This window comes from Haemaphysalis longicornis, unplaced genomic scaffold, assembly GCF_048455015.1.
Source record: "Haemaphysalis longicornis isolate Haplotype H1 unplaced genomic scaffold, Haemaphysalis longicornis Haplotype H1 scaffold_6, whole genome shotgun sequence".
Classification (NCBI taxonomy): Eukaryota; Metazoa; Arthropoda; class Arachnida; order Ixodida; family Ixodidae; genus Haemaphysalis; species Haemaphysalis longicornis.
In genome coordinates this window covers 195,071,318-195,142,879 of record NW_027526407.1, presented here as the reverse complement: position 1 = coordinate 195,142,879, position 71,562 = coordinate 195,071,318, and the positions used below count along the sequence as shown (strand labels likewise).

Genomic DNA, 71,562 nt, shown 5'->3' with positions numbered 1-71,562 from the left:
GGCTTTCGCAGAATAATATAGTAAGAAAATGAGGGGCTCGTTGAGGAAATGCAGAAAGATAGGTCAGTGGTCTGCAACGCCAAAGCAGGTATAGGGGTGTGGTTAGGCTCTTGTCTTTTCATTACGGTTAATGAACTAAACTTTTTTTTAATATACAGAAGAAAGAAAGAAAAACACGCGCCCAGTGTGGGGATCGAACCCACACTTTTCGATTACATGTCGAATGCCTTACCAATTCGGCTATCTGGGCGACTGTGTTCTCCTTCGCTTTCTGGGCTATTTATATTTACTAGAAGTGTATCTGACACATGAGGGTGGTAGCCATCGCCACTTTGACCACACGGGGAGAAGGAGACCTTCTTTTCAACCCCCGGGGCGTGACTCCAACGTCTACAGCCTGTCATGAGCGGGTAACTGGCGGGAAGCCCTCTTATGCTACCTAGGCATCAAGGCTGCCAGAACCGAGACCCTCGCCAGGCTTTCGCAGAATAATATAGTAAGGAGATGAGGGGCTCGTTGAGGAAATGCAGAAAGATTGGTCGGCAGTCTACAATGCCGAAGCAGGTATAGGGGTGTGGTTAGGCTCTTTTCTTTTTTATTACGGTTAATGAACTAAACATTTTTTTAATATACAGAAGAAAGAAAGAAAAAAACGCGCCCAGAGTGGGGACCGAACCCACGCCTTTCGATTACATGTCGAATGCCTTACCAATTCGGCTATCTGGGCGACTGTGTTATCCTTCGCTTTCTGGGCTATTTATATTTAGTAGAAGTGTGTCTGACACTTGAGGGTGGTAGCCATCGCCACTCTGACTACACGGGGAGAAGGGGACCTTCTTTTCAACCCCCGGGGCGTGACTCCAACGTCTACAGCCTGTCATGAGCGGGTAACTGGCGGGAAGCCCTCTTATGCTACCTAGGCATCAAGGCTGCCAGAACCGAGACGCTCGCTAGGCTTTCGTAGAATAATATAGTAAGGAAATGAGGGGCTCGTTGAGGAAATGCAGAATGATAGGTCAGCAGTGTACAACGCCAAAGCAGGTATAGGGGTGTGGTTAGGCTCTTTTCTTTTGATTACGGTTAATTACCTAAACATTTTTTTATATACAGAAGAAATAAAAACACGCGCCAGGAGTGGGGACCGAACCCACGCCTTTCGATTACATGTCGAATGCCTTACCAATTCGGCTATCTGGGCGACTGTGTTATCCTTCGCTTTCTGGGCTATTTTTATTTACTAGAAGTGTATCTGACACTTGAGGGTGGTAGCCATCGCCACTCTGACTACACGGGGAGAAGGGGACCTTCTTTTCAACCCCCGGGGCGTGACTCCAACGTCTACAGCCTGTCATGAGCGGGTAACTGGCGGGAAGCCCTCTTATGCTACCTAGGCATCAAAGCTGCCAGAACCGAGACCCTTGCTAGGCTTTCGCAGAATAATATAGTAAGGAAATGAGGGGCTCGTTGAGGAAATGCAGAAAGATAGGTCAGCAGTGTACAACGCCAAAGCAGGTAAGGGGTGTGGTTAGGCTCTTTTCTTTTTTATTACGGGTAATGAACTAAACATTTTTTTAATATACAGAAGAAAGAAAGAAAAACACGCGCCCAGAGTGGGGACCGAACCCACGCCTTTCGATTACATGTCGAATGCCTTACCTATTCGGCTATCTGGGCGACTGTGTTCTCCTTCGCTTTCTGGGCTATTTATATTTACTAGAAGTGTATCTGACCCTTGAGGGTGGTAGCCATCGCCACTCTGACTACACGGGGAGAAGGGGACCTTCTTTTCAACCCCCGGGGCGTGACTCCACCGTCTACAGCCTGTCATGAGTGGGTAACTGGCGGGAAGCCCTCTTAGGCTACCTAGGCATCATGGCTGCCAGAACCGAGACCCTCGCCAGGCTTTCGCAGAATAATATAGTAAGGAGATGAGAGGCTCGTTGAGGAAATGCAGAAAGATAGGTCAGCAGTCTACAACGCCGAAGCAGGTATAGGGGTGTGGTTAGGCTCTTTTCTTTTTTATTACGGGTAATGAACTAAACATTTTTTTTAATATACAGAAGAAATAAAGAAAAACACGCGCCCAGAGTGGGGACCGAACCTACGCCTTTCGATTACATGTCGAATGCCTCACCTATTCGGCTATCTGGGCGACTGTGTTCTCCTTCGCTTTCTGGGCTATTTATATTTACTAGAAGTGTATCTAACACTTGAGGGTGGTAGCCATCGCCACTCAGACTACACGGGGAGAAGGGGACCTTCTTTTCAACCCCCGGGGCGTGACTCCAACGTCTACAGCCTGTCATGCGCTGGTAACTGGCAGGAAGCCCTCTTATGCTACATAGTCATCAAGGCTGCCAGAACCGAGACCCTCGCTAGGCTTTCGCAGAATAATATAGTAAGGAAATGAGGGGCTCGTTGAGGAAATGCAGAAAGATAGGTCAGCAGTCTACAACGCCAAAGCAGGTATAGGGGTGTGGTTAGGCTCTTTTGTTTTTTATTACGGTTAATGAACTAAACGTTTTTTTTAATATACAGAAGAAAGAAAAACACGCGCCCAGAGTGGGGCCGAACCCACGCCTTTCGATTACATGTCGAATGCCTTACCAATTCGGCTATCTGGGCGACTGTCTTCTCCTTCGCTTTCTGGGCTATTTATATTTACTAGAAGTGTATCTGACACTTGAGGGTGGTAGCCAACGCCACTCTGACTACACGGCGAGAAGGGGACCTTCTTTTCAACCCCCGGGGCGTGACTCCAACGTCTACAGCCTGTCATGAGCGGGTAAATGGCGGGAAACCCTCCTATGCTACCTAGGCATCAAGGCTGCAGAATTGAGACCCTCGCTAGGCTTTCGCATAATAATATAGTAAGGAAATGAGGGGCTCGTTGAGGAAATGCAGAAAGATAGGTCAGTGGTCTGCAACGCCAAAGCAGGTATAGGGGTGTGGTTAGGCTCTTGTCTTTTCATTACGGTTAATGAACTAAACTTTTTTTTAATATACAGAAGAAAGAAAGAAAAACACGCGCCCAGTGTGGGGACCGAACCCACGCTTTTTGATTACATGTCGAATGCCTTACCAATTCGGCTATCTGGGCGACTGTGTTCTCCTTCGCATTCTGGGCTATTTATATTTACTAGAAGTGTATCTGACACTTCAGGGTGGTAGCCATCGCCACTCTGACCACACGGGGAGAAGGGGACCTTCTTTTCAACCCCCGGGGCGTGACTCCAACGTCTACAGCCTGTCATGAGCGGGTAACTGGCGGGAAGCCCTCTTATGCTACCTAGGCATCAAGGCTGCCAGAACCGAGACCCTCGCCAGGCTTTCGCAGAATAATATAGTAAGGAGATGAGGGGCTCGTTGAGGAAATGCAGAAAGATAGGTCGGCAGTCTACAACGCCGAAGCAGGTATAGGGGTGTGGTTAGGCTCTTTTCTTTTTTATTACGGTTAATGAACTAAACATTTTTTTAATATACAGAAGAAAGAAAGAAAAAAAACGCGCCCAGAGTGGGGACCGAACCCACGCCTTTCGATTACATGTCGAATGCCTTACCAATTCGGCTATCTGGGCGACTGTGTTATCCTTGGCTTTCTGGGCTATTTATATTTAGTAGAAGTGTGTCTGACACTTGAGGGTGGTAGCCATCGCCACTCTGACTACACGGGGAGAAGGGGACCTTCTTTTCAACCCCCGGGGCGTGACTCCAACGTCTACAGCCTGTCATGAGCGGGTAACTGGCGGGAAGCCCTCTTATGCTACCTAGGCATCAAGGCTGCCAGAACCGAGACCCTCGCTAGGCTTTCGCAGAATAATATAGTAAGGAAATGAGGGACTCGTTGAGGAAATGCAGAAAGATAGGTCAGCAGTCTACAACGCCAAAGCAGGTATAGGGGTGTGGTTAGGCTCATTTGTTTTTTTTATTAGGGTTAATGAACTAAAAATTTTTTTTTAATATACAAAAGAAAGAAAGAAAAACGCGCCCAGAGTGGGGACCGAACCCACGCCTTTCTTTTACATGTCGAATGCCTTACCAATTCGGCTATCTGGGCGACTGTGTTGTCCTTCTCTTTCTGGGCTATTTATATTTAGTAGAAGTGTGTCTGACACTTGAGGGTGGTAGCCATCGCCACTCTGACTACACGGGGAGAAGGGGACCTTCTTTTCAACCCCCGGGGCGTGACTCCAACGTCTACAGCCTGTCATGAGCGGGTAACTGGCGGGAAGCCCTCTTATGCTACCTAGGCATCAAGGCTGCCAGAACCGAGACCCTCGCTAGGCTTTCGCATAATAATATAGTAAGAAAATGAGGGGCTCGTTGAGGAAATGCAGAAAGATAGGTCAGCAGTCTACAACGCCAAAGCAGGTATAGGGGTGTGGTTAGGCTCTTTTCTTTTTTATTACGGTTAATGAACTAAACGTTTTTTTTAATATACAGAAGAAAGAAAAACACGCGCCCAGAGTAGGGCCGAACCCACGCCTTTCGATTACATGTCGAATGCCTTACCAATTCGGCTATCATGGCGACTGTCTTCTCCTTCGCTTTCTGGGCTATTTATATTTACTAGAAGTGTATCTGACACTTGAGGGTGGTAGCCAACGCCACTCTGACTACACGGCGAGAAGGGGACCTTCTTTTCAACCCCCGGGGCGTGACTCCAACGTCTACAGCCTGTCATGAGCGGGTAAATGGCGGGAAACCCTCCTATGCTACCTAGGCATCAAGGCTGCAGAACTGAGACCCTCGCTAGGCTTTCGCATAATAATATAGTAAGGAAATGAGGGGCTCGTTGAGGAAATGCAGAAAGATAGGTCAGTGGTCTGCAACGCCAAAGCAGGTATAGGGGTGTGGATAGGCTCTAGTCTTTTCATTACGGTTAATGAACTAAACTTTTTTTTTAATATACAGAAGAAAGAAAGAAAAACACGCGCCCAGTGTGGGGACCGAACCCACGCTTTTCGATTACATGTCGAATGCCTTACCAATTCGGCTATCTGGGCGACTGTGTTCTCCTTCGCATTCTGGGCTATTTATATTTACTAGAAGTGTATCTGACACTTCAGGGTGGTAGCCATCGCCACTCTGACCACACGGGGAGAAGGGGACCTTCTTTTCAACCCCCGGGGCGTGACTCCAACGTCTACAGCCTGTCATGAGCGGGTAACTGGCGGGAAGCCCTCTTATGCTACCTAGGCATCAAGGCTGCCAGAACCGAGACCCTCGCCAGGCTTTCGCAGAATAATATAGTAAGGAGATGAGGGGCTCGTTGAGGAAATGCAGAAAGATAGGTCGGCAGTCTACAACGCCGAAGCAGGTATAGGGGTGTGGTTAGGCTCTTTTCTTTTTTATTACGGTTAATGAACTAAACATTTTTTTAATATACAGAAGAAAGAAAGAAAAAAACGCGCCCAGAGTGGGGACCGAACCCACGTCTTTCGATTACATGTCGAATGCCTTACCAATTCGGCTATCTGGGCGACTGTGTTATCCTTCGCTTGCTGGGCTATTTATATTTAGTAGAAGTGTGTCTGACACTTGAGGGTGGTAGCCATCGCCACTCTGACTACACGGGGAGAAGGGGACCTTCTTTTCAACCCCCGGGGCGTGACTCCAACGTCTACAGCCTGTCATGAGCGGGTAACTGGCGGGAAGCCCTCTTATGCTACCTAGGCATCAAGGCTGCCAGAACCGAGACCCTCGCTAGGCTTTCGCAGAATAATATAGTAAGGAAATGAGGGACTCGTTGAGGAAATGCAGAAAGATAGGTCAGCAGTCTACAACGCCAAAGCAGGTATAGGGGTGTGGTTAGGCTCTTTTCTTTTTTATTACGGTTAATGAACTAAACATTTTTTTAATATACAGAAGAAAGAAAGAAAAACACGCGCCCAGTGTGGGGACCGAACCCACGCTTTTTGATTACATGTCGAATGCCTTACCAATTCGGCTATCTGGGCGACTGTGTTCTCCTTCGCTTTCTGGAATATTTATATTTACTAGAAGTGTATCTGACACTTGAGGGTGGTAGCCATCGCCACTCTGACCACACGGGGAGAAGGGGACCTTCTTTTCAACCCCCGGGGCATGACTCCAACGTCTACAGCCTGTCATGAGCGGGTAAATGGCGCGAAACCCTCTTATGCTACCTAGGCATCAAGGCTGCAGAACTGAGACCCTCGCTAGGCTTTCGCATAATAATATAGTAAGGAAATGAGGGGCTCGTTGAGGAAATGCAGAAAGATAGGTCAGCAGACTACAACGCCGAAGCAGGTATAGGGGTGTGGTTAGGCTCATTTGTTTTTTTATTAGGGTTAATGAACTAAAAATTTTTTTTTAATATACAAAAGAAAGAAAGAAAAACGCGCCCAGAGTGGGGACCGAACCCACGCCTTTCTTTTACATGTCGAATGCCTTACCAATTCGGCTATCTGGGCGACTGTGTTGTCCTTCGCTTTCTGGGCTATTTATATTTACTAGAAGTGTATCTGACACTTGAGGGTGGTAGCCATCGCCACTCTGACCACACGGGGAGAAGGGGACCTTCTTTTAAACCCCCGGGGCGTGACTCCAACGTCTACAGCCTGTCATGAGCGGGTAACTGGCGGGAAGCCCTCTTATGCTACCTAGGCATCAAGGCTGCCAGAACCGAGACCCTCGCCAGGCTTTCGCAGAATAATATAGTAAGGAGATGAGGGGCTCGTTGAGGAAATGCAGAAAGATAGGTCAGCAGTCTACAATGCCAAAGCAGGTATAGGGGTGTGGTTAGGCTCTTTTCTTTTTTATTACGGTTATTGAACTAAACATTTTTTTAATATACAGAAGAAAGAAAGAAAAACACGCGCCCAGAGTGGGGACCGAACCCATGCCTTTCGATTACACGTCGAATGCCTTACAAATTCGGCTATCAGGGCGACTGTGTTCTCCTTCGCTTTCTGGGCTATTTATATTTACTAGAAGTGTATCTGACACTTCAGGGTGGTAGCCATCGCCACTCTGACTACACGGGGAGAAGGGGACCTTCTTTTCAACCCCCGGGGCGTGACTCCAACGTCTACAGCCTGTCATGAGTGGGTAACTGGCGGGAAGCCCTCTTATGCTACCTAGGCATCAAGGCTGCCAGAACCGAGACCCTCGCTAGGCTTTCGCAGAATAATATAGTAAGAAAATGAGGGGCTCGTTGAGGAAATGCAGAAAGATAGGTCAGTGGTCTGCAACGCCAAAGCAGGTATAGGGGTGTGGTTAGGCTCTTGTCTTTTCATTACGGTTAATGAACTAAACATTTTTTTAATATACAGAAGAAAGAAAGAAAAACACGCGCCCAGTGTGGGGACCGAACCCACGCTTTTCGATTACATGTCGAATGCCTTACCAATTCGGCTATCTGGGCGACTGTGTTCTCCTTCGCTTTCTGGGCTATTTATATTTACTAGAAGTGTAGCTGACACTTCAGGGTGGTAGCCATCGCCACTCTGACCACACGGGGAGAAGGGGACCTTCTTTTCAACCCCCGGGGCGTGACTCCAACGTCTACAGCCTGTCATGAGCGGGTAACTGGCGGGAAGCCCTCTTATGCTACCTAGGCATCAAGGCTGCCAGAACCGAGACCCTCGCTAGGCTTTCGCAGAATAATATAGTAAGGAAATGAGGGACTCGTTGAGGAAATGCAGAAAGATAGGTCAGTAGTCTACAATGCCAAAGCAGGTATAGGGGTGTGGTTAGGCTCATTTGTTTTTTTATTAGGGTTAATGAACTAAAAATTTTTTTTTAATATACAAAAGAAAGAAAGAAAAACGCGCCCAGAGTGGGGACCGAACCCACGCCTTTCTTTTACATGTCGAATGCCTTACCAATTCGGCTATCTGGGCGACTGTGTTGTCCTTCGCTTTCTGGGCTATTTATATTTACTAGAAGTGTATCTGACACTTGAGGGTGGTAGCCATCGCCACTCTGACCACACGGGGAGAAGGGGACCTTCTTTTCAACCCCCGGGGCGTGACTGCAACGTCTACAGCCTGTCATGAGCGGGTAACTGGCGGGAAGCCCTCTTATGCTACCTAGGCATCAAGGCTGCCAGAACCGAGACCCTCGCCAGGCTTTCGCAGAATAATATAGTAAGGAGATGAGGGGCTCGTTGAGGAAATGCAGAAAGATAGGTCAGCAGTCTACAATGCCAAAGCAGGTATAGGGGTGTGGTTAGGCTCTTTTCTTTTTTATTACGGTTATTGAACTAAACATTTTTTTAATATACAGAAGAAAGAAAGAAAAACACGCGCCCAGAGTGGGGACCGAACCCATGCCTTTCGATTACATGTTGAATGCCTTACAAATTCGGCTATCAGGGCGACTGTGTTCTCCTTCGCTTTCTGGGCTATTTATATTTACTAGAAGTGTATCTGACACTTCAGGGTGGTAGCCATCGCCACTCTGACTACACGGGGAGAAGGGGACCTTCTTTTCAACCCCCGGGGCGTGACTCCAACGTCTACAGCCTGTCATGAGTGGGTAACTGGCGGGAAGCCCTCTTATGCTACCTAGGCATCAAGGCTGCCAGAACCGAGACCCTCGCTAGGCTTTCGCAGAATAATATAGTAAGAAAATGAGGGGCTCGTTGAGGAAATGCAGAGAGATAGGTCAGCAGTCTACAATGCCAAAGCAGGTATAGGGGTGTGGTTAGGCTCTTGTCTTTTTTATTACGGTTAATGAACAAAACATTTTTTTAATATACAGAAGAAAGAAAGAAAGTCACGCGCCCAGAGTGGGCACCGAAACCACGATTGTCGATTACATGTCGAATGCCTTACCAATTCGGCTATCTGGGCGACTGTGTTCTCCTTCGCTTTCTGGGCTATTTATATTTACTAGAAGTGTATCTGACACTTGAGGGTGGTAGCCATCGCCACTCTGACCAAACGGGGAGAAGGGGACCTTCTTTTCAACCCCCGGGGCGTGACTCCAACGTCTACAGCCTGTCATGAGCGGGTAACTGGCGGGAAGCCCTCTTATGCTACCTAGGTATCAAGGCTGCCAGAACCGAAACCCTCGCTAGGCTTTCGCAGAATAATATAGTAAGGAAATGAGGGGCTCGTTGAGGAAATGCACAAAGATAGGTCAGCAGTGTACAACGCCAAAGCAGGTATAGGGGTGTGGTTAGGCTCCTTTCTTTTTTATTACGGTTACTGAACTAAACATTTTTTTGATATACAGAAGAAAGAAAGAAAAACACGCGCCCAGAGTGGGGACCGAACCCACGCCTTTCGATTAAATGTCGAATGCCTTACCAATTCGGCTATCTAGGCGACTGTGTTCTCCGTCGCTTTCTGGGCTATTTATATTTACTAGAAGTGTATCTGACACTTGAGGAAGGTAGCCATCGCCACTCTGACTACACGGGGAGAAGGGGCCCTTCATTTCAACCCCCGGGGCGTGACTCCAACGTCTACAGCCTGTAATGAGCGGGTAACTTGCGGGAAGCCCTCTTATGCTACCTAGCCATAAAGGCTGCCAGAACCGAGACCCTTGCTAGGCTTTCGCAGAATAATATAGTAAGGAAATGAGGGGCTCGTTGAGAAAATGCAGAAAGATAGGTCAGCAGTCTACAACGCCAAAGCAGGTATAGGGGTGTGGTTAGGCTCTTTTCTTTTTTATTACTGTTAATGAACTAAACATTTTTTTAATATACAGAAGAAAGATTGAAAGAAAAACACGCGCCCAGAGTGGGGACCGAACCCACGCCTTTCGATTACATGTCGAATGCCTTACCAATTCGGCTATCTGGGCGACTGTGTTCTCCTTCGCTTTCTGGGCTATTTATATTTACTAGAAGTGTATCTGACACTTGAGGAAGGTAGCCATCGCCACTCTGACTACACGGGGAGAAGGGGACCTTCTTTTCAACCCCCGGGGCGTGACTCCAACGTCTACAGCCTGTCATGAGCGGGTAACTGGCGGGAAGCCCTCTTATGCTACCTAGGCATCAAGGCTGCCAGAACCGAGACCCTCGCTAGGCTTTCGCAGAATAATATAGTAAGGTAATGAGGGGCTCGTTGAGGAAATGCAGAAAGATAGGTCAGCAGTCTAGAACGCCAAAGCAGGTATAGGGGTGTGGTTAGGCTCTTTTCTTTTTTATTACGGTTAATGAACTAAACATTTTTTTTAATATACAGAAGAAAGAAAAAAAAAACACGCGCCCAGAGTGGGGACCGAACCCACGCCTTTCGATTACATGTCGAATGCCTTACCAATTCGGCTATCTGGGCGACTGTGTTCTCCTTCGCTTTCTGGGCTATTTATATTTACTAGAAGTGTATCTGACACTTGAGGGTGGTAGCCATCGCCACTCTGACTACACGGGGAGAAGGGGACCTTCATTTCAACCCCCGGGGCGTGACTCCAACGTCTACAGCCTGTAATGAGCGGGTAACTGGCGGGAAGCCCTCTTATGCTACCTAGCCATAAAGGCTGCCAGAACCGAGACCCTCGCTAGGCTTTCGCAGAATAATATAGTAAGGAAATGAGGGGCTCGTTGAGAAAATGCAGAAAGATAGGTCAGCAGTCTACAACGCCAAAGCAGGTATAGGGGTGTGGTTAGGCTCTTTTCTTTTTTATTACTGTTAATGAACTAAACATTTTTTTAATATACAGAAGAAAGATTGAAAGAAAAACACGCGCCCAGAGTGGGGACCGAACCCACGCCTTTCGATTACATGTCGAATGCCTTACCAATTCGGCTATCTGGGTGACTGTGTTCTCCTTCGCTTTCTGGGCTATTTATAGTTACTAGAAGTGTATCTGACACTTGAGGAAGGTAGCCATCGCCACTCTGACTACACGGGGAGAAGGGGACCTTCTTTTCAACCCCCGGGGCGTGACTCCAACGTCTACAGCCTGTCATGAGCGGGTAACTGGCGGGAAGCCCTCTTATGCTTCCTAGCCATAAAGGCTGCCAGAACCGAGACCCTCGCTAGGCTTTCGCAGAATAATATAGTAAGGAAATGAGGGGCTCGTTGAGGAAATGCAGAAAGATAGGTCAGCAGTCTACAATGCCAAAGCAGGTATAGGGGTGTGGTTAGGCTCTTTTCTTTTTTATTACGGTTATTGAACTAAACATTTTTTTAATATACAGAAGAAAGAAAGAAAAACACGCGCCCAGTGTGGGGACCGAACCCACGCCTTTCGATTACATGTCGAATGGTTCGGTCCCCACTCTGGGCGCGTGTTTTTCTTTCTTCTGTATATTAAAAAAAATGTTTAGTTCATTAACCGCAATAAAAAAGAAAAGAGGCTAACCACACCCCTATACCTGTTTTGGCATTGTAGAATGCTGACCTATCTTTCTGCATTTCTTCAACGAGCCCCTCATTTACTTACTATATTATTCTGCGAAAGCCTAGCGAGGGTCTCGGTTCTGGCAGCCTTGATGCCTAGGTAGCATAAGAGGGCTTCCCGCCAGTTACCCGCTCATGACAGGCTGTAGGGGTTGGAGTCACGCCCCGGGGGTTGAAAAGAAGGTCCCCTTCTCCCCGTGTAGTCAGAGTGGCGATGGCTACCACCCTCAAGTGTCAGATACACTTCTAGTAAATATAAATAGCCCAGAAAGCGAAGGAGAACACAGTCGCCCAGATAGGAGAATTGGTAAGGCATTCGACATGTAATCGAAAGGTGTGGGTTCTGTCCCCACTCTGGGCGCCTGTTTTTCTTTCTTTCTTCTGTATATTAAAAAAAATGTTTAGTTCATTAACCGTAATAAAAAAGAAAAGAGCCTAACCACACCCCTATACCTGCTTTGGCGTTGTAGACTGCTGACCTATCTTTCTGCATTTCCTCAACGAGCCCCTCATTCCTTACTATATTATTCTGCGAAACCTAGCGAGGGTCTCGGTTCTGGCAGCCATGATGCCTAGGTAGCATAAGAGGGCTTCCCGCCAGTTACCCGCTCATGACAGGCTGTAGACGTTGGAGTCACCCCCCGGGGGTTGAAAAGAAGGTCCCCTTCTCCCCGTGTAGTCAGAGTGGCGATGGCTACCACCCTCAAGTGTCAGATACACTTCTAGTAAATATAAATATCCCAGAAAACGAAGGAGAACACAGTCGCCCAGATAGCCGAATTGGTAAGGCATTCGACATGTAATCGAAAGGCGTGGGTTCGGTCCCCACTCTGGGCGCGTGTTTTTCTTTCTTTCTTCTGTATATTAAAAAAAATGTTTAGTTCATTAAGCGTAATAAAAAAGAAAAGAGCCTAACCACACCCCTATACCTGCTTTGGTGTTGTAGACTGCTGACCTATCTTTCTGCATTTCCTCAACGAGCCCCTCATTTCCTTACTATATTATTCTGCGAAAGCCTAGCGAGGGTCTCGGTTCTGGCAGCCTTGATGCCTAGGTAGCATAAGAGGGCTTCCCGCCAGTTACCCGCTCATGACAGGCTGTAGACGTTGGAGTCACGCCCCGGGGGTTGAAAAGAAGGTCCCCTTCTCCTCGTGTAGTCAGAGTGGCGATGGCTACCACCCTCAAGTGTCAGATACACTTCAAGTAAATATAAATATCCCAGAAAGCGAAGGAGAACACAGTCGCCCAGATAGCCGAATTGGTAAGGCATTCGACATGTAATCGAAAGGCGTGGGTTCGGTCCCCACTCTGGGCGCGTGTTTATCTTTCTTTCTTCTGTATATTAAAAAAAATGTTTAGTTCATTAAGCGTAATAAAAAAGAAAAGAGCCCAACCACACCCCTATACCTGCTTTGGTGTTGTAGACTGCTGACCTATCTTTCTGCATTTCCTCAACGAGCCCCTCATTTCCTTACTATATTATTCTGCGAAAGCCTAGCGAGGGTCTCGGTTCTGGCAGACTTGATGCCTAGGTAGCATAAGAGGGCTTCCCGCCAGTTACCCGCTCATGACAGGCTGTAGACGTTGGAGTCACGCCCCGGGGGTTGAAAAGAAGGTCCCCTTCTCCCCGTGTAGTCAGAGTGGCGATGGCTACCACCCTCAAGTGTCAGATACACTTCTAGTAAATATAAATAGCCCAGAAAGCGAAGGAGAACACAGTCGCCCAGATAGCCGAATTGGTAAGGCATTCGACATGTAATCGAAAGGCGCGGGTTCGGTACCCACTCTGGGCGCGTGTTTTTTCTTCTTTCTTCTGTATATTAAAAAAATGTTTAGTTCATTACCCGTAATAAAAAAGAAAAGAGCCTAACCACACCCCTATACCTGCTTTGGCATTGTAGACTGCTGACCTATCTTTCTGCATTTCCTCAACGAGCCCCTCATTTCCTTACTATATTATTCTGCGAAAGCCTAGCGAGGTTCTCGGTTCTGGCAGCCTTGATGCCTAGGTAGCATAAGAGGGCTTCCCGCCAGTTACCCGCTCATGACAGGCTGTAGACATTGGAGTCACGCCCTGGGGGTTGAAAAGAAGGTCCCCTTCACCCCGTGTAGTCAGAGTGGCGATGGCTACCACCCTCAAGTGTCAGATACACTTCTAGTAAATATAAATAGCCCAGAAAGCGAAGGAGAACACAGTCGCCCAGATAGCCGAATTGGGAAGGCATTCGACATGTAATCGAAAGGCGTGGGCTCGGTCCCCACTCTGGGCGCGTGTTTTTCTTTCTTTCTTCTGTATATTAAAAAAATGTTTAGTTCATTAACCGTAATAAAAAAGAAAAGAGCCTAACCACACCCCTATACCTGCTTTGGCGTTGTAGACTGCTGACCTATCTTTCTGCATTTCCTCAACGAGCCCCTCATTTCCTTACTATATTATTCTGCGAAAGCCTAGCGAGGGTCTCGGTTGTGGCAGCCTTGATGCCTAGGTAGCATAAGAGGGCTTCCCGCCAGTTACCCGCTAATGACAGGCTGTAGACGTTGGAGTCACGCCCCGGGGGTTGAAAAGAAGGTCCCCTTCTCCCCGTGTAGTCAGAGTGGCGATGGCTACCACCCTCAAGTGTCAGATCAAGTGTCAGATATTTAAATAAATGTATATATATATATATATATATATATATATATATATATAGAAAGATAGGTCAGCAGTCTACAACGCCAAAGGAGGCATAGGGGTGTGGTTAGGCTCTTTTCTTTTTCACTACGGTTAATGAAGTAAACATTTTTTTAATATACAGAAGAAAGAAAGAAAGAAAAACACGCGCCCAGAGTGGGGACCGAACCCACGCCTTTCGATTACATGTCGAATGCCTTACCAATTCGGCTATCTGGGCGACTGTGTTCTCCTTCACTTTCTGGGGTATTTATATTTACTAGAAGTGTATCTGACGCTTGAGGGTGGTAGCCAGCGCCACTCTGACTACACGGGGAGAAGGTGACCTTCTTTTCAACCCCCGGGGCGTGACTCGAACGTCTACAGCCTGTCATAAGCGGGTAACTGGCGGGAAGCCCTCTTATGTTACCTAGGCATCAAGGCTGCCAGAACCGAGACCCTCGCTAGGCTTTCGCAGAATATTATAGTAAGAAAATGAGGGGCTCGTTGAGGAAATGCAGAAAGATAGGTCAGCAGTTTACAACGCCAAAGCAGGTATAGGGGTGTGGTTAGGGTCTTTTCTTTTTTATTACGGTTAATGAACTAAACATTTTTTTAATATACAGAAGAAAGAAAGAAAAACACGCGCCCAGAGTGGGGACCGAACCCACGCCTTTCGATTACATGTCGAATGCCTTACCAATTCGGCTATCTGGGCGACTGTGTTCTCCTTCGCTTTCTGGGCTATTTATATTTACTAGAAGTGTATCTGACACTTGAGGGTGGTAGCCATCGCCACTCAGACTACACGGGGAGAAGGGGACCTTCTTTTCAACCCCCGGGGCGTGACTCCAACGTCTACAGCCTGTCATGCGCGGGTAACTGGCGGGAAGCCCTCCTATGCTACACAGTCATCAAGGCTGCCAGAACCGAGACCCTCGCTAGGCTTTCGCAGAATAATATAGTAAGGAATTGAGGGGCTCGTTGAGGAAATGCAGAAAGATAGGTCAGCAGTCTACAACGCCAAAGCAGGTATAGGGGTGTGGTTAGGCTCTTTTCTTTTTTATTACGGTTAATGAACTAAACGTTTTTTTTAATATACAGAAGAAAAAAAAACACGCGCCCAGAGTGGGGACCGAACCCACGCCTTTCGATTACATGTCGAATGCCTTACCAATTCGGCTATCTGGGCGACTGTGTTATCCTTCGCTTTCTGGGCTATTTATATTTAGTAGAAGTGTGTCTGACACTTGAGGGTGGTAGCCATCGCCACTCTGACTACACGGGGAGAAGGGGACCTTCTTTTCAACCCCCGGGGCGTGACTCCAACGTCTACAGCCTGTCATGAGCGGGTAACTGGCGGGAAGCCCTCTTATGCTACCTAGGCATCAAGGCTGCCAGAACCGAGACCCTCGCTAGGCTTTCGCAGAATAATATAGTAAGGAAATGAGGGACTCGTTGAGGAAATGCAGAAAGATAGGTCAGCAGTCTACAACGCCAAAGCAGGTATAGGGGTGTGGTTAGGCTCATGTGTTTTTTTATTAGGGTTAATGAACTAAAAATTTTTTTTTAATATACAAAAGAAAGAAAGAAAAACGCGCCCAGGGTGGGGACCGAACCCACGCCTTTCTTTTACATGTCGAATGCCTTACCAATTCGGCTATCTGGGCGACTGTGTTGTCCTTCGCTTTCTGGGCTATTTATATTTACTAGAAGTGTATCTGACACTTGAGGGTGGTAGCCATCGCCACTCTGACCACACGGGGAGAAGGGGACCTTCTTTTAAACCCCCGGGGCGTGACTCCAACGTCTACAGCCTGTCATGAGCGGGTAACTGGCGGGAAGCCCTCTTATGCTACCTAGGCATCAAGGCTGCCAGAACCGAGACCCTCGCCAGGCTTTCGCAGAATAATATAGTAAGGAGATGAGGGGCTCGTTGAGGAAATGCAGAAAGATAGGTCAGCAGTCTACAATGCCAAAGCAGGTATAGGGGTGTGGTTAGGCTCTTTTCTTTTTTATTACGGTTATTGAACTAAACATTTTTTTAATATACAGAAGAAAGAAAGAAAAACACGCGCCCAGAGTGGGGACCGAACCCATGCCTTTCGATTACATGTCGAATGCCTTACAAATTCGGCTATCAGGGCGACTGTGTTCTCCTTCGCTTTCTGGGCTATTTATATTTACTAGAAGTGTATCTGACACTTCAGGGTGGTAGCCATCGCCACTCTGACTACACGGGGAGAAGGGGACCTTCTTTTCAACCCCCGGGGCGTGACTCCAACGTCTACAGCCTGTCATGAGTGGGTAACTGGCGGGAAGCCCTCTTATGCTACCTAGGCATCAAGGCTGCCAGAACCGAGACCCTCGCTAGGCTTTCGCAGAATAATATAGTAAGAAAATGAGGGGCTCGTTGAGGAAATGCAGAAAGATAGGTCAGTGGTCTGCAACGCCAAAGCAGGTATAGGGGTGTGGTTAGGCTCTTGTCTTTTCATTACGGTTAATGAACTAAACATTTTTTTAATATACAGAAGAAAGAAAGAAAAACACGCGCCCAGTGTGGGGACCGAACCCACACTTTTCGATTACATGTCGAATGCCTTACCAATTCGGCTATCTGGGCGACTGTGTTATCCTTCGCTTTCTGGGCTATTTATATTTAGTAGAAGTGTGTCTGACACTTGAGGGTGGTAGCCATCGCCACTCTGACTACACGGGGAGAAGGGGACCTTCTTTTCAACCCCCGGGGCGTGACTCCAACGTCTACAGCCTGTCATGAGCGGGTAACTGGCGGGAAGCCCTCTTATGCTACCTAGGCATCAAGGCTGCCAGAACCGAGACCCTCGCTAGGCTTTCGCAGAATATTATAGTAAGGAAATGAGGGACTCGTTGAGGAAATGCAGAAAGATAGGTCAGCAGTCTACAATGCCAAAGCAGGTATAGGGGTGTGGTTAGGCTCATTTGTTTTTTTATTAGGGTTAATGAACTAAAAATTTTTTTTAATATACAAAAGAAAGAAAGAAAAACGCGCCCAGAGTGGGGACCGAACCCACGCCTTTCTTTTACATGTCGAATGCCTTACCAATTCGGCTATCTGGGCGACTGTGTTGTCCTTCGCTTTCTGGGCTATTTATATTTACTAGAAGTGTATCTGACACTTGAGGGTGGTAGCCATCGCCACTCTGACCACACGGGGAGAAGGGGACCTTCTTTTCAACCCCCGGGGCGTGACTGCAACGTCTACAGCCTGTCATGAGCGGGTAACTGGCGGGAAGCCCTCTTATGCTACCTAGGCATCAAGGCTGCCAGAACCGAGACCCTCGCCAGGCTTTCGCAGAATAATATAGTAAGGAGATGAGGGGCTCGTTGAGGAAATGCAGAAAGATAGGTCAGCAGTCTACAATGCCAAAGCAGGTATAGGGGTGTGGTTAGGCTCTTTTCTTTTTTATTACGGTTATTGAACTAAACATTTTTTTAATATACAGAAGAAAGAAAGAAAAACACGCGCCCAGAGTGGGGACCGAACCCATGCCTTTCGATTACATGTTGAATGCCTTACAAATTCGGCTATCAGGGCGACTGTGTTCTCCTTCGCTTTCTGGGCTATTTATATTTACTAGAAGTGTATCTGACACTTCAGGGTGGTAGCCATCGCCACTCTGACTACACGGGGAGAAGGGGACCTTCTTTTCAACCCCCGGGGCGTGACTCCAACGTCTACAGCCTGTCATGAGTGGGTAACTGGCGGGAAGCCCTCTTATGCTACCTAGGCATCAAGGCTGCCAGAACCGAGACCCTCGCTAGGCTTTCGCAGAATAATATAGTAAGAAAATGAGGGGCTCGTTGAGGAAATGCAGAGAGATAGGTCAGCAGTCTACAATGCCAAAGCAGGTATAGGGGTGTGGTTAGGCTCTTTTCTTTTTTATTACGGTTAATGAACAAAACATTTTTTTAATATACAGAAGAAAGAAAGAAAGACACGCGCCCAGAGTGGGCACCGAAACCACGATTGTCGATTACATGTCGAATGCCTTACCAATTCGGCTATCTGGGCGACTGTGTTCTCCTTCGCTTTCTGGGCTATTTATATTTACTAGAAGTGTATCTGACACTTGAGGGTGGTAGCCATCGCCACTCTGACCAAACGGGGAGAAGGGGACCTTCTTTTCAACCCCCGGGGCGTGACTCCAACGTCTACAGCCTGTCATGAGCGGGTAACTGGCGGGAAGCCCTCTTATGCTACCTAGGTATCAAGGCTGCCAGAACCGAAACCCTCGCTAGGCTTTCGCAGAATAATATAGTAAGGAAATGAGGGGCTCGTTGAGGAAATGCACAAAGATAGGTCAGCAGTGTACAACGCCAAAGCAGGTATAGGGGTGTGGTTAGGCTCCTTTCTTTTTTATTACGGTTACTGAACTAAACATTTTTTTGATATACAGAAGAAAGAAAGAAAAACACGCGCCCAGAGTGGGGACCGAACCCACGCCTTTCGATTAAATGTCGAATGCTTTACCAATTCGGCTATCTAGGCGACTGTGTTCTCCGTCGCTTTCTGGGCTATTTATATTTACTAGAAGTGTATCTGACACTTGAGGAAGGTAGCCATCGCCACTCTGACTACACGGGGAGAAGGGGCCCTTCATTTCAACCCCCGGGGCGTGACTACAACGTCTACAGCCTGTAATGAGCGGGTAACTGGCGGGAAGCCCTCTTATGCTACCTAGCCATAAAGGCTGCCAGAACCGAGACCCTCGCTAGGCTTTCGCAGAATAATATAGTAAGGAAATGAGGGGCTCGTTGAGAAAATGCAGAAAGATAGGTCAGCAGTCTACAACGCCAAAGCAGGTATAGGGGTGTGGTTAGGCTCTTTTCTTTTTTATTACTGTTAATGAACTAAACATTTTTTTAATATACAGAAGACAGATTGAAAGAAAAACACGCGCCCAGAGTGGGGACCGAACCCACGCCTTTCGATTACATGTCGAATGCCTTACCAATTCGGCTATCTGGGTGACTGTGTTCTCCTTCGCTTTCTGGGCTATTTATAGTTACTAGAAGTGTATCTGACACTTGAGGAAGGTAGCCATCGCCACTCTGACTACACGGGGAGAAGGGGACCTTCTTTTCAACCCCCGGGGCGTGACTCCAACGTCTACAGCCTGTCATGAGCGGGTAACTGGCGGGAAGCCCTCTTATGCTACCTAGGCATCAAGGCTGCCAGAACCGAGACCCTCGCTAGGCTTTCGCAGAATAATATAGTAAGGAAATGAGGGGCTCGTTGAGGAAATGCAGAAAGATAGGTCAGCAGTCTACAATGCCAAAGCAGGTATAGGGGTGTGGTTAGGCTCTTTTCTTTTTTATTACGGTTATTGAACTAAACATTTTTTTAATATACCGAAGAAAGAAAGAAAAACACGCGCCCAGTGTGGGGACCGAACCCACGCCTTTCGATTACATGGCGAATGGTTCGGTCCCCACTCTGGGCGCGTGTTTTTCTTTCTTCTGTATATTAAAAAAAATGTTTAGTTCATTAACCGCAATAAAAAAGAAAAGAGGCTAACCACACCCCTATACCTGTTTTGGCATTGTAGAATGCTGACCTATCTTTCTGCATTTCCTCAACGAGCCCCTCATTTACTTACTATATTATTCTGCGAAAGCCTAGCGAGGGTCTCGGTTCTGGCAGCCTTGATGCCTAGGTAGCATAAGAGGGCTTCCCGCCAGTTACCCGCTCATGACAGGCTGTAGGGGTTGGAGTCACGCCCCGGGGGTTGAAAAGAAGGTCCCCTTCTCCCCGTGTAGTCAGAGTGGCGATGGCTACCACCCTCAAGTGTCAGATACACTTCTAGTAAATATAAATAGCCCAGAAAGCGAAGGAGAACACAGTCGCCCAGATAGGAGAATTGGTAAGGCATTCGACATGTAATCGAAAGGTGTGGGTTCTGTCCCCACTCTGGGCGCCTGTTTTTCTTTCTTTCTTCTGTATATTAAAAAAAATGTTTAGTTCATTAACCGTAATAAAAAAGAAAAGAGCCTAACCACACCCCTATACCTGCGTTGGCGTTGTAGACTGCTGACCTATCTTTCTGCATTTCCTCAACGAGCCCCTCATTCCTTACTATATTATTCTGCGAAACCTAGCGAGGGTCTCGGTTATGGCAGCCATGATGCCTAGGTAGCATAAGAGGGCTTCCCGCCAGTTACCCGCTCATGACAGGCTGTAGACGTTGGAGTCACCCCCCGGGGGTTGAAAAGAAGGTCCCCTTCTCCCCGTGTAGTCAGAGTGGCGATGGCTACCACCCTCAAGTGTCAGATACACTTCTAGTAAATATAAATATCCCAGAAAACGAAGGAGAACACAGTCGCCCAGATAGCCGAATTGGTAAGGCATTCGACATGTAATCGAAAGGCGTGGGTTCGGTCCCCACTCTGGGCGCGTGTTTTTCTTTCTTTCTTCTGTATATTAAAAAAAATGTTTAGTTCATTAAGCGTAATAAAAAAGAAAAGAGCCTAACCACACCCCTATACCTGCTTTGGTGTTGTAGACTGCTGACCTATCTTTCTGCATTTCCTCAACGAGCCCCTCATTTCCTTACTATATTATTCTGCGAAAGCCTAGCGAGGGTCTCGGTTCTGGCAGCCTTGATGCCTAGGTAGCATAAGAGGGCTTCCCGCCAGTTACCCGCTCATGACAGGCTGTAGACGTTGGAGTCACGCCCCGGGGGTTGAAAAGAAGGTCCCCTTCTCCTCGTGTAGTCAGAGTGGCGATGGCTACCACCCTCAAGTGTCAGATACACTTCAAGTAAATATAAATATCCCAGAAAGCGAAGGAGAACACAGTCGCCCAGATAGCCGAATTGGTAAGGCATTCGACATGTAATCGAAAGGCGTGGGTTCGGTCCCCACTCTGGGCGCGTGTTTATCTTTCTTTCTTCTGTATATTAAAAAAATGTTTAGTTCATTAAGCGTAATAAAAAAGAAAAGAGCCCAACCACACCCCTATACCTGCTTTGGTGTTGTAGACTGCTGACCTATCTTTCTGCATTTCCTCAACGAGCCCCTCATTTCCTTACTATATTATTCTGCGAAAGCCTAGCGAGGGTCTCGGTTCTGGCAGACTTGATGCCTAGGTAGCATAAGAGGGCTTCCCGCCAGTTACCCGCTCATGACAGGCTGTAGACGTTGGAGTCACGACCCGGGGGTTGAAAAGAAGGTCCCCTTCTCCCCGTGTAGTCAGAGTGGCGATGGCTACCACCCTCAAGTGTCAGATACACTTCTAGTAAATATAAATAGCCCAGAAAGCGAAGGAGAACACAGTCGCCCAGATAGCCGAATTGGTAAGGCATTCGACATGTAATCGAAAGGCGCGGGTTCGGTACCCACTCTGGGCGCGTGTTTTTTCTTCTTTCTTCTGTATATTAAAAAAATGTTTAGTTCATTACCCGTAATAAAAAAGAAAAGAGCCTAACCACACCCCTATACCTGCTTTGGCATTGTAGACTGCTGACCTATCTTTCTGCATTTCCTCAACGAGCCCCTCATTTCCTTACTATATTATTCTGCGAAAGCCTAGCGAGGTTCTCGGTTCTGGCAGCCTTGATGCCTAGGTAGCATAAGAGGGCTTCCCGCCAGTTACCCGCTCATGACAGGCTGTAGACATTGGAGTCACGCCCTGGGGGTTGAAAAGAAGGTCCCCTTCACCCCGTGTAGTCAGAGTGGCGATGGCTACCACCCTCAAGTGTCAGATACACTTCTAGTAAATATAAATAGCCCAGAAAGCGAAGGAGAACACAGTCGCCCAGATAGCCGAATTGGGAAGGCATTCGACATGTAATCGAAAGGCGTGGGCTCGGTCCCCACTCTGGGCGCGTGTTTTTCTTTCTTTCTTCTGTATATTAAAAAAATGTTTAGTTCATTAACCGTAATAAAAAAGAAAAGAGCCTAACCACACCCCTATACCTGCTTTGGCGTTGTAGACTGCTGACCTATCTTTCTGCATTTCCTCAACGAGCCCCTCATTTCCTTACTATATTATTCTGCGAAAGCCTAGCGAGGGTCTCGGTTGTGGCAGCCTTGATGCCTAGGTAGCATAAGAGGGCTTCCCGCCAGTTACCCGCTAATGACAGGCTGTAGACGTTGGAGTCACGCCCCGGGGGTTGAAAAGAAGGTCCCCTTCTCCCCGTGTAGTCAGAGTGGCGATGGCTACCACCCTCAAGTGTCAGATCAAGTGTCAGATATTTAAATAAATGTATATATATATATATATATATATATATATATATATATATATATATATATATATAGAAAGATAGGTCAGCAGTCTACAACGCCAAAGGAGGCATAGGGGTGTGGTTAGGCTCTTTTCTTTTTCACTACGGTTAATGAAGTAAACATTTTTTTAATATACAGAAGAAAGAAAGAAAGAAAAACACGCGCCCAGAGTGGGGACCGAACCCACGCCTTTCGATTACATGTCGAATGCCTTACCAATTCGGCTATCTGGGCGACTGTGTTCTCCTTCGCTTTCTGGGGTATTTATATTTACTAGAAGTGTATCTGACACTTGAGGGTGGTAGCCATCGCCACTCAGACTACACGGGGAGAAGGGGACCTTCTTTTCAACCCCCGGGGCGTGACTCCAACGTCTACAGCCTGTCATGCGCGGGTAACTGGCGGGAAGCCCTCCTATGCTACACAGTCATCAAGGCTGCCAGAACCGAGACCCTCGCTAGGCTTTCGCAGAATAATATAGTAAGGAATTGAGGGGCTCGTTGAGGAAATGCAGAAAGATAGGTCAGCAGTCTACAACGCCAAAGCAGGTATAGGGGTGTGGTTAGGCTCTTTTCTTTTTTATTACGGTTAATGAACTAAACGTTTTTTTTAATATACAGAAGAAAGAAAAACACGCACCCAGAGTGGGGACCGAACCCACGCCTTTCGATTACATGTCGAATGCCTTACCAATTCGGCTATCTGGGCGACTGTCTTCTCCTTCGCTTTCTGGGCTATTTATATTTACTAGAAGTGTATCTGACACTTGAGGGTGGTAGCCAACGCCACTCTGACTACACGGCGAGAAGGGGACCTTCTTTTCAACCCTCGGGGCGTGACTCCAACGTCTAAAGCCTGCCATGAGCGGGTAACTGGCGGGAAGCCCTGTTATGCTACCTAGGCATCAAGGCTGCCAGAACCGAGACCCTCGCTAGGCTTTCGCAGAATAATATAGTAAGGAAATGAGGGGCTCGTTGAGGAAATGCAGAAAGATAGGTCAGCAGTCTACAACGCCAAAGCAGGTATAGGGGGGTGGTTATGCTCTTTTCTTTTTATTACGGTTAATGAACTAAACATTTTTTTTATTATACAGAAGAAAGAAAGAAAAACACGCGCCCAGTGTGGGGACCGAACCCACGCCTTTCGATTACATGTCGAATGGTTCGGTCACCACTCTGGGCGCGTGTTTTTCTTTCTTCTGTATATTAAAAAAAATGTTTAGTTCATTAACCGCAATAAAAAAGAAAAGAGGCTAACCACACCCCTATACCTGTTTTGGCATTGTAGAATGCTGACCTATCTTTCTGCATTTCCTCAACGAGCCCCTCATTTACTTACTATATTATTCTGCGAAAGCCTAGCGAGGGTCTCGGTTCTGGCAGCCTTGATGCCTAGGTAGCATAAGAGGGCTTCCCGCCAGTTACCCGCTCATGACAGGCTGTAGGGGTTGGAGTCACGCCCCGGGGGTTGAAAAGAAGGTCCCCTTCTCCCCGTGTAGTCAGAGTGGCGATGGCTACCACCCTCAAGTGTCAGATACACTTCTAGTAAATATAAATAGCCCAGAAAGCGAAGGAGAACACAGTCGCCCAGATAGGAGAATTGGTAAGGCATTCGACATGTAATCGAAAGGTGTGGGTTCTGTCCCCACTCAGGGCGCCTGTTTTTCTTTCTTTCTTCTGTATATTAAAAAAAATGTTTAGTTCATTAACCGTAATAAAAAAGAAAAGAGCCTAACCACACCCCTATACCTGCTTTGGCGTTGTAGACTGCTGACCTATCTTTCTGCATTTCCTCAACGAGCCCCTCATTCCTTACTATATTATTCTGCGAAACCTAGCGAGGGTCTCGGTTCTGGCAGCCATGATGCCTAGGTAGCATAAGAGGGCTTCCCGCCAGTTACCCGCTCATGACAGGCTGTAGACGTTGGAGTCACCCCCCGGGGGTTGAAAAGAAGGTCCCCTTCTCCCCGTGTAGTCAGAGTGGCGATGGCTACCACCCTCAAGTGTCAGATACACTTCTAGTAAATATAAATATCCCAGAAAACGAAGGAGAACACAGTCGCCCAGATAGCCGAATTGGTAAGGCATTCGACATGTAATCGAAAGGCGTGGGTTCGGTCCCCACTCTGGGCGCGTGTTTTTCTTTCTTTCTTCTGTATATTAAAAAAAATGTTTAGTTCATTAAGCGTAATAAAAAAGAAAAGAGCCTAACCACACCCCCATACCTGCTTTGGTGTTGTAGACTGCTGACCTATCTTTCTGCATTTCCTCAACGAGCCCCTCATTTCCCTACTATATTATTCTGCGAAAGCCTAGCGAGGGTCTCGGTTCTGGCAGCCTTGATGCCTAGGTAGCATAAGAGGGCTTCCCGCCAGTTACCCGCTCATGACAGGCTGTAGACGTTGGAGTCACGCCCCGGGGGTTGAAAAGAAGGTCCCCTTCTCCTCGTGTAGTCAGAGTGGCGATGGCTACCACCCTCAAGTGTCAGATACACTTCAAGTAAATATAAATATCCCAGAAAGCGAAGGAGAACACAGTCGCCCAGATAGCCGAATTGGTAAGGCATTCGACATGTAATCGAAAGGCGTGGGTTCGGTCCCCACTCTGGGCGCGTGTTTTTCTTTCTTTCTTCTGTATATTAAAAAAAATGTTTAGTTCATTAAGCGTAATAAAAAAGAAAAGAGCCTAACCACACCCCTATACCTGCTTTGGTGTTGTAGACTGCTGACCTATCTTTCTGCATTTCCTCAACGAGCCCCTCATTTCCTTACTATATTATTCTGCGAAAGCCTAGCGAGGGTCTCGGTTCTGGCAGACTTGATGCCTAGGTAGCATAAGAGGGCTTCCCGCCAGTTACCCGCTCATGACAGGCTGTAGACGTTGGAGTCACGCCCCGGGGGTTGAAAAGAAGGTCCCCTTCTCCCCGTGTAGTCAGAGTGGCGATGGCTACCACCCTCAAGTGTCAGATACACTTCTAGTAAATATAAATAGCCCAGAAAGCGAAGGAGAACACAGTCGCCCAGATAGCCGAATTGGTAAGGCATTCGACATGTAATCGAAAGGCGCGGGTTCGGTACCCACTCTGGGCGCGTGTTTTTTCTTCTTTCTTCTGTATATTAAAAAAATGTTTAGTTCATTACCCGTAATAAAAAAGAAAAGAGCCTAACCACACCCCTATACCTGCTTTGGCATTGTAGACTGCTGACCTATCTTTCTGCATTTCCTCAACGAGCCCCTCATTTCCTTACTATATTATTCTGCGAAAGCCTAGCGAGGTTCTCGGTTCTGGCAGCCTTGATGCCTAGGTAGCATAAGAGGGCTTCCCGCCAGTTACCCGCTCATGACAGGCTGTAGACATTGGAGTCACGCCCTGGGGGTTGAAAAGAAGGTCCCCTTCACCCCGTGTAGTCAGAGTGGCGATGGCTACCACCCTCAAGTGTCAGATACACTTCTAGTAAATATAAATAGCCCAGAAAGCGAAGGAGAACACAGTCGCCCAGATAGCCGAATTGGGAAGGCATTCGACATGTAATCGAAAGGCGTGGGCTCGGTCCCCACTCTGGGCGCGTGTTTTTCTTTCTTTCTTCTGTATATTAAAAAAATGTTTAGTTCATTAACCGTAATAAAAAAGAAAAGAGCCTAACCACACCCCTATACCTGCTTTGGCGTTGTAGACTGCTGACCTATCTTTCTGCATTTCCTCAACGAGCCCCTCATTTCCTTACTATATTATTCTGCGAAAGCCTAGCGAGGGTCTCGGTTGTGGCAGCCTTGATGCCTAGGTAGCATAAGAGGGCTTCCCGCCAGTTACCCGCTAATGACAGGCTGTAGACGTTGGAGTCACGCCCCGGGGGTTGAAAAGAAGGTCCCCTTCTCCCCGTGTAGTCAGAGTGGCGATGGCTACCACCCTCAAGTGTCAGATCAAGTGTCAGATATTTAAATAAATGTATATATATATATATATATATATATATATATATATATATAGAAAGATAGGTCAGCAGTCTACAACGCCAAAGGAGGCATAGGGGTGTGGTTAGGCTCTTTTCTTTTTCACTACGGTTAATGAAGTAAACATTTTTTTTAATATACAGAAGAAAGAAAGAAAGAAAAACACGCGCCCAGAGTGGGGACCGAACCCACGCCTTTCGATTACATGTCGAATGCCTTACCAATTCGGCTATCTGGGCGACTGTGTTCTCCTTCATTTTCTGGGGTATTTATATTTACTAGAAGTGTATCTGACGCTTGAGGGTGGTAGCCAGCGCCACTCTGACTACACGGGGAGAAGGTAACCTTCTTTTCAACCCCCGGGGCGTGACTCGAACGTCTACAGCCTGTCATAAGCGGGTAACTGGCGGGAAGCCCTCTTATGTTACCTAGGCATCAAGGCTGCCAGAACCGAGACCCTCGCTAGGCTTTCGCAGAATAATATAGTAAGAAAATGAGGGGCTCGTTGAGGAAATGCAGAAAGATAGGTCAGCAGTTTACAACGCCAAAGCAGGTATAGGGGTGTGGTTAGGGTCTTTTCTTTTTTATTACGGTTAATGAACTAAACATTTTTTTAATATACAGAAGAAAGAAAGAAAAACACGCGCCCAGAGTGGGGACCGAACCCACGCCTTTCGATTACATGTCGAATGCCTTACAATTCGGCTATCTGGGCGACTGTGTTCTCCTTCGCTTTCTGGGCTATTTATATTTACTAGAAGTGTATCTGACACTTGAGGGTGGTAGCCATCGCCACTCAGACTACACGGGGAGAAGGGGACCTTCTTTTCAACCCCCGGGGCGTGACTCCAACGTCTACAGCCTGTCATGCGCGGGTAACTGGCGGGAAGCCCTCCTATGCTACACAGTCATCAAGGCTGCCAGAACCGAGACCCTCGCTAGGCTTTCGCAGTATAATATAGTAAGGAAATGAGGGGCTCGTTGAGGAAATGCAGAAAGATAGGTCAGCAGTCTAAAACGCCAAAGCAGGTATAGGGGTGTGGTTAGGCTCTTTTCTTTTTTATTACGGTTAATGAACTAAACGTTTTTTTTAATATACAGAAGAAAGAAAAACACGCGCCCAGAGTGGGGACCGAACCCACGCCTTTCGATTACATGTCGAATGCCTTACCAATTCGGCTATCTGGGCGACTGTCTTCTCCTTCGCTTTCTGGGCTATTTATATTTACTAGAAGTGTATCTGACACTTGAGGGTGGTAGCCAACGCCACTCTGACTACACGGCGAGAAGGGGACCTTCTTTTCAACCCCCGGGGCGTGACTCCAACGTCTACAGCCTGTCATGAGCGGGTAAATGGCGGGAAACCCTCTTATGCTACCTAGGCATCAAGGCTGCAGAACTGAGACCCTCGCTAGGCTTTCGCATAATAATATAGTAAGGAAATGAGGGGCTCGTTGAGGAAATGCAGAAAGATAGGTCAGTGGTCTGCAACGCCAAAGCAGGTATAGGGGTGTGGTTAGGCTCTTGTCTTTTCATTACGGTTAATGAACTAAACTTTTTTTTAATATACAGAAGAAAGAAAGAAAAACACGCGCCCAGTGTGGGGGCCGAACCCACGCTTTTCGATTACATGTCGAATGCCTTACCAATTCGGCTATCTGGGCGACTGTGTTCTCCTTCGCTTTCTGGGCTATTTATATTTACTAGAAGTGTATCTGACACTTCAGGGTGGTAGCCATCGCCACTCTGACCACACGGGGAGAAGGGGACCTTCTTTTCAACCCCCGGGGCGTGACTCCAACGTCTACAGCCTGTCATGAGCGGGTAACTGGCGGGAAGCCCTCTTATGCTACCTAGGCATCAAGGCTGCCAGAACCGAGACCCTCGCTAGGCTTTCGTAGAATAATATAGTAAGGAAATGAGGGGCTCGTTGAGGAAATGCAGAATGATAGGTCAGCAGTGTACAACGCCAAAGCAGGTATAGGGGTGTGGTTAGGCTCTTTTCTTTTTTATTACGGTTAATGAACTAAACATTTTTTTTAATATACAGAAGAAAGAAAGAAAAACACGCGCCCAGAGTGGGGACCGAACCCACGCCTTTCTTTTACATGTCGAATGCCTTACCAATTCGGCTATCTGGGCGACTGTGTTGTCCTTCGCTTTCTGGGCTATTTATATTTACTAGAAGTGTATCTGACACTTGAGGGTGGTAGCCATCGCCACTCTGACTACACGGCGAGAAGGGGACCTTCTTTTCAACCCCCGGGGCGTGACTCCAACGTCTACAGCCTGTCATGAGGGGGTAAATGGCTGGAAACCCTCTTATGGTACCTAGGCATCAAGGCTGCCAGAACTGAGACCCTCACTAGGCTTTCGCATAATAATATAGTAAGAAAATGAGGGGCTCGTTGAGGAAATGCAGAAAGATAAGTCAGCAGTCTACAACGCCAAAGCAGGTATAGGGGTGTGGTTAGGCTCTTTTCTTTTTTATTACGGTTAATGAACTAAACATTTTTTTAATATACAGAAGAAAGAAAAACACGCGCCCAGAGTGGGGACCGAACCCACGCCTTTCGATTACATGTCGAATGCCTTACCAATTCGGCTATCTGGGCGACTGTGTTCTCCTTCGCTTTCTGGGCTATTTATATTTACTAGAAGTGTATCTGACACTTGAGGGTGGTAGTCATCACCACTCTGACTACACGGGGAGAAGGGGACCTTCTTTTCAACCCCCGGGGCGTGACTCCAACGTCTACAGCCTGTCATGAGCGGGTAACTGGCGGGAAGCCCTCTTATGCTACCTAGGCATCAAGGCTGCCAGAACCGAGACACTCGCTAGGCTTTCGCAGAATAATATAGTAAGAAAATGAGGGGCTCGTTGAGGAAATGCAGAAAGATAGGTCAGTGGTCTACAACGCCAAAGCAGGTATAGAGGTGTGGTTAGGCTCTTGTCTTTTCATTACGGTTAATGAACTAAACATTTTTTTAATATACAGAAGAAAGAAAAAAAACACGCGCCCAGTGTGAGGACCGAACCCACGCTTTTTGATTACATGCCGAATGCCTTACCAATTCGGCTATCTGGGCGACTGTGTTCTCCTTCGCTTTCTGGGCTATTTATGTTTACTAGAAGTGTATCTGACACTTGAGGGTGGTAGCCATCGCCACTCTGACCACACGGGGAGAAGGGGACCTTCTTTTCAACCCCCGGGGCGTGACTCCAACGTCTACAGCCTGTCATGAGCGGGTAACTTGCGGGAAGCCCTCTTATGCTACCTAGGTATCAAGGCTGCCAGAACCGAGACCCTCGCCAGGCTTTCGCAGAATAATATAGTAAGGAGATGAGGGGCTCGTTGAGGAAATGCAGAAAGATAGGTCAGCAGTCTACAATGCCAAAGCAGGTATAAGGGTGTGGTTAGGCTCTTTTCTTTTTTATTACGGTTATTGAACTAAACATTTTTTTAATATACAAAAGAAAGAAAGAAAAACACGCGCCCAGAGTGGGAACCGAACCCATGCCTTTCGATTACATGTCGAATGCCTTACCAATTCGGCTATCTGGGCGACTGTGTTCTCCTTCGCTTTCTGGGCTATTTATATTTACTAGAAGTGTATCTGACACTTGAGGGTGGTAGCCATCGCCACTCTGACTACACGGGGAGAAGGGGACCTTCTTTTCAACCCCCGGGGCGTGACTCCAACGTCTACAGCCTGTCATGAGCGGGTAACTGGTGGGAAGCCCTCTTATGCTACCTAGGTATCAAGGCTGCCAGAACCGAGACCCTCGCTAGGCTTTCGCAGAATAATATAGTAAGGAAATGAGGGGCTCGTTGAGGAAATGCAGAAAGATAGGTCAGCAGTCTACAACGCCAAAGCAGGTATAGGGGTGTGGTTAGGCTCTTTTCTTTTTTATTACGGTTAATGAACTAAACATTTTTTTAATATACAGAAGAAAGAAAAACACGCGCCCAGAGTGGGGACCGAACCCACGCCTTTCGATTACATGTCGAATGCCTTACCAATTCGGCTATCTGGGCGACTGTGTTCTCCTTCGCTTTCTGGGCTATTTATATTTACTAGAAGTGTATCTGACACTTGAGGGTGGTAGTCATCACCACTCTGACTACACGGGGAGAAGGGGACCTTCTTTTCAACCCCCGGGGCGTGACTCCAACGTCTACAGCCTGTCATGAGCGGGTAACTGGCGGGAAGCCCTCTTATGCTACCTAGGCATCAAGGCTGCCAGAACCGAGACACTCGCTAGGCTTTCGCAGAATAATATAGTAAGAAAATGAGGGGCTCGTTGAGGAAATGCAGAAAGATAGGTCAGTGGTCTACAACGCCAAAGCAGGTATAGAGGTGTGGTTAGGCTCTTGTCTTTTCATTACGGTTAATGAACTAAACATTTTTTTAATATACAGAAGAAAGAAAAAAAACACGCGCCCAGTGTGAGGACCGAACCCACGCTTTTTGATTACATGCCGAATGCTTTACCAATTCGGCTATCTGGGCGACTGTGTTCTCCTTCGCTTTCTGGGCTATTTATGTTTACTAGAAGTGTATCTGACACTTGAGGGTGGTAGCCATCGCCACTCTGACCACACGGGGAGAAGGGGACCTTCTTTTCAACCCCCGGGGCGTGACTCCAACGTCTACAGCCTGTCATGAGCGGGTAACTTGCGGGAAGCCCTCTTATGCTACCTAGGCATCAAGGCTGCCAGAACCGAGACCCTCGCCAGGCTTTCGCAGAATAATATAGTAAGGAGATGAGGGGCTCGTTGAGGAAATGCAGAAAGATAGGTCAGCAGTCTACAATGCCAAAGCAGGTATAAGGGTGTGGTTAGGCTCTTTTCTTTTTTATTACGGTTATTGAACTAAACATTTTTTTAATATACAAAAGAAAGAAAGAAAAACACGCGCCCAGAGTGGGAACCGAACCCATGCCTTTCGATTACATGTCGAATGCCTTACCAATTCGGCTATCTGGGCGACTGTGTTCTCCTTCGCTTTCTGGGCTATTTATATTTACTAGAAGTGTATCTGACACTTGAGGGTGGTAGCCATCGCCACTCTGACTACACGGGGAGAAGGGGACCTTCTTTTCAACCCCCGGGGCGTGACTCCAACGTCTACAGCCTGTCATGAGCGGGTAACTGGCGGGAAGCCCTCTTATGCTACCTAGGTATCAAGGCTGCCAGAACCGAGACCCTCGCTAGGCTTTCGCAGAATAATATAGTAAGGAAATGAGGGGCTCGTTGAGGAAATGCAGAAAGATAGGTCAGCAGTCTACAACGCCAAAGCAGGTATAGGGGTGTGGTTAGGCTCTTTTCTTTTTTATTACGGTTAATGAACTAAACATTTTTTTAATATACAGAAGAAAGAAAAACACGCGCCCAGAGTGGGGACCGAACCCACGCCGTTCGATTACATGTCGAATGCCTTACCAATTCGGCTATCTGGGCGACTGTGTTCTCCTTCGCTTTCTGGGCTATTTATATTTACTAGAAGTGTATCTGACACTTGAGGGTGGTAGCCATCGCCACTCTGACTACACGGGGAGAAGGGGACCTTCTTTTCAACCCCCGGGGCGTGACTCCAACGTCTACAGCCTGTCATGAGTGGGTAACTGGCGGGAAGCCCTCTTATGCTACCTAGGCATCAAGGCTGCCAGAACCGAGACCCTCGCTAGGCTTTCGCAGAATAATATAGTAAGAAAATGAGGGGCTCGTTGAGGAAATGCAGAGAGATAGGTCAGCAGTCTACAATGCCAAAGCAGGTATAGGGGTGTGGTTAGGCTCTTTTCTTTTTTATTACGGTTAATGAACTAAACATTTTTTTAATATACAGAAGAAAGAAAAACACGCGCCCAGAGTGGGGACCGAACCCACGCCGTTCGATTACATGTCGAATGCCTTACCAATTCGGCTATCTGGGCGACTGTGTTCTCCTTCGCTTTCTGGGCTATTTATATTTACTAGAAGTGTATCTGACACTTGAGGGTGGTAGCCATCGCCACTCTGACTACACGGGGAGAAGGGGACCTTCTTTTCAACCCCCGGGGCGTGACTCCAACGTCTACAGCCTGTCATGAGCGGGTAACTGGCGGGAAGCCCTCTTATGCTCCCTAGGCATCAAGGCTGCCAGAGCCGAGACCCTCGCCAGGCTTTCGCAGAATAATATAGTAAGGAGATGAGGGGCTCGTTGAGGAAATGCAGAAAGATAGGTCGGCAGTCTACAACGCCGAAGCAGGTATAGGGGTGTGGTTAGGCTCTTTTCTTTTTTATTACGGTTAATGAACTAAACATTTTTTTAATATACAGAAGAAAGAAAGAAAAAAAACGCGCCCAGAGTGGGGACCGAACCCACGCCTTTCGATTACATGTCGAATGCCTTACCAATTCGGCTATCTGGGCGACTGTGTTATCCTTCGCTTTCTGGGCTATTTATATTTAGTAGAAGTGTGTCTGACACTTGAGGGTGGTAGCCATCGCCACTCTGACTACACGGGGAGAAGGGGACCTTCTTTTCAACCCCCGGGGCGTGACTCCAACGTCTACAGCCTGTCATGAGCGGGTAACTGGCGGGAAGCCCTCTTATGCTACCTAGGCATCAAGGCTGCCAGAACCGAGACCCTCGCTAGGCTTTCGCAGAATAATATAGTAAGGAAATGAGGGACTCGTTGAGGAAATGCAGAAAGATAGATCAGCAGTCTACAACGCCAAAGCAGGTATAGGGGTGTGGTTAGGCTCATTTGTTTTTTTTATTAGGGTTAATGAACTAAAAATTTTTTTTAATATACAAAAGAAAGAAAGAAAAACGCGCCCAGAGTGGGGACCGAACCCACGCCTTTCTTTTACATGTCGAATGCCTTACCAATTCGGCTATCTGGGCGACTGTGTTGTCCTTCGCTTTCTGGGCTATTTATATTTACTAGAAGTGTATCTGACACTTGAGGGTGGTAGCCATCGCCACTCTGACTACACGGCGAGAAGGGGACCTTCTTTTCAACCCCCGGGGCGTGACTCCAACGTCTACAGCCTGTCATGAGCGGGTAAATGGCGGGAAACCCTCTTATGCTACCTAGGCATCAAGGCTGCCAGAACTGAGACCCTCGCTAGGCTTTCGCATAATAATATAGTAAGAAAATGAGGGGTTCGTTGAGGAAATGCAGAAAGATAGGTCAGCAGTCTACAACGCCAAAGCAGGTATAGGGGTGTGGTTAGGCTCTTTTCTTTTTTTTACGGTTAATGAACTAAACATTTTTTTAATATACAGAAGAAAGAAAGAAAAACACGCGCCCAGAGTGGGGACCGAACCCACGCCTTTCGATTACATGTCGAATGCCTTACCAATTCGGCTATCTGGGCGACTGTGTTCTCCTTCGCTTTCTGGGCTATTTATATTTACTAGAAGTGTATCTGACACTTGAGGGTGGTAGCCATCACCACTCTGACTACACGGAGAGAAGGGGACCTTCTTTTCAACCCCCGGGGCGTGACTCCAACGTCTACAGCCTGTCATGAGCGGGTAACTGGCGGGAAGCCCTCTTATGCTACCTAGGCATCAAGGCTGGCAGAACCGAGACCCTCGCTAGGCTTTCGCAGAATAATATAGTAAGAAAATGAGGGGCTCGTTGAGGAAATGCAGAAAGATAGGTCAGTGGTCTACAACGCCAAAGCAGGTATAGAGGTGTGGTTAGGCTCTTGTCTTTTCATTACGGTTAATGAACTAAACATTTTTTTAATATACAGAAGAAAGAAAAAAAACACGCGCCCAGTGTGAGGACCGAACCCACGCTTTTTGATTACATGCCGAATGCCTTACCAATTCGGCTATCTGGGCGACTGTGTTCTCCTTCGCTTTCTGGGCTATTTATGTTTACTAGAAGTGTATCTGACACTTGAGGGTGGTAGCCATCGCCACTCTGACCACACGGGGAGAAGGGGACCTTCTTTTCAACCCCCGGGGCGTGACTCCAACGTCTACAGCCTGTCATGAGCGGGTAACTTGCGGGAAGCCCTCTTATGCTACCTAGGCATCAAGGCTGCCAGAACCGAGACCCTCGCCAGGCTTTCGCAGAATAATATAGTAAGGAGATGAGGGGCTCGTTGAGGAAATGCAGAAAGATAGGTCAGCAGTCTACAATGCCAAAGCAGGTATAAGGGTGTGGTTAGGCTCTTTTCTTTTTTATTACGGTTATTGAACTAAACATTTTTTTAATATACAAAAGAAAGAAAGAAAAACACGCGCCCAGAGTGGGAACCGAACCCATGCCTTTCGATTACATGTCGAATGCCTTACCAATTCGGCTATCTGGGCGACTGTGTTCTCCTTCGCTTTCTGGGCTATTTATATTTACTAGAAGTGTATCTGACACTTGAGGGTGGTAGCCATCGCCACTCTGACTACACGGGGAGAAGGGGACCTTCTTTTCAACCCCCGGGGCGTGACTCCAACGTCTACAGCCTGTCATGAGCGGGTAACTGGCGGGAAGCCCTCTTATGCTACCTAGGTATCAAGGCTGCCAGAACCGAGACCCTCGCTAGGCTTTCGCAGAATAATATAGTAAGGAAATGAGGGGCTCGTTGAGGAAATGCAGAAAGATAGGTCAGCAGTCTACAACGCCAAAGCAGGTATAGGGGTGTGGTTAGGCTCTTTTCTTTTTTATTACGGTTAATGAACTAAACATTTTTTTAATATACAGAAGAAAGAAAAACACGCGCCCAGAGTGGGGACCGAACCCACGCCGTTCGATTACATGTCGAATGCCTTACCAATTCGGCTATCTGGGCGACTGTGTTCTCCTTCGCTTTCTGGGCTATTTATATTTACTAGAAGTGTATCTGACACTTGAGGGTGGTAGCCATCGCCACTCTGACTACACGGGGAGAAGGGGACCTTCTTTTCAACCCCCGGGGCGTGACTCCAACGTCTACAGCCTGTCATGAGTGGGTAACTGGCGGGAAGCCCTCTTATGCTACCTAGGCATCAAGGCTGCCAGAACCGAGACCCTCGCTAGGCTTTCGCAGAATAATATAGTAAGAAAATGAGGGGCTCGTTGAGGAAATGCAGAGAGATAGGTCAGCAGTCTACAATGCCAAAGCAGGTATAGGGGTGTGGTTAGGCTCTTTTCTTTTTTATTACGGTTAATGAACTAAACATTTTTTTAATATACAGAAGAAAGAAAAACACGCGCCCAGAGTGGGGACCGAACCCACGCCGTTCGATTACATGTCGAATGCCTTACCAATTCGGCTATCTGGGCGACTGTGTTCTCCTTCGCTTTCTGGGCTATTTATATTTACTAGAAGTGTATCTGACACTTGAGGGTGGTAGCCATCGCCACTCTGACTACACGGGGAGAAGGGGACCTTCTTTTCAACCCCCGGGGCGTGACTCCAACGTCTACAGCCTGTCATGAGCGGGTAACTGGCGGGAAGCCCTCTTATGCTCCCTAGGCATCAAGGCTGCCAGAGCCGAGACCCTCGCCAGGCTTTCGCAGAATAATATAGTAAGGAGATGAGGGGCTCGTTGAGGAAATGCAGAAAGATAGGTCGGCAGTCTACAACGCCGAAGCAGGTATAGGGGTGTGGTTAGGCTCTTTTCTTTTTTATTACGGTTAATGAACTAAACATTTTTTTAATATACAGAAGAAAGAAAGAAAAAAAACGCGCCCAGAGTGGGGACCGAACCCACGCCTTTCGATTACATGTCGAATGCCTTACCAATTCGGCTATCTGGGCGACTGTGTTATCCTTCGCTTTCTGGGCTATTTATATTTAGTAGAAGTGTGTCTGACACTTGAGGGTGGTAGCCATCGCCACTCTGACTACACGGGGAGAAGGGGACCTTCTTTTCAACCCCCGGGGCGTGACTCCAACGTCTACAGCTTGTCATGAGCGGGTAACTGGCGGGAAGCCCTCTTATGCTACCTAGGCATCAAGGCTGCCAGAACCGAGACCCTCGCTAGGCTTTCGCAGAATAATATAGTAAGGAAATGAGGGACTCGTTGAGGAAATGCAGAAAGATAGGTCAGCAGTCTACAACGCCAAAGCAGGTATAGGGGTGTGGTTAGGCTCATTTGTTTTTTTTATTAGGGTTAATGAACTAAAAATTTTTTTTAATATAAAAAAGAAAGAAAGAAAAACGCGCCCAGAGTGGGGACCGAACCCACGCCTTTCTTTTACATGTCGAATGCCTTACCAATTCGGCTATCTGGGCGACTGTGTTGTCCTTCGCTTTCTGGGCTATTTATATTTACTAGAAGTGTATCTGACACTTGAGGGTGGTAGCCATCGCCACTCTGACTACACGGCGAGAAGGGGACCTTCTTTTCAACCCCCGGGGCGTGACTCCAACGTCTACAGCCTGTCATGAGCGGGTAAATGGCGGGAAACCCTCTTATGCTACCTAGGCATCAAGGCTGCCAGAACTGAGACCCTCGCTAGGCTTTCGCATAATAATATAGTAAGAAAATGAGGGGTTCGTTGAGGAAATGCAGAAAGATAGGTCAGCAGTCTACAACGCCAAAGCAGGTATAGGGGTGTGGTTAGGCTCTTTTCTTTTTTTTTACGGTTAATGAACTAAACATTTTTTTAATATACAGAAGAAAGAAAGAAAAACACGCGCCCAGAGTGGGGACCGAACCCACGCCTTTCGATTACATGTCGAATGCCTTACCAATTCGGCTATCTGGGCGACTGTGTTCTCCTTCGCTTTCTGGGCTATTTATATTTACTAGAAGTGTATCTGACACTTGAGGGTGGTAGCCATCACCACTCTGACTACACGGAGAGAAGGGGACCTTCTTTTCAACCCCCGGGGCGTGACTCCAACGTCTACAGCCTGTCATGAGCGGGTAACTGGCGGGAAGCCCTCTTATGCTACCTAGGCATCAAGGCTGGCAGAACCGAGACCCTCGCTAGGCTTTCGCAGAATAATATAGTAAGAAAATGAGGGGCTCGTTGAGGAAATGCAGAAAAATAGGTCAGTGGTCTACAACGCCAAAGCAGGTATAGGGGTGTGGTTAGGCTCTTGTCTTTTCATTACGGTAATGAACTAAACATTTTTTTAATATACAGAAGAAAGAAAAAAAAACACGCGCCCAGTGTGGGGACCGAACCCACGCTTTTTGATTACATGTCGAATGCCTTACCAATTCGGCTATCTGGGCGACTGTGTTCTCCTTCGCTTTCTGGGCTATTTATATTTACTAGAAGTGTATCTGACACTTGAGGGTGGTAGCCATCGCCACTCTGACCATACGGGGAGAAGGGGACCTTCTTTTCAACCCCCGGGGCGTGACTCCAACGTCTACAGCCTGTCATGAGCGGGTAAATGGCGGGAAACCCTCTTATGCTACCTAGGCATCAAGGCTGCAGAACTGAGACCCTCGCTAGGCTTTCGCATAATAATATAGTAAGGAAATGAGGGGCTCGTTGAGGAAATGCAGAAAGATAGGTCAGTGGTCTGCAACGCCAAAGCAGGTATAGGGGTGTGGTTAGGCTCTTGTCTTTTCATTACGATTAATGAACTAAACATTTTTTTAATATACAGAAGAAAGAAAGAAAAACACGCGCCCAGTGTGGGGACCGAACCCACGCTTTTCGATTACATGTCGAATGCCTTACCAATTCGGCTATCTGGGCGACTGTGTTCTCCTTCGCTTTCTGGGCTATTTATATTTACTAGAAGTGTATCTGACACTTCAGGGTGGTAGCCATCGCCACTCTGACCACACGGGGAGAAGGGGACCTTCTTTTCAACCCCCGGGGCGTGACTCCAACGTCTACAGCCTGTCATGAGCGGGTAACTGGCGGGAAGCCCTCTTATGCTACCTAGGCATCAAGGCTGCCAGAACCGAGACCCTCGCCAGGCTTTCGCAGAATAATATAGTAAGGAGATGAGGGGCTCGTTGAGGAAATTCAGAAAGATAGGTCGGCAGTCTACAACGCCGAAGCAGGTATAGGGGTGTGGTTAGGCTCTTTTCTTTTTTATTACGGTTAATGAACTAAACATTTTTTTAATATACAGAAGAAAGAAAGATAAAAAACGCGCCCAGAGTGGGGACCGAACCCACGCCTTTCGATTACATGTCGAATGCCTTACCAATTCGGCTATCTGGGCGACTGTGTTCTCCTTCGCTTTCTGGGCTATTTATATTTACTAGAAGTGTATCTGACACTTGAGGGTGGTAGCCATCGCCACTCTGACCAAACGGGGAGAAGGGGACCTTCTTTTCAACCCCCGGGGCGTGACTCCAACGTTTACAGCCTGTCATAAGGGTAACTGGCGGGAAGCCCTCTTATGCTACCTAGGTATCAAGGCTGCCAGAACCGAAACCCTCGCTAGGCTTTCGCAGAATAATATAGTAAGGAAATGAGGGGCTCGTTGAGGAAATGCAGAAAGATAGGTCAGCAGTGTACAACACCAAAGCAGGTATAGGGGTGTGGTTAGGCTCCTTTCTTTTTTATTACGGTTACTGAACTAAACATTTTTTTGATATACAGAAGAAAGAAAGAAAAACACGCGCCCAGAGTGGGGACCGAACCCACGCCTTTCGATTAAATGTCGAATGCCTTACCAATTCGGCTATCTAGGCGACTGTGTTCTCCGTCGCTTTCTGGGCTATTTATATTTACTAGAAGTGTATCTGACACTTGAGGAAGGTAGCCATCGCCACTCTGACTACACGGGGAGAAGGGGCCCTTCATTTCAACCCCCGGGGTGTGACTCCAACGTCTACAGCCTGTAATGAGCGGGTAACTGGCGGGAAGCCCTCTTATGCTACCTAGCCATAAAGGCTGCCAGAACCGAGACCCTTGCTAGGCTTTCGCAGAATAATATAGTAAGGAAATGAGGGGCTCGTTGAGAAAATGCAGAAAGATAGGTCAGCAGTCTACAACGCCAAAGCAGGTATAGGGGTGTGGTTAGGCTCTTTTCTTTTTTATTACTGTTAATGAACTAAACATTTTTTTTAATATACAGAAGAAAGATTGAAAGAAAAACACGCGCCCAGAGTGGGGACCGAACCCACGCCTTTCGATTACATGTCGAATGCCTTACCAATTCGGCTATCTGGGCGACTGTGTTCTCCTTCGCTTTCTGGGCTATTTATATTTACTAGAAGTGTATCTGACACTTGAGGAAGGTAGCCATCGCCACTCTGACTACACGGGGAGAAGGGGACCTTCTTTTCAACCCCCGGGGCGTGACTCCAACGTCTACAGCCTGTCATGAGCGGGTAACTGGCGGGAAGCCCTCTTATGCTACCTAGGCATCAAGGCTGCCAGAACCGAGACCCTCGCTAGGCTTTCGCAGAATAATATAGTAAGGAAATGAGGGGCTCGTTGAGGAAATGCAGAAAGATAGGTCAGCAGTCTACAACGCCAAAGCAGGTATAGGGGTGTGGTTAGGCTCTTTTCTTTTTTATTACGGTTAATGAACTAAACATTTTTTTTAATATACAGAAGAAAGAAAAAAAAAACACGCGCCCAGAGTGGGGACCGAACCCACGCCTTTCGATTACATGTCGAATGCCTTACCAATTCGGCTATCTGGGCGACTGTGTTCTCCTTCGCTTTCTGGGCTATTTATATTTACTAGAAGTGTATCTGACACTTGAGGGTGGTAGCCATCGCCACTCTGACTACACGGGGAGAAGGGGACCTTCATTTCAACCCCCGGGGCGTGACTCCAACGTCTACAGCCTGTAATGAGCGGGTAACTGGCGGGAAGCCCTCTTATGCTACCTAGCCATAAAGGCTGCCAGAACCGAGACCCTCGCTAGGCTTTCGCAGAATAATATAGTAAGGAAATGAGGGGCTCGTTGAGAAAATGCAGAAAGATAGGTCAGCAGTCTACAACGCCAAAGCAGGTATAGGGGTGTGGTTAGGCTCTTTTCTTTTTTATTACTGTTAATGAACTAAACATTTTTTTAATATACAGAAGAAAGATTGAAAGAAAAACACGCGCCCAGAGTGGGGACCGAACCCACGCCTTTCGATTACATGTCGAATGCCTTACCAATTCGGCTATCTCGGCGACTGTGTTCTCCTTCGCTTTCTGGGCTATTTATAGTTACTAGAAGTGTATCTGACACTTGAGGGTGGTAGTCATCACCACTCTGACTACACGGGGAGAAGGGGACCTTCTTTTCAACCCCCGGGGCGTGACTCCAACGTCTACAGCCTGTCATGAGCGGGTAACTGGCGGGAAGCCCTCTTATGCTACCTAGGCATCAAGGCTGCCAGAACCGAGACACTCGCTAGGCTTTCGCAGAATAATATAGTAAGAAAATGAGGGGCTCGTTGAGGAAATGCAGAAAGATAGGTCAGTGGTCTACAACGCCAAAGCAGGTATAGGGGTGTGGTTAGGCTCTTGTCTTTTCATTACGGTTAATGAACTAAACATTTTTTTAATATACAGAAGAAAGAAAAAAACCACGCGCCCAGTGTGAGGACCGAACCCACGCTTTTTGATTACATGCCGAATGCCTTACCAATTCGGCTATCTGGGCGACTGTGTTCTCCTTCGCTTTCTGGGCTATTTATGTTTACTAGAAGTGTATCTGACACTTGAGGGTGGTAGCCATCGCCACTCTGACCACACGGGGAGAAGGGGACCTTCTTTTCAACCCCCGGGGCGTGACTCCAACGTCTACAGCCTGTCATGAGCGGGTAACTGGCGGGAAGCCCTCTTATGCTACCTAGGCATCAAGGCTGCGAGAACCGAGACCCTCGCCAGGCTTTCGCAGAATAATATAGTAAGGAGATGAGGGGCTCGTTGAGGAAATGCAGAAAGATAGGTCAGCAGTCTACAATGCCAAAGCAGGTATAAGGGTGTGGTTAGGCTCTTTTCTTTTTTATTACGGTTTTTGAACTAAACATTTTTTTAATATACAAAAGAAAGAAAGAAAAACACGCGCCCAGAGTGGGAACCGAACCCATGCCTTTCGATTACATGTCGAATGCCTTACCAATTCGGCTATCTGGGCGACTGTGTTCTCCTTCGCTTTCTGGGCTATTTATATTTACTAGAAGTGTATCTGACACTTGAGGGTGGTAGCCATCGCCACTCTGACTACACGGGGAGAAGGGGACCTTCTTTTCAACCCCCGGGGCGTGACTCCAACGTCTACAGCCTGTCATGAGCGGGTAACTGGCGGGAAGCCCTCTTATGCTACCTAGGTATCAAGGCTGCCAGAACCCAGACCCTCGCTAGGCTTTCGCAGAATAATATAGTAAGGAAATGAGGGGCTCGTTGAGGAAATGCAGAAAGATAGGTCAGCAGTCTACAACGCCAAAGCAGGTATAGGGGTGTGGTTAGGCTCTTTTCTTTTTTATTACGGTTAATGAACTAAACATTTTTTTTGATATAGAGAAGAAGGAAAGAAAAACACGCGCCCAGAGTAGGGACCGAACCCACGCCTTTCAAATACATGTCGAATGCCTTACAAATTCGGCTATCTGGGCGACTGTGTTCTCCTTCGCTTTCTGGGCTATTTATATTTACTAGAAGTGTATCTGACACTTGAGGGTGGTAGCCATCGCCACTCTGACTACACGGGGAGAAGGGGACCTTCTTTTCAACCCCCGGGGCGTGACTCCAACGTCTACAGCCTGTCATGAGCGGGTAACTGGCGGGAAGCCCTCTTATGCTCCCTAGGCATCAAGGCTGCCAGAACCGAGACCCTCGCCAGGCTTTCGCAGAATAATATAGTAAGGAGATGAGGGGCTCGTTGAGGAAATGCAGAAAGATAGGTCGGCAGTCTACAACGCCGAAGCAGGTATAGGGGTGTGGTTAGGCTCTTTTCTTTTTTATTACGGTTAATGAACTAAACATTTTTTTAATATACAGAAGAAAGAAAGAAAAAAAACGCGCCCAGAGTGGGGACCGAACCCACGCCTTTCGATTACATGTCGAATGCCTTACCAATTCGGCTATCTGGGCGACTGTGTTATCCTTCGCTTTCTGGGCTATTTATATTTAGTAGAAGTGTGTCTGACACTTGAGGGTGGTAGCCATCGCCACTCTGACTACACGGGGAGAAGGGGACCTTCTTTTCAACCCCCGGGGCGTGACTCCAACGTCTACAGCCTGTCATGAGCGGGTAACTGGCGGGAAGCCCTCTTATGCTACCTAGGCATCAAGGCTGCCAGAACCGAGACCCTCGCTAGGCTTTCGCAGAATAATATAGTAAGGAAATGAGGGACTCGTTGAGGAAATGCAGAAAGATAGGTCAGCAGTCTACAACGCCAAAGCAGGTATAGGGGTGTGGTTAGGCTCATTTGTTTTTTTTATTAGGGTTAATGAACTAAAATTTTTTTTTTAATATACAAAAGAAAGAAAGAAAAACGCGCCCAGAGTGGGACCGAACCCACGCCTTTCTTTTACATGTCGAATGCCTTACCAATTCGGCTATCTGGGCGACTGTGTTGTCCTTCGCTTTCTGGGCTATTTATATTTACTAGAAGTGTATCTGACACTTGAGGGTGGTAGCCATCGCCACTCTGACTACACGGCGAGAAGGGGACCTTCTTTTCAACCTCCGGGGCGTGACTACAACGTCTACAGCCTGTCATGAGCGGGTAAATGGCGGGAAACCCTCTTATGCTACCTAGGCATCAAGGCTGCCAGAACTGAGACCCTCGCTAGGCTTTCGCATAATAATATAGTAAGAAAATGAGGGGCTCGTTGAGGAAATGCAGAAAGATAGGTCAGCAGTCTACAACGCCAAAGCAGGTATAGGGGTGTGGTTAGGCTCTTTTCTTTTTTATTACGGTTAATGAACTAAACATTTTTTTAATATACAGAAGAAAGAAAGAAAAACACGCGCCCAGAGTGGGGACCGAACCCACGCCTTTCGATTACATGTCGAATGCCTTACCAATTCGGCTATCTGGGCGACTGTGTTCTCCTTCGCTTTCTGGGCTATTTATATTTACTAGAAGTGTATCTGACACTTGAGGGTGGTAGCCATCACCACTCTGACTACACGGAGAGAAGGGGACCTTCTTTTCAACCCCCGGGGCGTGACTCCAACGTCTACAGCCTGTCATGAGCGGGTAACTGGCGGGAAGCCCTCTTATGCTACCTAGGCATCAAGGCTGGCAGAACCGAGACCCTCGCTAGGCTTTCGCAGAATAATATAGTAAGAAAATGAGGGGCTCGTTGAGGAAATGCAGAAAAATAGGTCAGTGGTCTAAAACGCCAAAGCAGGTATAGGGGTGTGGTTAGGCTCTTGTCTTTTCATTACGGTAATGAACTAAACATTTTTTTAATATACAGAAGAAAGAAAAAAAAACACGCGCCCAGTGTGGGGACCGAACCCACGCTTTTTGATTACATGTCGAATGCCTTACCAATTCGGCTATCTGGGCGACTGTGTTCTCCTTCGCTTTCTGGGCTATTTATATTTACTAGAAGTGTATCTGACACTTGAGGGTGGTAGCCATCGCCACTCTGACCATACGGGGAGAAGGGGACCTTCTTTTCAACCCCCGGGGCGTGACTCCAACGTCTACAGCCTGTCATGAGCGGGTAAATGGCGGGAAACCCTCTTATGCTACCTAGGCATCAAGGCTGCAGAACTGAGACCCTCGCTAGGCTTTCGCATAATAATATAGTAAGGAAATGAGGGGCTCGTTGAGGAAATGCAGAAAGATAGGTCAGTGGTCTACCACGCCAAAGCAGGTATAGGGGTGTGGTTAGGCTCTTGTCTTTTCATTACGGTAATGAACTAAACATTTTTTTAATATACAGAAGAAAGAAAAAAAAACACGCGCCCAGTGTGGGGACCGAACCCACGCTTTTTGATTACATGTCGAATGCCTTACCAATTCGGCTATCTGGGTGACTGTGTTCTCCTTCGCTTTCTGGGCTATTTATATTTACTAGAAGTGTATCTGACACTTGAGGGTGGTAGCCATCGCCACTCTGACCACACGGGGAGAAGGGGACCTTCTTTTCAACCCCCGGGGCATGACTCCAACGTCTACAGCCTGTCATGAGCGGGTAAATTGCGGGAAACCCTCTTATGCTACCTAGGCATCAAGGCTGCAGAACTGAGACCCTCGCTAGGCTTTCGCATAATAATATAGTAAGGAAATGAGGGGCTCGTTGAGGAAATGCAGAAAGATAGGTCAGTGGTCTGCAACGCCAAAGCAGGTATAGGGGTGTGGTTAGGCTCTTGTCTTTTCATTACGGTTAATGAACTAAACATTTTTTTAATATACAGAAGAAAGAAAGAAAAACACGCGCCTAGTGTGGGGACCGAACCCACGCTTTTCGATTACATGTCGAATGCCTTACCAATTCGGCTATCTGGGCGACTGTGTTCTCCTTCGCTTTCTGGGCTATTTATATTTACTAGAAGTGTATCTGACACTTCAGGGTGGTAGCCATCGCCACTCTGACCACACGGGGAGAAGGGGACCTTCTTTTCAACCCCCGGGGCGTGACTCCAACGTCTACAGCCTGTCATGAGCGGGTAACTGGCGGGAAGCCCTCTTATGCTACCTAGGCATCAAGGCTGCCAGAACCGAGACCCTCGCCAGGCTTTCGCAGAATAATATAGTAAGGAGATGAGGGGCTCGTTGAGGAAATGCAGAAAGATAGGTCGGCAGTCTACAACGCCGAAGCAGGTATAGGGGTGTGGTTAGGCTCTTTTCTTTTTTATTACGGTTAATGAACTAAACATTTTTTTAATATACAGAAGAAAGAAAGAAAAAAAAACGCGCCCAGAGTGGGGACCGAACCCACGCCTTTCGATTACATGTCGAATGCCTTACCAATTCGGCTATCTGGGCGACTGTGTTATCCTTCGCTTTCTGGGCTATTTATATTTAGTAGAAGTGTGTCTGACACTTGAGGGTGGTAGCCATCGCCACTCTGACTACACGGGGAGAAGGGGACCTTCTTTTCAACCCCCGGGGCGTGACTCCAACGTTACAGCCTGTCATGAGCGGGTAACTGGCGGGAAGCCCTCTTATGCTACCTAGGCATCAAGGCTGCCAGAACCGAGACCCTCGCTAGGCTTTCGCAGAATAATATAGTAAGGAAATGAGGGACTCGTTGAGGAAATGCAGAAAGATAGGTCAGCAGTCTACAACGCCAAAGCAGGTATAGGGGTGTGGTTAGGCTCATTTGTTTTTTTTTATTAGGGTTAATGAACTAAAAATTTTTTTTAATATACAAAAGAAAGAAAGAAAAACGCGCCCAGAGTGGGGACCGAACCCACGCCTTTCTTTTACATGTCGAATGCCTTACCAATTCGGCTATCTGGGCGACTGTGTTCTCCTTCGCTTTCTGGGCTATTTATATTTACTAGAAGTGTATCTGACACTTGAGGGTGGTAGCCATCGCCACTCTGACTACACGGGGAGAAGGGGACCTTCTTTTCAACCCCCGGGGCGTGACTCCAACGTCTACAGCCTGTCATGAGTGGGTAACTGACGGGAAGCCCTCTTATGCTACCTAGGCATCAAGGCTGCCAGAACCGAGACCCTCGCTAGGCTTTCGCAGAATAATATAGTAAGAAAATGAGGGGCTCGTTGAGGAAATGCAGAGAGATAGGCCAGCAGTCTACAATGCCAAAGCAGGTATAGGGGTGTGGTTAGGCTCTTGTCTTTTTTATTACGGTTAATGAACAAAACATTTTTTTAATATACAGAAGAAAGAAAGAAAAACACGCGCCCAGAGTGGGGACCGAAACCACGATTGTCGATTACATGTCGAATGCCTTACCAATTCGGCTATCTGGGCGACTGTGTTCTCCTTCGCTTTCTGGGCTATTTATATTTACTAGAAGTGTATCTGACACTTGAGGGTGGTAGCCATCGCCACTCTGACCAAACGGGGAGAAGGGGACCTTCTTTTCAACCCCCGGGGCGTGACTCCAACGTCTACAGCCTGTCATGAGCGGGTAACTGGCGGGAAGCCCTCTTATGCTACCTAGGTATCAAGGCTGCCAGAACCGAAACCCTCGCTAGGCTTTCGCAGAATAATATAGTAAGGAAATGAGGGGCTCGTTGAGGAAATGCAGAAAGATAGGTCAGCAGTGTACAACGCCAAAGCAGGTATAGGGGTGTGGTTAGGCTCCTTTCTTTTTTATTACGGTTACTGAACTAAACATTTTTTTGATATACAGAAGAAAGAAAGAAAAACACGCGCCCAGAGTGGGGACCGAACCCACGCCTTTCGATTAAATGTCGAATGCCTTACCAATTCGGCTATCTGGGCGACTGTGTTCTCCGTCGCTTTCTGGGCTATTTATATTTACTAGAAGTGTATCTGACACTTGAGGAAGGTAGCCATCGCCACTCTGACTACACGGGGAGAAGGGGACCTTCATTTCAACCCCCGGGGCGTGACTCCAACGTCTACAGCCTGTAATGAGCGGGTAACTGGCGGGAAGCCCTCTTATGCTACCTAGCCATAAAGGCTGCCAGAACCGAGACCCTTGCTAGGCTTTCGCAGAATAATATAGTAAGGAAATGAGGGGCTCGTTGAGAAAATGCAGAAAGATAGGTCAGCAGTGTACAACGCCAAAGCAGGTATAGGGGTGTGGTTAGGCTCTTTTCTTTTTTATTACTGTTAATGAACTAAACATTTTTTTTAATATACAGAAGAAAGATTGAAAGAAAAACACGCGCCCAGAGTGGGGACCGAACCCACGCCTTTCGATTACATGTCGAATGCCTTACCAATTCGGCTATCTGGGCGACTGTGTTCTCCTTCGCTTTCTGGGCTATTTATATTTACTAGAAGTGTATCTGACACTTGAGGAAGGTAGCCATCGCCACTCTGACTACCCGGGGAGAAGGGGACCTTCTTTTCAACCCCCGGGGCGTGACTCCAACGTCTACAGCCTGTCATGAGCGGGTAACTGGCGGGAAGCCTTCTTATGCTACCTAGGCATCAAGGCTGCCAGAACCGAGACCCTCGCTAGGCTTTCGCAGAATAATATAGTAAGGAAATGAGGGGCTCGTTGAGGAAATGCAGAAAGATAGGTCAGCAGTCTACAACGCCAAAGCAGGTATAGGGGTGTGGTTAGGCTCTTTTCTTTTTTATTACGGTTAATGAACTAAACATTTTTTTAATATACAGAAGAAAGAAAGAAAAAAAACGCGCCCAGAGTGGGGACCGAACCCACGCCTTTCGATTACATGTCGAATGCCTTACCAATTCGGCTATCTGGGCGACTGTGTTATCCTTCGCTTTCTGGGCTATTTATATTTAGTAGAAGTGTGTCTGACACTTGAGGGTGGTAGCCATCGCCACTCTGACCACACGGGGAGAAGGGGACCTTCTTTTCAACCCCCGGGGCATGACTCCAACGTCTACAGCCTGTCATGAGCGGGTAAATGGCGGGAAACCCTCTTATGCTACCTAGGCATCAAGGCTGCAGAACTGAGACCCTCGCTAGGCTTTCGCATAATAATATAGTAAGGAAATGAGGGGCTCGTTGAGGAAATGCAGAAAGATAGGTCAGTGGTCTGCAACGCCAAAGCAGGTATAGGGGTGTGGTTAGGCTCTTGTCTTTTCATTACGGTTAATGAACTAAACATTTTTTTAATATACAGAAGAAAGAAAGAAAAACACGCGCCCAGTGTGGGGACCGAACCCACGCTTTTCGATTACATGTCGAATGCCTTACCAATTCGGCTATCTGGGCGACTGTGTTCTCCTTCGCTTTCTGGGCTATTTATATTTACTAGAAGTGTATCTGACACTTCAGGGTGGTAGCCATCGCCACTCTGACCACACGGGGAGAAGGGGACCTTCTTTTCAACCCCCGGGGCGTGACTCCAACGTCTACAGCCTGTCATGAGCGGGTAACTGGCGGGAAGCCCTCTTATGCTACCTAGGTATCAAGGCTGCCAGAACCGAAACCCTCGCTAGGCTTTCGCAGAATAATATAGTAAGGAAATGAGGGGCTCGTTGAGGAAATGCAGAAAGATAGGTCAGCAGTGTACAACGCCAAAGCAGGTATAGGGGTGTGGTTAGGCTCCTTTCTTTTTTATTACGGTTACTGAACTAAACATTTTTTTGATATACAGAAGAAAGAAAGAAAAACACGCGCCCAGAGTGGGGACCGAACCCACGCCTTTCGATTAAATGTCGAATGCCTTACCAATTCGGCTATCTGGGCGACTGTGTTCTCCGTCGCTTTCTGGGCTATTTATATTTACTAGAAGTGTATCTGACACTTGAGGAAGGTAGCCATCGCCACTCTGACTACACGGGGAGAAGGGGACCTTCATTTCAACCCCCGGGGCGTGACTCCAACGTCTACAGCCTGTAATGAGCGGGTAACTGGCGGGAAGCCCTCTTATGCTACCTAGCCATAAAGGCTGCCAGAACCGAGACCCTTGCTAGGCTTTCGCAGAATAATATAGTAAGGAAATGAGGGGCTCGTTGAGAAAATGCAGAAAGATAGGTCAGCAGTGTACAACGCCAAAGCAGGTATAGGGGTGTGGTTAGGCTCTTTTCTTTTTTATTACTGTTAATGAACTAAACATTTTTTTTAATATACAGAAGAAAGATTGAAAGAAAAACACGCGCCCAGAGTGGGGACCGAACCCACGCCTTTCGATTACATGTCGAATGCCTTACCAATTCGGCTATCTGGGCGACTGTGTTCTCCTTCGCTTTCTGGGCTATTTATATTTACTAGAAGTGTATCTGACACTTGAGGAAGGTAGCCATCGCCACTCTGACTACCCGGGGAGAAGGGGACCTTCTTTTCAACCCCCGGGGCGTGACTCCAACGTCTACAGCCTGTCATGAGCGGGTAACTGGCGGGAAGCCTTCTTATGCTACCTAGGCATCAAGGCTGCCAGAACCGAGACCCTCGCTAGGCTTTCGCAGAATAATATAGTAAGGAAATGAGGGGCTCGTTGAGGAAATGCAGAAAGATAGGTCAGCAGTCTACAACGCCAAAGCAGGTATAGGGGTGTGGTTAGGCTCTTTTCTTTTTTATTACGGTTAATGAACTAAACATTTTTTTAATATACAGAAGAAAGAAAGAAAAAAAACGCGCCCAGAGTGGGGACCGAACCCACGCCTTTCGATTACATGTCGAATGCCTTACCAATTCGGCTATCTGGGCGACTGTGTTATCCTTCGCTTTCTGGGCTATTTATATTTAGTAGAAGTGTGTCTGACACTTGAGGGTGGTAGCCATCGCCACTCTGACCACACGGGGAGAAGGGGACCTTCTTTTCAACCCCCGGGGCATGACTCCAACGTCTACAGCCTGTCATGAGCGGGTAAATGGCGGGAAACCCTCTTATGCTACCTAGGCATCAAGGCTGCAGAACTGAGACCCTCGCTAGGCTTTCGCATAATAATATAGTAAGGAAATGAGGGGCTCGTTGAGGAAATGCAGAAAGATAGGTCAGTGGTCTGCAACGCCAAAGCAGGTATAGGGGTGTGGTTAGGCTCTTGTCTTTTCATTACGGTTAATGAACTAAACATTTTTTTAATATACAGAAGAAAGAAAGAAAAACACGCGCCCAGTGTGGGGACCGAACCCACGCTTTTCGATTACATGTCGAATGCCTTACCAATTCGGCTATCTGGGCGACTGTGTTCTCCTTCGCTTTCTGGGCTATTTATATTTACTAGAAGTGTATCTGACACTTCAGGGTGGTAGCCATCGCCACTCTGACCACACGGGGAGAAGGGGACCTTCTTTTCAACCCCCGGGGCGTGACTCCAACGTCTACAGCCTGTCATGAGCGGGAAAATGGCGGGAAGCCCTCTTATGCTACCTAGGCATCAAGGCTGCCAGAACCGAGACCCTCGCCAGGCTTTCGCAGAATAATATAGTAAGGAGATGAGGGGCTCGTTGAGGAAATGCAGAAAGATAGGTCGGCAGTCTACAACACCGAAGCAGGTATAGGGGTGTGGTTAGGCTCTTTTCTTTTTTATTACGGTTAATGAACTAAACATTTTTTTAATATACAGAAGAAAGAAAGAAAAAAAACGCGCCCAGAGTGGGGACCGAACCCACGCCTTTCTTTTACATGTCGAATGCCTTACCAATTCGGTTATCTGGGCGACTGTGTTGTCCTTCGCTTTCTGGGCTATTTATATTTACTAGAAGTGTATCTGACACTTGAGGGTGGTAGCCATCGCCACTCTGACTACACGGCGAGAAGGGGACCTTCTTTTCAACCCCCGGGCGTGACTCTAACGTCTACAGCCTGTCATGAGCGGGTAAATGGCGGGAAACCCTCTTATGCTACCTAGGCATCAAGGCTGCCAGAACTGAGACCCTCGCTAGGCTTTCGCATAATAATATAGTAAGAAAATGAGGGGCTCGTTGAGGAAATGCAGAAAGATAGGTCAGCAGTCTACAACGCCAAAGCAGGTATAGGGGTGTGGTTAGGCTCTTTTCTTTTTTATTACGGTTAATGAACTAAACATTTTTTTAATATACAGAAGAAAGAAAGAAAAACACGCGCCCAGAGTGGGGACCGAACCCACGCCTTTCGATTACATGTCGAATGCCTTACCAATTCGGCTATCTGGGCGACTGTGTTCTCCTTCGCTTTCTGGGCTATTTATATTTACTAGAAGTGTATCTGACACTTGAGGGTGGTAGCTATTACCACTCTGACTACACGGGGAGAAGGGGACCTTCTTTTCAACCCCCGGGGCGTGACTCCAACGTCTACAGCCTGTCATGAGCGGGTAACTGGCGGGAAGCCCTCTTATGCTACCTAGGCATCAAGGCTGCCAGAACCGAGACCCTCGCTAGGCTTTCGCAGAATAATATAGTAAGAAAATGAGGGGCTCGTTGAGGAAATGCAGAAAAATAGGTCAGTGGTCTACAACGCCAAAGCAGGTATAGGGGTGTGGTTAGGCTCTTGTCTTTTCATTACGGTAATGAACTAAACATTTTTTTAATATACAGAAGAAAGAAAAAAAAACACGCGCCCAGTGTGGGGACCGAACCCACGCTTTTTGATTACATGTCGAATGCCTTACCAATTCGGCTATCTGGGCGACTGTGTTCTCCTTCGCTTTCTGGGCTATTTATATTTACTAGAAGTGTATCTGACACTTGAGGGTGGTAGCCATCGCCACTCTGACCACACGGGGAGAAGGGGACCTTCTTTTCAACCCCCGGGGCGTGACTCCAACGTCTACAGCCTGTCATGAGCGGGTAACTGGCGGGAAGCCCTCTTATGCAACCTAGGCATCAAGGCTGCCAGAACCGAGACCCTCGCCAGGCTTTCGCAGAATAATATAGTAAGGAGATGAGGGGCTCGTTGAGGAAATGCAGAAAGATAGGTCAGCAGTCTACAATGCCAAAGCAGGTATAGGGGTGTGGTTAGGCTCTTTTCTTTTTTATTACGGTTATTGAACTAAACATTTTTTTAATATACAGAAGAAAGAAAGAAAAACACGCGCCCAGAGTGGGGACCGAACCCATGCCTTTCGATTACATGTCGAATGCCTTACAAATTCGGCTATCAGGGCGACTGTGTTCTCCTTCGCTTTCTGGGCTATTTATATTTACTAGAAGTGTATCTGACACTTCAGGGTGGTAGCCATCGCCACTCTGACTACACGGGGAGAAGGGGACCTTCTTTTCAACCCCCGGGGCGTGACTCCAACGTCTACAGCCTGTCATGAGTGGGTAACTGACGGGAAGCCCTCTTATGCTACCTAGGCATCAAGGCTGCCAGAACCGAGACCCTCGCTAGGCTTTCGCAGAATAATATAGTAAGAAAATGAGGGGCTCGTTGAGGAAATGCAGAGAGATAGGTCAGCAGTCTACAATGCCAAAGCAGGTATAGGGGTGTGGTTAGGCTCTTGTCTTTTTTATTACGGTTAATGAACAAAACATTTTTTTAATATACAGAAGAAAGAAAGAAAAACACGCGCCCAGAGTGGGGACCGAAACCACGATTGTCGATTACATGTCGAATGCCTTACCAATTCGGCTATCTGGGCGACTGTGTTGTCCTTCGCTTTCTGGGCTATTTATATTTACTAGAAGTGTATTTGACACTTGAGGGTGGTAGCCATCGCCACTCTGACCAAACGGGGAAAAGGGGACCTTCTTTTCAACCCCCGGGGCGTGACTCCAACGTCTACAGCCTGTCATGAGCGGGTAACTGGCGGGAAGCCCTCTTATGCTACCTAGGTATCAAGGCTGCCAGAACCGAAACCCTCGCTAGGCTTTCGCAGAATAATATAGTAAGGAAATGAGGGGCTCGTTGAGGAAATGCAGAAAGATAGGTCAGCAGTGTACAACGCCAAAGTAGGTATAGGGGTGTGGTTAGGCTCCTTTCTTTTTTATTACGGTTACTGAACTAAACATTTTTTTGATATACAGAAGAAAGAAAGAAAAACACGCGCCCAGAGTGGGGACCGAACCCACGCCTTTCGATTAAATGTCGAATGCCTTACCAATTCGGCTATCTGGGCGACTGTGTTCTCCGTCGCTTTCTGGGCTATTTATATTTACTAGAAGTGTATCTGACACTTGAGGAAGGTAGCCATCGCCACTCTGACTACACGGAGAGAAGGGGACCTTCATTTCAACCCCCGGGGCGTGACTCCAACGTCTACAGCCTGTAATGAGCGGGTAACTGGCGGGAAGCCCTCTTATGCTACCTAGCCATAAAGGCTGCCAGAACCGAGACCCTTGCTAGGCTTTCGCAGAATAATATAGTAAGGAAATGAGGGGCTCGTTGAGAAAATGCAGAAAGATAGGTCAGCAGTGTACAACGCCAAAGCAGGTATAGGGGTGTGGTTAGGCTCTTTTCTTTTTTATTACTGTTAATGAACTAAACATTTTTTTTAATATACAGAAGAAAGATTGAAAGAAAAACACGCGCCCAGAGTGGGGACCGAACCCACGCCTTTCGATTACATGTCGAATGCCTTACCAATTCGGCTATCTGGGCGACTGTGTTCTCCTTCGCTTTCTGGGCTATTTATATTTACTAGAAGTGTATCTTACACTTGAGGAAGGTAGCCATCGCCACTCTGACTACCCGGGGAGAAGGGGACCTTCTTTTCAACCCCCGGGGCGTGACTCCAACGTCTACAGCCTGTCATGAGCGGGTAACTGGCGGGAAGCCCTCTTATGCTACCTAGGCATCAAGGCTGCCAGAACCGAGACCCTCGCTAGGCTTTCGCAGAATAATATAGTAAGGAAATGAGGGGCTCGTTGAGGAAATGCAGAAAGATAGGTCAGCAGTCTACAACGCCAAAGCAGGTATAGGGGTGTGGTTAGGCTCTTTTCTTTTTTATTACGGTTAATGAACTAAACATTTTCTTAATATACAGCAGAAAGAAAGAAAAAAAACGCGCCCAGAGTGGGGACCGAACCCACGCCTTTCGATTACATGTCGAATGCCTTACCAATTCGGCTATCTGGGCGACTGTGTTATCCGTCGCTTTCTGGGCTATTTATATTTAGTAGAAGTGTGTCTGACACTTGAGGGTGGTAGCCATCGCCACTCTGACCACACGGGGAGAAGGGGACCTTCTTTTCAACCCCCGGGGCATGACTCCAACGTCTACAGCCTGTCATGAGCGGGTAAATGGCGGGAAACCCTCTTATGCTACCTAGGCATCAAGGCTGCAGAACTGAGACCCTCGCTAGGCTTTCGCATAATAATATAGTAAGGAAATGAGGGGCTCGTTGAGGAAATGCAGAAAGATAGGTCAGTGGTCTGCAATGCCAAAGCAGGTATAGGGGAGTGGTTAGGCTCTTGTCTTTTCATTACGGTTAATGAACTAAACATTTTTTTAATATACAGAAGAAAGAAAGAAAAACACGCGCCCAGTGTGGGGACCGAACCCACGCTTTTCGATTACATGTCGAATGCCTTACCAATTCGGCTATCTGGGCGACTGTGTTCTCCTTCGCTTTCTGGGCTATTTATATTTACTAGAAGTGTATCTGACACTTCAGGGTGGTAGCCATCGCCACTCTGACCACACGGGGAGAAGGGGACCTTCTTTTCAACCCCCGGGGCGTGACTCCAACGTCTACAGCCTGTCATGAGCGGGTAACTGGCGGGAAGCCCTCTTATGCTACCTAGGCATCAAGGCTGCCAGAACCGAGACCCTCGCCAGGCTTTCGCAGAATAATATAGTAAGGAGATGAGGGGCTCGTTGAGGAAATGCAGAAAGATAGGTCGGCAGTCTACAACGCCGAAGCAGGTATAGTGGTGTGGTTAGGCTCTTTTCTTTTTTATTACGGTTAATGAACTAAACATTTTTTTAATATACAGAAGAAAGAAAGAAAAAAAACGCGCCCAGAGTGGGGACCGAACCCACGCCTTTCGATTACATGTCGAATGCCTTACCAATTCGGCTATCTGGGCGACTGTGTTATCCTTCGCTTTCTGGGCTATTTATATTTAGTAGAAGTGTGGCTGACACTTGAGGGTGGTAGCCATCGCCACTCTGACTACACGGGGAGAAGGGGACCTTCTTTTCAACCCCCGGGGCGTGACTCCAACGTCTACAGCCTGTCATGAGCGGGTAACTGGCGGGAAGCCCTCTTATGCTACCTAGGCATCAAGGCTGCCAGAACCGAGACCCTCTCTAGGCTTTCGCAGAATAATATAGTAAGGAAATGAGGGACTCGTTGAGGAAATGCAGAAAGATAGGTCAGCAGTCTACAACGCCAAAGCAGGTATAGGGGTGTGGTTAGGCTCATTTGTTTTTTTTTATTAGGGTTAATGAACTAAAAATTTTTTTTAATATACAAAAGAAAGAAAGAAAAACGCGCCCAGAGTGGGGACCGAACCCACGCCTTTCTTTTACATGTCGAATGCCTTACCAATTCGGCTATCTGGGCGACTGTGTTGTCCTTCGCTTTCTGGGCTATTTATATTTACTAGAAGTGTATCTGACACTTGAGGGTGGTAGCCATCGCCACTCTGACTACACGGCGAGAAGGGGACCTTCTTTTCAACCCCCGGGCGTGACTCCAACGTCTACAGCCTGTCATGAGCGGGTAAATGGCGGGAAACCCTCTTATGCTACCTAGGCATCAAGGCTGCCAGAACTGAGACCCTCGCTAGGCTTTCGCATAATAATATAGTAAGAAAATGAGGGGCTCGTTGAGGAAATGCAGAAAGATAGGTCAGCAGTCTACAACGCCAAAGCAGGTATAGGGGTGTGGTTAGGCTCTTTTCTTTTTTATTACGGTTAATGAACTAAACATTTTTTTAATATACAGAAGAAAGAAAGAAAAACACGCGCCCAGAGTGGGGACCGAACCCACGCCTTTCGATTACATGTCGAATGCCTTACCAATTCGGCTATCTGGGCGACTGTGTTCTCCTTCGCTTTCTGGGCTATTTATATTTACTAGAAGTGTATCTGACACTTGAGGGTGGTAGCCATCACCACTCTGACTACACGGGGAGAAGGGGACCTTCTTTTCAACCCCCGGGGCGTGACTCCAACGTCTACAGCCTGTCATGAGCGGGTAACTGGCGGGAAGCCCTCTTATGCTACCTAGGCATCAAGGCTGCCAGAACCGAGACCCTCGCTAGGCTTTCGCAGAAAAATATAGTAAGAAAATGAGGGGCTCGTTGAGGAAATGCAGAAAAATAGGTCAGTGGTCTACAACGCCAAAGCAGGTATAGGGGTGTGGTTAGGCTCTTGTCTTTTCATTACGGTAATGAACTAAACATTTTTTTAATATACAGAAGAAAGAAAAAAAAACACGCGCCCAGTGTGGGGACCGAACCCATGCTTTTTGATTACATGTCGAATGCCTTACCAATTCGGCTATCTGGGCGACTGTGTTCTCCTTCGCTTTCTGGGCTATTTATATTTACTAGAAGTGTATCTGACACTTGAGGGTGGTAGCCATCGCCACTCTGACCACACGGGGAGAAGGGGACCTTCTTTTCAACCCCCGGGCGTGACTCCAACGTCTACAGCCTGTCATGAGCGGGTAAATGGCTGGAAACCCTCTTATGCTACCTAGGCATCAAGGCTGCCAGAACTGAGACCCTCGCTAGGCTTTCGCATAATAATATAGTAAGAAAATGAGGGGCTCGTTGAGAAAATGCAGAAAGATAGGTCAGCAGTGTACAACGCCAAAGCAGGTATAGGGGTGTGGTTAGGCTCTTTTCTTTTTTATTACTGTTAATGAACTAAACATTTTTTTTAATATACAGAAGAAAGATTGAAAGAAAAACACGCGCCCAGAGTGGGGACCGAACCCACGCCTTTCGATTACATGTCGAATGCCTTACCAATTCGGCTATCTGGGCGACTGTGTTCTCCTTCGCTTTCTGGGCTATTTATATTTACTAGAAGTGTATCTGACACTTGAGGAAGGTAGCCATCGCCACTCTGACTACCCGGGGAGAAGTGGACCTTCTTTTCAACCCCCGGGGCGTGACTCCAACGTCTACAGCCTGTCATGAGCGGGTAACTGGCGGGAAGCCCTCTTATGCTACCTAGGCATCAAGGCTGCCAGAACCGAGACCCTCGCTAGGCTTTCGCAGAATAATATAGTAAGGAAATGAGGGGCTCGTTGAGGAAATGCAGAAAGATAGGTCAGCAGTCTACAACGCCAAAGCAGGTATAGGGGTGTGGTTAGGCTCTTTTCTTTTTTATTGCGGTTAATGAACTAAACATTTTCTTAATATACAGAAGAAAGAAAGAAAAAAAACGCGCCCAGAGTGGGGACCGAACCCACGCCTTTCGATTACATGTCGAATGCCTTACCAATTCGGCTATCTGGGCGACTGTGTTATCCTTCGCTTTCTGGGCTATTTATATTTAGTAGAAGTGTGTCTGACACTTGAGGGTGGTAGCCATCGCCACTCTGACCACACGGGGAGAAGGGGACCTTCTTTTCAACCCCCGGGGCATGACTCCAACGTCTACAGCCTGTCATGAGCGGGTAAATGGCGGGAAACCCTCTTATGCTACCTAGGCATCAAGGCTGCAGAACTGAGACCCTCGCTAGGCTTTCGCATAATAATATAGTAAGGAAATGAGGGGCTCGTTGAGGAAATGCAGAAAGATAGGTCAGTGGTCTGCAACGCCAAAGCAGGTATAGGGGAGTGGTTAGGCTCTTGTCTTTTCATTACGGTTAATGAACTAAACATTTTTTTAATATACAGAAGAAAGAAAGAAAAACACGCGCCCAGTGTGGGGACCGAACCCACGCTTTTCGATTACATGTCGAATGCCTTACCAATTCGGCTATCTGGGCGACTGTGTTCTCCTTCGCTTTCTGGGCTATTTATATTTACTAGAAGTGTATCTGACACTTCAGGGTGGTAGCCATCGCCACTCTGACCACACGGGGAGAAGGGGACCTTCTTTTCAACCCCCGGGGCGTGACTCCAACGTCTACAGCCTGTCATGAGCGGGTAACTGGCGGGAAGCCCTCTTATGCTACCTAGGCATCAAGGCTGCCAGAACCGAGACCCTCGCCAGGCTTTCGCAGAATAATATAGTAAGGAGATGAGGGGCTCGTTGAGGAAATGCAGAAAGATAGGTCGGCAGTCTACAAGGCCGAAGCAGGTATAGGGGTGTGGTTAGGCTCTTTTCTTTTTTATTACGGTTAATGAACTAAACATTTTTTTAATATACAGAAGAAAGAAAGAAAAAAAACGCGCCCAGAGTGGGGACCGAACCCACGCCTTTCGATTACATGTCGAATGCCTTACCAATTCGGCTATCTGGGCGACTGTGTTATCCTTCGCTTTCTGGGCTATTTATATTTAGTAGAAGTGTGTCTGACACTTGAGGGTGGTAGCCATCGCCACTCTGACTACACGGGGAGAAGGGGACCTTCTTTTCAACCCCCGGGGCGTGACTCCAACGTCTACAACCTGTCATGAGCGGGTAACTGGCGGGAAGCCCTCTTATGCTACCTAGGCATCAAGGCTGCCAGAACCGAGACCCTCGCTAGGCTTTCGCAGAATAATATAGTAAGGAAATGAGGGACTCGTTGAGGAAATGCAGAAAGATAGGTCAGCAGTCTACAACGCCAAAGCAGGTATAGGGGTGTGGTTAGGCTCATTTGTTTTTTTTTATTAGGGTTAATGAACTAAAAATTTTTTTTTAATATACAAAAGAAAGAAAGAAAAACGCGCCCAGAGTGGGGACCGAACCCACGCCTTTCTTTTACATGTCGAATGCCTTACCAATTCGGCTATCTGGGCGACTGTGTTGTCCTTCGCTTTCTGGGCTATTTATATTTACTAGAAGTGTATCTGACACTTGAGGGTGGTAGCCATCGCCACTCTGACTACACGGCGAGAAGGGGACCTTCTTTTCAACCCCCGGGCGTGACTCCAACGTCTACAGCCTGTCATGAGCGGGTAAATGGCGGGAAACCCTCTTATGCTACCTAGGCATCAAGGCTGCCAGAACTGAGACCCTCGCTAGGCTTTCGCATAATAATATAGTAAGAAAATGAGGGGCTCGTTGAGGAAATGCAGAAAGATAGGTCAGCAGTCTACAACGCCAAAGCAGGTATAGGGGTGTGGTTAGGCTCTTTTCTTTTTTATTACGGTTAATGAACTAAACATTTTTTTAATATACAGAAGAAAGAAAGAAAAACACGCGCCCAGAGTGGGGACCGAACCCACGCCTTTCGATTACATGTCGAATGCCTTAACAATTCGGCTATCTGGGCGACTGTGTTCTCCTTCGCTTTCTGGGCTATTTATATTTACTAGAAGTGTATCTGACACTTGAGGGTGGTAGCCATCACCACTCTGACTACACGGGGAGAAGGGGACCTTCTTTTCAACCCCCGGGGCGTGACTCCAACGTCTACAGCCTGTCATGAGCGGGTAACTGGCGGGAAGCCCTCTTATGCTACCTAGGCATCAAGGCTGCCAGAACCGAGACCCTCGCTAGGCTTTCGCAGAATAATATAGTAAGAAAATGAGGGGCTCGTTGAGGAAATGCAGAAAAATAGGTCAGTGGTCTACAACGCCAAAGCAGGTATAGGGGTGTGGTTAGGCTCTTGTCTTTTCATTACGGTAATGAACTAAACATTTTTTTAATATACAGAAGAAAGAAAAAAAACACGCGCCCAGTGTGGGGACCGAACCCACGCTTTTTGATTACATGTCGAATGCCTTACCAATTCGGCTATCTGGGCGACTGTGTTCTCCTTCGCTTTCTGGGCTATTTATATTTACTAGAAGTGTATCTGACACTTGAGGGTGGTAGCCATCGCCACTCTGACCACACGGGGAGAAGGGGACCTTCTTTTCAACCCCCGGGCGTGACTCCAATGTCTACAGCCTGTCATGAGCGGGTAAATGGCGGGAAACCCTCTTATGCTACCTAGGCATCAAGGCTGCCAGAACTGAGACCCTCGCTAGGCTTTCGCATAATAATATAGTAAGAAAATGAGGGGCTCGTTGAGGAAATGCAGAAAGATAGGTCAGCAGTCTACAACGCCAAAGCAGGTATAGGGGTGTGGTTAGGCTCTTTTCTTTTTTATTACGGTTAATGAACTAAACATTTTTTTAATATACAGAAGAAAGAAAGAAAAACACGCGCCCAGAGTGGGGACCGAACCCATGCCTTTCGATTACATGTCGAATGCCTTACAAATTCGGCTATCAGGGCGACTGTGTTCTCCTTCGCTTTCTGGGCTATTTATATTTACTAGAAGTGTATCTGACACTTCAGGGTGGTAGCCATCGCCACTCTGACTACACGGGGAGAAGGGGACCTTCTTTTCAACCCCCGGGGCGTGACTCCAACGTCTACAGCCTGTCATGAGTGGGTAACTGACGGGAAGCCATCTTATGCTACCTAGGCATCAAGGCTGCCAGAACCGAGACCCTCGCTAGGCTTTCGCAGAATAATATAGTAAGAAAATGAGGGGCTCGTTGAGGAAATGCAGAGAGATAGGTCCGCAGTCTACAATGCCAAAGCAGGTATAGGGGTGTGGTTAGGCTCTTTTCTTTTTTATTACTGTTAATGAACTAAACATTTTTTTTAATATACAGAAGAAAGATTGAAAGAAAAACACGCGCCCAGAGTGGGGACCGCACCCACGCCTTTCGATTACATGTCGAATGCCTTACCAATTCGGCTATCTGGGCGACTGTGTTCTCCTTCGCTTTCTGGGCTATTTATATTTACTAGAAGTGTATCTGACACTTGAGGAAGGTAGCCATCGCCACTCTGACTACCCGGGGAGAAGGGGATCTTCTTTTCAACCCCCGGGGCGTGACTCCAACGTCTACAGCCTGTCATGAGCGGGTAACTGGCGGGAAGCCCTCTTATGCTACCTAGGCATCAAGGCTGCCAGAACCGAGACCCTCGCTAGGCTTTCGCAGAATAATATAGTAAGGAAATGAGGGGCTCGTTGAGGAAATGCAGAAAGATAGGTCAGCAGTCTACAACGCCAAAGCAGGTATAGGGGTGTGGTTAGGCTCTTTTCTTTTTTATTACGGTTAATGAACTAAACATTTTTTTTAATATACAGAAGAAAGAAAAAAAAACACGCGCCCAGAGTGGGGACCGAACCCACGCCTTTCGATTACATGTCGAATGCCTTACCAATTCGGCTATCTGGGCGACTGTGTTCTCCTTCGCTTTCTGGGCTATTTATATTTACTAGAAGTGTATCTGACACTTGAAGGTGGTAGCCATCGCCACTCTGACTACACGGGGAGAAGGGGACCTTCTTTTCAACCCTCGGGGCGTGACTCCAACGTCTAAAGCCTGCCATGAGCGGGTAACTGGCGGGAAGCCCTCTTATGCTACCTAGGCATCAAGGCTGCCAGAACCGAGACCCTCGCTAGGCTTTCGCAGAATAATATAGTAAGGGAATGAGGGGCTCGTTGAGGAAATGCAGAAAGATAGGTCAGCAGTCTACAACGCCAAAGCAGGTATAGGGGGGTGGTTATGCTCTTTTCTTTTTATTACGGTTAATGAACTAAACATTTTTTTTATTATACAGAAGAAAGGAAGAAAAACACGCGCCCAGTGTGGGGACCGAACCCACGCCTTTCGATTACATGTCGAATGGTTCGGTCCCCACTCTAGGCGCGTGTTTTTCTTTCTTCTGTATATTAAAAAAATGTTTAGTTCATTAACCGCAATAAAAAAGAAAAGAGGCTAACCACACCCCTATACCTGCTTTGGCATTGTAGAATGCTGACCTATCTTTCTGCATTTCCTCAACGAGCCCCTCATTTACTTACTATATTATTCTGCGAAAGCCTAGCGAGGGTCTCGGTTCTGGCAGCCTTGATGCCTAGGTAGCATAAGAGGGCTTCCCGCCAGTTACCCGCTCATGACAGGCTTTAGGGGTTGGAGTCACGCCCCGGGGGTTGAAAAGAAGGTCCCCTTCTCCCCGTGTAGTCAGAGTGGCGATGGCTACCACCCTCAAGTGTCAGATACACTTCTAGTAAATATAAATAGCCCAGAAAGCGAAGGAGAACACAGTCGCCCAGATAGGAGAATTGGTAAGGCATTCGACATGTAATCGAAAGGTGTGGGTTCTGTCCCCACTCTGGGCGCCTGTTTTTCTTTCTTTCTTCTGTATATTAAAAAAAATGTTTAGTTCATTAACCGTAATAAAAAAGAAAAGAGCCTAACCACACCCCTATACCTGCTTTGGCGTTGTAGACTGCTGACCTATCTTTCTGCATTTCCTCAACGAGCCCCTCATTCCTTACTATATTATTCTGCGAAACCTAGCGAGGGTCTCGGTTCTGGCAGCCATGATGCCTAGGTAGCATAAGAGGGCTTCCCGCCAGTTACCCGCTCATGACAGGCTGTAGACGTTGGAGTCACCCCCCCGGGGGTTGAAAAGAAGGTCCCCTTCTCCCCGTGTAGTCAGAGTGGCGATGGCTACCACCCTCAAGTGTCAGATACACTTCTAGTAAATATAAATATCCCAGAAAACGAAGGAGAACACAGTCGCCCAGATAGCCGAATTGGTAAGGCATTCGACATGTAATCGACAATCGTGGTTTCGGTCCCCACTCTGGGCGCGTGTTTTTCTTTCTTTCTTCTGTATATTAAAAAAATGTTTAGTTCATTACCCGTAATGAAAAAGAAAAGAGCCTAACCACACCCCTATACCTGCTTTGGCGTTGTAGACTGCTGACCTATCTTTCTGCATTTCCTCAACGAGCCCCTCATTTCCTTACTATATTATTCTGCGAAAGCCTAGCGAGGTTCTCGGTTCTGGCAGCCTTGATGCCTAGGTAGCATAAGAGGGCTTCCCGCCAGTTACCCGCTCATGACAGGCTGTAGACATTGGAGTCACGCCCTGGGGGTTGAAAAGAAGGTCCCCTTCACCCCGTGTAGTCAGAGTGGCGATGGCTACCACCCTCAAGTGTCAGATACACTTCTAGTAAATATAAATAGCCCAGAAAGCGAAGGAGAACACAGTCGCCCAGATAGCCGAATTGGGAAGGCATTCGACATGTAAGCGTGGGCTCGGTCCCCACTCTGGGCGCGTGTTTTTCTTTCTTTCTTCTGTATATTAAAAAAATGTTTAGTTCATTAACCATAATAAAAAAGAAAAGAGCCTAACCACACCCCTATACCTGCTTTGGCGTTGTAGACTGCTGACCTATCTTTCTGCATTTCCTCAACGAGCCCCTCATTTCCTTACTATATTATTCTGCGAAAGCCTAGCGAGGGTCTCGGTTGTGGCAGCCTTGATGCCTAGGTAGCATAAGAGGGCTTCCCGCCAGTTACCCGCTAATGACAGGCTGTAGACGTTGGAGTCACGCCCCGGGGGTTGAAAAGAAGGTCCCCTTCTCCCCGTGTAGTCAGAGTGGCGATGGCTACCACCCTCAAGTGTCAGATCAAGTGTCAGATATTTAAATAAATGTATATATATATATATATATATATATATATATATATATATATATATATATAGAAAGATAGGTCAGCAGTCTACAACGCCAAAGGAGGCATAGGGGTGTGGTTAGGCTCTTTTGTTTTTCACTACGGGTAATGAAGTAAACATTTTTTTTAATATACAGAAGAAAGAAAGAAAGAAAAACACGCGCACAGAGTGGGGACCGAACCCACGCCTTTCGATTACATGTCGAATGCCTTACCAACTCGGCTATCTGGGCGACTGTGTTCTCCTTCACTTTCTGGGGTATTTATATTTACTAGAAGTGTATCTGACGCTTGAGGGTGGTAGCCAGCGCCACTCTGACTACACGGGGAGAAGGTGACCTTCTTGTCAACCCCCGGGGCGTGACTCGAACGTCTACAGCCTGTCATAAGCGGGTAACTGGCGGGAAGCCCTCTTATGTTACCTAGGCATCAAGGCTGCCAGAACCGAGACCCTCGCTAGGCTTTCGCAGAATAATATAGTAAGAAAATGAGGGGCTCGTTGAGGAAATGCAGAAAGATAGGTCAGCAGTTTACAACGCCAAAGCAGGTATAGGGGTGTGGTTAGGGTCTTTTCTTTTTTATTACGGTTAATGAACTAAACATTTTTTTAATATACAGAAGAAAGAAAGAAAAACACGCGCCCAGAGTGGGGACCGAACCCACGCCTTTCGATTACATGTCGAATGCCTTACCAATTCGGCTATCTGGGCGACTGTGTTCTCCTTCGCTTTCTGGGCTATTTATATTTACTAGAAGTGTATCTGACACTTGAGGGTGGTAGCCATCGCCACTCAGACTACACGGGGAGAAGGGGACCTTCTTTTCAACCCCCGGGGCGTGACTCCAACGTCTACAGCCTGTCATGCGCGGGTAACTGGCGGGAAGCCCTCCTAAGCTACATAGTCATCAAGGCTGCCAGAACCGAGACCCTCGCTAGGCTTTCGCAGAATAATATAGTAAGGAAATGAGGGGCTCGTTGAGGAAATGCAGAAAGATAGGTCAGCAGTCTACAACGCCAAAGCAGGTATAGGGGTGTGGTTAGGCTCTTTTCTTTTTTATTACGGTTAATGAACTAAACGTTTTTTTTAATATACAGAAGAAAGAAAAACACGCGCCCAGAGTGGGGACCGAACCCACGCCTTTCGATTACATGTCGAATGCCTTACCAATTTGGCTATCTGGGCGACTGTCTTCTCCTTCGCTTTCTGGGCTATATATATTTACTAGAAGTGTATCTGACACTTGAGGGTGGTAGCCAACGCCACTCTGACTACACGGCGAGAAGGGGACCTTCTTTTCAACCCCCGGGGCGTGACTCCAACGTCTACAGTATGTCATGAGCGGGTAAATGGCGGGAAACCCTCTTATGCTACCTAGGCATCAAGGCTGCAGAACTGAGACCCTCGCTAGGCTTTCGCATAATAATATAGTAAGGAAACGAGGGGCTCGTTGAGGAAATGCAGAAAGATAGGTCAGTGGTCTGCAACGCCAAAGCAGGTATAGGGGTGTGGTTAGGCTCTTGTCTTTTCATTACGGTTAATGAACTAAACTTTTTTTTAATATACAGGAGAAAGAAAGAAAAACACGCGCCCAGTGTGGGGACCGAACCCACGCCTTTCGATTACATGTCGAATGCCTTACCAATTCGGCTATCTGGGCGACTGTGTTATCCTTCGCTTTCTGGGCTATTTATATTTAGTAGAAGTGTGTCTGACCCTTGAGGGTGGTAGCCATCGCCACTCTGACCACACGGGAAGAAGGGGACCTTCTTTTCAACCCCCGGGGCGTGACTCCAACGTCTACAGCCTGTCATGAGCGGGTAAATGGCGGGAAACCCTCTTATGCTACCTAGGCATCAAGGCTGCAGAACTGAGACCCTCGCTAGGCTTTCGCATAATAATATAGTAAGGAAATGAGGGGCTCGTTGAGGAAATGCAGAAAGATAGGTCAGTGGTCTGCAACGCCAAAGCAGGTATAGGGGAGTGGTTAGGCTCTTGTCTTTTCATTACGGTTAATGAACTAAACATTTTTTTAATATACAGAAGAAAGAAAGAAAAACACGCGCCCAGTGTGGGGACCGAACCCACGCGTTTCGATTACATGTCGAATGCCTTACCAATTCGGCTATCTGGGCGACTGTGTTCTCCTTCGCTTTCTGGGCTATTTATATTTACTAGAAGTGTATCTGACACTTCAGGGTGGTAGCCATCGCCACTCTGACCACACAGGGAGAAGGGGACCTTCTTTTCAACCCCCGGGGCGTGACTCCAACGTCTACAGCCTGTCATGAGCGGGTAACTGGCGGGAAGCCCTCTTATGCTACCTAGGCATCAAGGCTGCCAGAACCGAGACCCTCGCCAGGCTTTCGCAGAATAATATAGTAAGGAGATGAGGGGCTCGTTGAGGAAATGCAGAAAGATAGGTCGGCAGTCTACAACGCCGAAGCAGGTATAGGGGTGTGGTTAGGCTCTTTTCTTTTTTATTACGGTTAATGAACTAAACATTTTTTTAATATACAGAAGAAAGAAAGAAAAAAAACGCGCCCAGAGTGGGGACCGAACCCACGCCTTTCGATTACATGTCGAATGCCTTACCAATTCGGCTATCTGGGCGACTGTGTTGTCCTTCGCTTTCTGGGCTATTTATATTTAGTAGAAGTGTGTCTGACACTTGAGGGTGGTAGCCATCGCCACTCTGACTACACGGGGAGAAGGGGACCTTCTTTTCAACCCCCGGGGCGTGACTCCAACGTCTACAGCCTGTCATGAGCGGGTAACTGGCGGGAAGCCCTCTTATGCTACCTAGGCATCAAGGCTGCCAGAACTGAGACCCTCACTAGGCTTTCGCATAATAATATAGTAAGGAAATGAGGGGCTCGTTGAGGAAATGCAGAAAGATAGGTCAGCAGTGTACAACGCCAAAGCAGGTATAGGGGTGTGGTTAGGCTCCTTTCTTTTTTATTACGGTTACTGAACTAAACATTTTTTTGATATACAGAAGAAAGAAAGAAAAACACGCGCCCAGAGTGGGGACCGAACCCACGCCTTTCGATTAAATGTCGAATGCCTTACCAATTCGGCTATCTGGGCGACTGTGTTCTCCGTCGCTTTCTGGGCTATTTATATTTACTAGAAGTGTATCTGACACTTGAGGAAGGTAGCCATCGCCACTCTGACTACATGGGGAGAAGGGGACCTTCATTTCAACCCCCGGGGCGTGACTCCAACGTCTACAGCCTGTAATGAGCGGGTAACTGGCGGGAAGCCCTCTTATGCTACCTAGCCATAAAGGCTGCCAGAACCGAGACCCTTGCTAGGCTTTCGCAGAATAATATAGTAAGGAAATGAGGGGCTCGTTGAGAAAATGCAGAAAGATAGGTCAGCAGTGTACAACGCCAAAGCAGGTATAGGGGTGTGGTTACGCTCTTTTCTTTTTTATTACTGTTAATGAACTAAACATTTTTTTTAATATACAGAAGAAAGATTGAAAGAAAAACACGCGCCCAGAGTGGGGACCGAACCCACGCCTTTCGATTACATGTCGAATGCCTTACCAATTCGGCTATCTGGGCGACTGTGTTCTCCTTCGCTTTCTGGGCTATTTATATTTACTAGAAGTGTATCTTACACTTGAGGAAGGTAGCCATCGCCACTCTGACTACCCGGGGAGAAGGGGACCTTCTTTTCAACCCCCGGGGCGTGACTCCAACGTCTACAGCCTGTCATGAGTGGGTAACTGGCGGGAAGCCCTCTTATGCTACCTAGGCATCAAGGCTGCCAGAACCGAGACCCTCGCTAGGCCTTCGCAGAATAATATAGTAAGAAAATGAGGGGCTCGTTGAGGAAATGCAGAGAGATAGGTCAGCAGTCTACAATGCCAAAGCAGGTATAGGGGTGTGGTTAGGCTCTTTTCTTTTTTATTACGGTTAATGAATTAAACATTTTTTTAATATACAGAAGAAAGAAAGAAAAAAAACGCGCCCAGAGTGGGGACCGAACCCACGCCGTTCGATTACATGTCGAATGCCTTACCTATTCGGCTATCTGGGCGACTGTGTTCTCCTTCGCTTTCTGGGCTATTTATATTTACTAGAAGTGTATCTGACACTTGAGGGTGGTAGCCATCACCACTCTGACCACACGGGGAGAAGGGGACCTTCTTTTCAACCCCCGGGGCGTGACTCCAACGTCTACAGCCTGTCATGAGCGGGTAACTGGCGGGAAGCCCTCTTATGCTACCTAGGCATCAAGGCTGCCAGAACTGAGACCCTCGCTAGGCTTTCGCATAATAACATAGTAAGGAAATGAGGGGCTCGTTGAGGAAATGCAGAAAGATAGGTCAGTGGTCTGCAACGCCAAAGCAGGTATAGGGGAGTGGTTAGGCTCTTGTCTTTTCATTACGGTTAATGAACTAAACATTTTTTTAATATACAGAAGAAAGAAAGAAAAACACGCGCCCAGAGTGGGGACCGAAACCACGATTGTCGATTACATGTCGAATGCCTTACCAATTCGGCTATCTGGGCGACTGTGTTCTCCTTCGCTTTCTGGGCTATTTATATTTACTAGAAGTGTATTTGACACTTGAGGGTGGTAGCCATCGCCACTCTGACCAAACGGGGAGAAGGGGACCTTCTTTTCAACCCCCGGGGCGTGACTCCAACGTCTACAGCCTGTCATGAGCGGGTAACTGGCGGGAAGCCCTCTTATGCTACCTAGGTATCAAGGCTGCCAGAACCGAGACCCTCGCCAGGCTTTCGCAGAATAATATAGTAAGGAGATGAGGGGCTCGTTGAGGAAATGCAGAAAGATAGGTCGGCAGTCTACAACGCCGAAGCAGGTATAGGGGTGTGGTTAGGCTCTTTTCTTTTTTATTACGGTTAATGAACTAAACATTTTCTTAATATACAGAAGAAAGAAAGAAAAAAAACGCGCCCAGAGTGGGGACCGAACCCACGCCTTTCGATTACATGTCGAATGCCTTACCAATTCGGCTATCTGGGCGACTGTGTTATCCTTCGCTTTCTGGGCTATTTATATTTAGTAGAAGTGTGTCTGACACTTGAGGGTGGTAGCCATCGCCACTCTGACCACACGGGGTGAAGGGGACCTTCTTTTCAACCCCCGGGGCATGACTCCAACGTCTACAGCCTGTCATGAGCGGGTAAATGGCGGGAAACCCTCTTATGCTACCTAGGCATCAAGGCTGCAGAACTGAGACCCTCGCTAGGCTTTCGCATAATAATATAGTAAGGAAATGAGGGGCTCGTTGAGGAAATGCAGAAAGATAGGTCAGTGGTCTGCAACGCCAAAGCAGGTATAGGGGAGTGGTTAGGCTCTTGTCTTTTCATTACGGTTAATGAACTAAACATTTTTTTAATATACAGAAGAAAGAAAGAAAAACACGCGCCCAGTGTGGGGACCGAACCCACGCTTTTCGATTACATGTCGAATGCCTTACCAATTCGGCTATCTGGGCGACTGTGTTCTCCTTCGCTTTCTGGGCTATTTATATTTACTAGAAGTGTATCTGACACTTCAGGGTGGTAGCCATCGCCACTCTGACCACACGGGGAGAAGGGGACCTTCTTTTCAACCCCCGGGGCGTGACTCCAACGTCTACAGCCTGTCATGAGCGGGTAACTGGCGGGAAGCCCTCTTATGCTACCTAGGCATCAAGGCTGCCAGAACCGAGACCCTCGCCAGGCTTTCGCAGAATAATATAGTAAGGAGATGAGGGGCTCGTTGAGGAAATGCAGAAAGATAGGTCGGCAGTCTACAAGGCCGAAGCAGGTATAGGGGTGTGGTTAGGCTCTTTTCTTTTTTATTACGGTTAATGAACTAAACATTTTTTTAATATACAGAAGAAAGAAAGAAAAAAAACGCGCCCAGAGTGGGGACCGAACCCACGCCGTTCGATTACATGTCGAATGCCTTACCTATTCGGCTATCTGGGCGACTGTGTTCTCCTTCGCTTTCTGGGCTATTTATATTTACTAGAAGTGTATCTGACACTTGAGGGTGGTAGCCATCACCACTCTGACCACACGGGGAGAAGGGGACCTTCTTTTCAACCCCCGGGGCGTGACTCCAACGTCTACAGCCTGTCATGAGCGGGTAACTGGCGGGAAGCCCTCTTATGCTACCTAGGCATCAAGGCTGCCAGAACTGAGACCCTCGCTAGGCTTTCGCATAATAACATAGTAAGGAAATGAGGGGCTCGTTGAGGAAATGCAGAAAGATAGGTCAGTGGTCTGCAACGCCAAAGCAGGTATAGGGGAGTGGTTAGGCTCTTGTCTTTTCATTACGGTTAATGAACTAAACATTTTTTTAATATACAGAAGAAAGAAAGAAAAACACGCGCCCAGAGTGGGGACCGAAATCACGATTGTCGATTACATGTCGAATGCCTTACCAATTCGGCTATCTGGGCGACTGTGTTCTCCTTCGCTTTCTGGGCTATTTATATTTACTAGAAGTGTATTTGACACTTGAGGGTGGTAGCCATCGCCACTCTGACCAAACGGGGAGAAGGGGACCTTCTTTTCAACCCCCGGGGCGTGACTCCAACGTCTACAGCCTGTCATGAGCGGGTAACTGGCGGGAAGCCCTCTTATGCTACCTAGGTATCAAGGCTGCCAGAACCGAGACCCTCGCCAGGCTTTCGCAGAATAATATAGTAAGGAGATGAGGGGCTCGTTGAGGAAATGCAGAAAGATAGGTCGGCAGTCTACAACGCCGAAGCAGGTATAGGGGTGTGGTTAGGCTCTTTTCTTTTTTATTACGGTTAATGAACTAAACATTTTCTTAATATACAGAAGAAAGAAAGAAAAAAAACGCGCCCAGAGTGGGGACCGAACCCACGCCTTTCGATTACATGTCGAATGCCTTACCAATTCGGCTATCTGGGCGACTGTGTTATCCTTCGCTTTCTGGGCTATTTATATTTAGTAGAAGTGTGTCTGACACTTGAGGGTGGTAGCCATCGCCACTCTGACCACACGGGGTGAAGGGGACCTTCTTTTCAACCCCCGGGGCATGACTCCAACGTCTACAGCCTGTCATGAGCGGGTAAATGGCGGGAAACCCTCTTATGCTACCTAGGCATCAAGGCTGCAGAACTGAGACCCTCGCTAGGCTTTCGCATAATAATATAGTAAGGAAATGAGGGGCTCGTTGAGGAAATGCAGAAAGATAGGTCAGTGGTCTGCAACGCCAAAGCAGGTATAGGGGAGTGGTTAGGCTCTTGTCTTTTCATTACGGTTAATGAACTAAACATTTTTTTAATATACAGAAGAAAGAAAGAAAAACACGCGCCCAGTGTGGGGACCGAACCCACGCTTTTCGATTACATGTCGAATGCCTTACCAATTCGGCTATCTGGGCGACTGTGTTCTCCTTCGCTTTCTGGGCTATTTATATTTACTAGAAGTGTATCTGACACTTCAGGGTGGTAGCCATCGCCACTCTGACCACACGGGGAGAAGGGGACCTTCTTTTCAACCCCCGGGGCGTGACTCCAACGTCTACAGCCTGTCATGAGCGGGTAACTGGCGGGAAGCCCTCTTATGCTACCTAGGCATCAAGGCTGCCAGAACCGAGACCCTCGCCAGGCTTTCGCAGAATAATATAGTAAGGAGATGAGGGGCTCGTTGAGGAAATGCAGAAAGATAGGTCGGCAGTCTACAAGGCCGAAGCAGGTATAGGGGTGTGGTTAGGCTCTTTTCTTTTTTATTACGGTTAATGAACTAAACATTTTTTTAATATACAGAAGAAAGAAAGAAAAAAAACGCGCCCAGAGTGGGGACCGAACCCACGCCTTTCGATTACATGTCGAATGCCTTACCAATTCGGCTATCTGGGCGACTGTGTTATCCTTCGCTTTCTGGGCTATTTATATTTAGTAGAAGTGTGTCTGACACTTGAGGGTGGTAGCCATCGCCACTCTGACTACACGGGGAGAAGGGGACCTTCTTTTCAACCCCCGGGGCGTGACTCCAACGTCTACAGCCTGTCATGAGCGGGTAACTGGCGGGAAGCCCTCTTATGCTACCTAGGCATCAAGGCTGCCAGAACCGAGACCCTCGCTAGGCTTTCGCAGAATAATATAGTAAGGAAATGAGGGACTCGTTGAGGAAATGCAGAAAGATAGGTCAGCAGTCTACAACGCCAAAGCAGGTATAGGGGTGTGGTTAGGCTCATTTGTTTTTTTTTATTAGGGTTAATGAACTAAAAATTTTTTTTAATATACAAAAGAAAGAAAGAAAAACGCGCCCAGAGTGGGGACCGAACCCACGCCTTTCTTTTACATGTCGAATGCCTTACCAATTCGGCTATCTGGGCGACTGTGTTGTCCTTCGCTTTCTGGGCTATTTATATTTACTAGAAGTGTATCTGACACTTGAGGGTGGTAGCCATCGCCACTCTGACTACACGGCGAGAAGGGGACCTTCTTTTCAACCCCCGGGCGTGACTCCAACGTCTACAGCCTGTCATGA

The 71,562-nt window shown here is 47.5% G+C and overlaps 7 non-coding genes across 7 annotated transcripts; all 7 read right to left on the bottom strand.

The window, feature by feature from the left end:
* Window positions 1-9,227: 9,227 nt before the first annotated feature.
* Window positions 9,228-9,299, bottom strand: Trnak-uuu (transfer RNA lysine (anticodon UUU)). Its single transcript has one exon. It is a non-coding gene; the product is annotated as a tRNA-Lys (tRNA).
* A 9,137-nt stretch (window positions 9,300-18,436) lies between these two features.
* On the bottom strand, window positions 18,437-18,508 carry Trnak-uuu (transfer RNA lysine (anticodon UUU)). Its single transcript has one exon. It is a non-coding gene; the product is annotated as a tRNA-Lys (tRNA).
* A 20,222-nt stretch (window positions 18,509-38,730) lies between these two features.
* On the bottom strand, window positions 38,731-38,802 carry Trnak-uuu (transfer RNA lysine (anticodon UUU)). Its single transcript has one exon. It is a non-coding gene; the product is annotated as a tRNA-Lys (tRNA).
* Window positions 38,803-46,370: 7,568 nt separating this feature from the next.
* On the bottom strand, window positions 46,371-46,442 carry Trnak-uuu (transfer RNA lysine (anticodon UUU)). The gene has a single exon. It is a non-coding gene; the product is annotated as a tRNA-Lys (tRNA).
* A 1,840-nt stretch (window positions 46,443-48,282) lies between these two features.
* Trnak-uuu (transfer RNA lysine (anticodon UUU)) lies at window positions 48,283-48,354 on the bottom strand. The gene has a single exon. It is a non-coding gene; the product is annotated as a tRNA-Lys (tRNA).
* A 4,223-nt stretch (window positions 48,355-52,577) lies between these two features.
* On the bottom strand, window positions 52,578-52,649 carry Trnak-uuu (transfer RNA lysine (anticodon UUU)). The gene has a single exon. It is a non-coding gene; the product is annotated as a tRNA-Lys (tRNA).
* Window positions 52,650-66,082: 13,433 nt separating this feature from the next.
* Trnak-uuu (transfer RNA lysine (anticodon UUU)) lies at window positions 66,083-66,154 on the bottom strand. The gene has a single exon. It is a non-coding gene; the product is annotated as a tRNA-Lys (tRNA).
* Window positions 66,155-71,562: the final 5,408 nt, after the last annotated feature.